The sequence below is a fragment of the Lucilia cuprina genome, chromosome 6, assembly GCF_022045245.1.
Source record: "Lucilia cuprina isolate Lc7/37 chromosome 6, ASM2204524v1, whole genome shotgun sequence".
In the NCBI taxonomy this organism is placed as follows: Eukaryota; Metazoa; Arthropoda; class Insecta; order Diptera; family Calliphoridae; genus Lucilia; species Lucilia cuprina.
This window is the reverse complement of record NC_060954.1, coordinates 45,186,569-45,258,657: the sequence shown is the minus strand read 5'-3', so window position 1 is coordinate 45,258,657 and position 72,089 is coordinate 45,186,569. Positions and strand designations below refer to the sequence as shown.

Here is a 72,089-nt window from a genome sequence, read left to right as displayed (position 1 = left end):
CAACAATATGATGAGTTGTGGCCTGATCACCATTTGTATTGGGTATCACAACAACGGTGGGTATACCAGAATTAGAATTGGATGAGTTACGTAGTGGTGGCGTAAAGGGTTGACACAACAAATCATCACCTACCGAGTGATGACGTTGAGCCAAACCTCTAACACCAACACCAGAACCACTGCCTGCTGTAGTAGCTGTTACATTAGAAGCTGATAGTAAATGAGCACCATCACCAATGCTATGACGTAAATTATTACCACTACCACCAATACCTATGCCACCACTAATACTACCAATATTACCAATACCAGCACCCATATTTACAGTGTTATTAGTAGTAATCGTGCTATTATTTAAACCATTACCCATAAAAATACTTCCACTTAAACTATGTAATGAATTGGAGCTGGCACTTCGATTGTAGCCAACGGTGGCGTTAGTGGCCTGTTTGTTTTGCATTTGCTGTGTAGTTGTATTAAAATTATTGCTATTGTTATTGTTATTATTAATATTGTTGTTGTTGTTCGAACTATATGGTAGTAAATTGTTATTGAATTTTTGCTCATCGGATGGTGAACCGAATTCCGATGATTCTCGTATGGGTGCTAAATGCAGTTGTGCGGCTGCAGCTATCATCTCACCTGTTGGCAAACCGGATGGACTTGGTCTCTCACTGCTGGCCACATCTTCAAATGCATCCTCGTTTAGCGTCTGTAAAGCACCACATATCATTTGTTCTTCTAAAGTTACCTGCAAGATTTTAAACATAATTGTATGATTTGGTTTTTTTATTATTGTTGTTAATTAGTTTAAAAAAAGTTGTCTAAATACCAAGTAGAATTAAAAATTTATAGAAATAATAGAATAGTACAAAAAACTACCTTAAATTTATTCTGTGGTAACAAAGAAAAAGTACTGTGCAAAAATTATTAAAGTACATTTAGTTTTTCCCAAAACTACTCCATTGTTATTGGAGTACATGATCAACTTAGGGCGAGTTTTTCTGATAAAGATAATCTCCATTCTCTGGTTAAATCAGGTTTAATATATGTTTCGTGTTTTTCAGTTATCAGTAAAGTTACTTATTATCTTAGTTTAACTGAGTATAATTAGCCAATTAAACTCAAGTTATAAGTGAGAAAACACAATTAACAAAAACAATTAAACAATGATTTCGGAAGAACAAAAACATAGTATTTTAAGTAAATTGCAATTTTCTGATTTATTTTATTTCATTAATTATTGTTTTAAATGTTTATTTAACATTTTTCCAAAATTTTCCATTTTACAAAAGTATTGTTTGCAAAAAACAGCTGTTCATTGTTTATGGTTTTTGAGTGAAAACTTGGCAATACTTAACTAAGCTTAAATCTAAAACTGAAAAACACAATTATAGGTTCAAGTCTGCCTAAATTTGTTCCGAGTTTAATCTAACAGCAAGTTAAGCCTAGTTTAACTGATGAGTAAGAAACCCGCCCTTAGTAGTCCTGTATAATGCAGACCTTGAGTATGTTTATTTTTTCGAAAACACTATGATCCACAGCCTACATTACAGGGGACCATGTGGCGGATTATGTACCATTTTCTTTGCTACCACAGTTTAGGTTAAAGGAAATTAATTGCATTAATAAAATTTAAAGGAGCATTTATAAAATATAATACACACAAACATTATTATTGTTATTATTATAATTTTTGAGAGTAAATAGAATTTTAATATTATTGGGTAAATTAATTACGTTCTACAAATCTACTTTTTATAGCCTACACCACTTTAGTAGCTGATGTTTGTAACGCACAGTATCGGCTCAGAATCATTTTCTAAGTCAAGATCTTCTATTGTTCCAGGGACGAAGCCCATTGAAAATTGTTAAGATCGTTCATTATTTCAGCTAGCCCCCATATAACTGAATCCCCGAATAGGGCAATCAAACTACAGGTCGCAATTTTGAGAATAATTCAATGAAATTTGGCACATGATCATCTATTATCCCACAGACGAAGCCTATTGAAAATGGTTAAGATAGGTCCGTTTTTTCACCTAGCCGTTATACATGTGAACCACAGAAAAGGGCTTGTAAACCTTGTAATCAAACTACAGCAATTTTGGAGATAATTTAGAGGGAGTGAAGTATGTCTTACACCTTTTGAGAAAACCGATACACTTGAAATATGTGTTTGGTCCAGTGAACATTACGCTATATTCTCATGCCCAGAACATCAGCCAGTAAATCTCCCGTAGAACGGCCGCTACACTGAAAATAATGCATGCTCAACTTTACGAAAAAAAAAAATTCGTAACTTCTATTTACAAAAATATCGTGTATAATACGAAATATTATTTTATAAAACCCTTTTCTATTTTTACGAAAATCTTTCGTAATATTTTTTTTCTTAAAGAATAATTTTGAACTAAAATTAGAAAATTTTTTTTTAAAATGAACAAAAATGTTTGAATAAATTTATATTTCGTAAATTTTACCATATTTATTTAAAATTCCCTTTTTTCAATTTATGTAAATTAATTTTTTCAAAATATTCTTTGCATTATACTAAAATATTTCGTACAATTTTGTATATATTACGAAAGAATTTCGTGGTGCGACGAACGATTCGTAGAATGTACGACATTTTTCGTATATATTAGGCATGGATTTTTTTCAGTGTACGAAAGCCATACTGGCGGTATGGTTAAGTATATTGTTGGACTCTAAATACCTAACAAGGTGGTAGTTTACCATACTTATCTCTTGTACTGAATGACAAGAAGGTTTTTCTACCCCAATGAGCAGTAAGAACCTTGACACGAATTTTTCATTTTAAAAAGTATTATTTGCAAAAAACAGCTGTTCATTGTTTATGATTTTGAGTAAAAAGTTGGCAATACTAACAAAGTTAACTGAACTTAAATTCAAAACTAAAAAACACAATCATCGGTTATAGTCCGTCTAAATTTGTTCCGAGTTTAATCTAACAGCAAGTTAAGCATATTTTAACTGAGTAGAAAGAAACCCGCTCTAAGTCTAACAACAGACAAAACAAAATACAAAATTAATTTCAACCCAATAATAAAAACAAATTCTATTTACTCAAATTAAAAAGGGTGTAGAATTAATAAGTGGAATATTTCTTTTAAAAAAAGGTGTTTACAACATCAAGATAATATAAACAGAATCCAGTATCAAATTCAAATGTTATTTCAACTTTACAAATGTTAAATTTTATAGCAAATTTCAAAACAAAAATGCACAACTAAAACTATAAAAGTAAACATTTGTATTGATGATATATAACAGAATCAGAAAAATTTCAACAGAACTTCTTTAATATAAACTACAAAAAATAAAATTCTAATTAAATAGTTTTTAAAAATAAAAAAATTAAACAATTTTTAATTTTACTGTAAAAAACAACAATATGAAAATTAATGAAAAGAATTTAATAAAAATTTTATGAAAAAATTTGTTGTTTTTTAAAGGTTGTTACCTGTAGTATATCATAATCATGTACTTTAGACTGATATTTTTATGGTTTTTTATTGAATTTTATATTTGTGATGCATAAATAAAATTTTGAAAAAGAGGTAAATAAAAATAATATGATTTCAATTAAAATTGATTTATGTATGACTGTGAAAAAGTTGTGAGTTTAATGATATATTCTACACTGTTTTCTAACATTTCTTTATGAAATAATGTTAACCAATTTGTATGACATTTTTTTTTAGCAACATTATATCATGTAGGGAAAAAATTAAATTATATTTAAAGCTCAGTTTAAACTATTGAAATTGATTAATAATGTAGAATATATCATTTTAAACTAAGCCTACACAGAGTGTATTTACGCGTTAAATGAATCACAAATGGATATGTGTGTTCGTAAAACAAAATATTTTAAACATAAAAAATTTTAATATTACTTATCACACATTTTTAAGGTGAAATATTTAAGACTTGTGGCATCATTTGCGATTATGGAATATTTGTTTTTATTGTTTTGTAATTCTGTGTAATTAAAACATGTAAATATTGCTGGCTAGTGTAGATATGCTTTGTATTTTATTTTTAAATACAGTCGAGTACAATTATAACAAAGAATGTAACCAAAACACTGCCAGGAATCAAAAATATTTAAAATTTGTAGAATATTAAAAATTCACTCACTATCTATCTATCTATCTATCTATCTATCTATCTATCTATCTACCTATCTATCTATCTATCTATCTATCTATCTATCTATCTATCTATCTATCTATCTATCTATCTAAATTACAACAAATTACCTTTAGGGTCTGACTTGGACCTTTTGGACGAATTTTATTCAAATTAGAGTCTATGTGCCTACGACCAGTTGTGTAAGCATGTGTTGAGCCACCAAAATTATTCCAAATAGAATTTTTATTTGCATTACGGCGAACATCTGTTTTATCATCTAACCATTCTAAAATAAATAAAAAAACGAATAAAAAATTAATAAAGTTTTTTTTTTAATTTTTTTATTAAAATAATTAATAATATCTACAAAATTCATGCTAAGATACAAATAAAAATCTCCCCTACATCCAGAACGGAAAAATTCAAATTAAATTAAAATTATAGTTAAAACAATATGATAAATTAGCCATTACATTTATCAATGAAATGATTCTAGAAATTAAGTTAAGGTTAACTTCCCAGATAAAAAATGTTTATCGAATTGATATTGATGATGTACCTTTAGGAAAATAAACAATTTCTTATACTCCATCCATTCCAATATATTATATATGTTTAAATATATTGTTGAAAATATAATAAAATCCACAAACAATATTTTGTCGTGTATGACCTCACACTTTAAAACCATTATTTTTACCAGCATTGCCAGTTGCCATTATGAACAATTCTGTTCAGTTACGAAAGAGTCTTTTAATAATGACAGAGTCAGCTAATCTAAGAGTAAAAGTTTTGCTAAATTTAAACAAAAGTTTCGCAGTTATTAATTAAACATTTTTATTTAATTAGTTATTACCCAACAAACAAGATTTCGAACTATAAGACTAGATTAGGTGCGAACTGTGATATATATGATAGGGAAATGTGGATCAAACCACCCAAAGCTTCGCCGACTTTACAAGTATGTATTCTCAATTCAGCCATACATACATGGCAAAATATCTAAGATTCTAACAGGGATCTCAACAAATCATTAGTAATTAAGGGCCTTAGTCACTAAGTGGTAAGGAATCTCAGGTGAAAATGTCTAGGGAATAGACTCCATGACGAAATAGGGGAAATTGAAGGACTTTAGAGATTTAGAATCTCTTCCATGGTTTTATTTAGGCAATTGATTTGGTAAAACATCTAGGTTGAGACGTCTTGGAAACTGACCAATTTATATTCCTCTCTCCTCTTTATTTATGTTTTTCTAGAGTTTTGTCTATCTTTAAATTTTCATATTCTATATAGTGATCCATGAAAGTATTATGGCTGGTTGGTGAACGTGGTAGTTCACTGCATACGAACTGTCATGTAGATTCTAAGAAACTCCGTTTTGAACGGACCACTCCAATCGTCAGATGTAGTATTTTTAGTATAAGATCCAGCCTGTAGCTTTGAGAAATCTGAGGATATCATTAAGATTGGACCCAGATTTCTAAACAAGTTTTTATATGAAGTAACTGCTAAGGAAGCGGTTTCTTTTCTTTTTCCTGTCTTTTCAACTGAGGGAGCCCAATGCGACTTGCATGTCTGCCTATCACCCAGTGTCCTGTTATTACTGATATCAACCTCGATATGTCCCGCCTACTTCGGTTTATAAGGTGTCTTGTGCGTTTCTAATTGAAAGGGGGCCACAATATCTTGGAAAGAATCTGAGGATACTACTCTTGATAAAATTTAACGGAGTTGTTACTTAATCGGCGTTGGAAATATCAAGAGCCGATCCCGTTCTGGCACGCCTGTTCATTACCAAACCAGGAACCCAAACCAGGGTAATATTAGACAAACGACCTAGCATTGACTTTTTGCACTGTCTTACTAAGAGGGAAGTAATAGTATTGGAGTCAAGTGAGAGAAGTGCCGCTTGATTATCGACAAAGATTCTTTTGTTGCCGCGAATATTAAGGTAAAGTAGTAACCTACAGGCTGACTAGAATATAGACTAGACTATAGACTAGAATATAGACTAGACTATAGACTAGACTATAGACTAGACTATAGACTAGACTATAGACTAGACTATAGACTAGACTATAGACCTCATTTCATTAATTACGTTTTCGATATTCAGAATAGCAGCTATTCTGAATGATTAAACTTTTATTTAAATTTAATCAGTTAAAAACTTGTTCCAATCATTCAATTTCAAATAAAGTTTTTGTCGAAAAAGAAAATTTTTTTCATTTAATAACTAAATTGTGATTCTGCGCGCCTGTTATAAACAAATTTTTATTCAATTTGCAAAGGAGTTTTTTACACTTTATTTAAATAATTCGCAATTATTTTCTAATATTTTTTTATTAATTATTTATTATATATTTTCTTGTTTTTTTTGGCTTCAGTCTTTGTATGCACACTAATTGGTTTGTATTAATTCATGAAAATCCCTGTTTAAAGAAAAAAACCTATCTCGCTAAATTCTTTTTGTTTCGGCTTAAACTTATTTTTTTAATTTGATCAACTCACAAGCGATGTTGTAGTGTATATTGTTTATTACTGTTTTGATTTTGTTTTGAAAATAAATACTATTAATAAAATATGACATACAACGCTACAACTGCTATTGTGAAATGGACAAATATTTTCTTTACATTTGATTTTTTGAATAATTTTAAAAGCTTTTTTTTTAAATATTTTTTATTTACTTGTATGTTACTAATTCATGTTTGTAGGTATAAATATATTATTATTATTTAAAACAACAAGAACAAAAACTTAAATTTATAAATAAAAGAAAACATTAAACGAATCGCGAGAAAAGAAAGAAAAGTCTAGATTAAAAAAACACAATTATATAAAAACTGATATAAAAAATGCATGTAACGCATAATTTTACTAATAATGTCTATTGTGGTAAAAGTTATAATGTTAAAATAAAACAAAAAATTAAAAAAAAAGAATAATAATAATAATTGTAAGGTATTTAAGTAATAAACAAATAAATGCTATTCTTTTAATGCAAGCGAATAAAAAAAAAACAACTTTTGGCGTTTTTTCTGGTTATATTTTATTATTTTAAATATTCTACTAAAAAAAACTGCTTTATTTCATTACTATTAACTCTGGTGTCAAATTTTTTTTGTACGAAAATCCACCTTTTGAAATTTTCTTATTTTTGCATGATTTCTATATTTATTTTAATTTAAATGGGATTTCATAGGTAAAAATATCACACCTAACAAAATTATCATTAATGTCATATATTAGTATTAAGTGGTATTTTATTCATATCTATTTACCAGCAAGTCGGTTTATATTAAATTCCTTTTAATATTTATATTAAAATATTCTTAGTTGTTAGCATTAAAATATGTCATTTGTCATTTGTCAATTGTCTTTTTGTATATGATTAATCCCACCATTTCAAATACATATTTATAAGTATATAAAAGTTCATGGAAAAAAAAAACATATTCACTTATCATAAATGTCATATAATTTTTATAATGAAAAATAAGATCTCATTGCTCAATATTTTTATGGTTTAGTAATACTTCAAGTAACTATGTATGTAGAATCTTAAAGATCTTTTGATTACATTGAAAAGTATAAGAATTTAAATACAGATAGGTAAGAAATTTGGATCTTAAAATAATGTAAACATACTCGCTACGCTACCCTAAAAGCAAAAAAAGGAAAAAAACCCACTTAATAATTTTAAAGATTCTAACTGTAATAGGTTTCCAGATGTATAATTTGTTATAATTCGCTAATTTTTACGGATGTTTATTAAGATTTTAATGAAATCGAAGAAAATCAAAAAAAAATCTTATAGTTTCTCAGATAAACGAAATTTTGTATTTAATTCATATATGAAGTGCTATGACACCTTTTTAATGTCCGACCGTTACTCTCTAAATGTTCATATGAATGTCAAAGTTCTCTAGAATTTAAAGATTATCCGCCTTATGCAAAAACGATTATTAAGTTAACAATGGTTGTTAAAACCTGTTTTTATATGGAAAAAATGTGTAGTAAATGTTAACTTTAATAATCGTTTTTGCATATGGCCCTATAGCTCTAATAGTTTCTCAGATATAGGAATTTTTCTGATTAATTCATATGGGGACTCACAGTCCGCACTTTCTACTCCAAAATGATCAGATATATAATAAAGGCCTTCTTGCAAAATTTGAAGAATCATGTTCTATTAGCTTCCCAGATAAATTTTGTATTTAGTTCATACGGGAGGCACAAAGCCCCCTTTGATAGTCCGCTCGTTATTCTCTGAATGTTTACATGAATGTCAAAGTTTTTCTATTAAAATTTGCAGATTTTAGCTCTAATAGTTTATCAGATATACGAATTTTTCTATTTAATGCATAAGGGGTCTCCTAGACCCCGATGATGAAATTCCGGGTTTTTTTTTCCAAAATTTCAAGATAAATATTGAAGTACTTGGGGCAAAATTCAAAGAATTTATTTTAAATATTTTCCCAGATAAAGAAATTTGATTTCCGCAATTTCTTCCAGTTTCTTAGCTATAACAACCAGATATTCTGTGTTCTAGGACAATACAAATTATATATTCAATTGTCTCTAGTTCCTTTGCATCTTTGCATAATCTGCAATAGTCCGACATATATAACTGTCTCACTTTATGTAAAAGGTTTTAATTGAACAATGCCTCGTTAAGACCCCTTAAAGAATCCTTAGACTGGCCTATAGGTATCTCAGGTAGATCGAAGATGGCGGGTTCGGTTCCTACCAGAGGCACTACTTATTTAGAGCACAACAGATCCCTAACATAATCCTTAAACTGGCCTATAGGTATCTCAGGTAGACCGGAAATGGCGAGTTCGATTCCCACCAGAGGCACTGCTTATGTAGAGCACAACAGGTCCGACTGATATCTAGGCGTATTCCTTCCGATATATGTATACATTCTCCTATCAAACTAACTAACAAACTATAGGTTAAGATACCTAGCACTTACATCAAGTGTTAGGGATAAGTACTTTAGTATTTCACAATCCATTTGTCACGGATTCTTACGAAACTCAACCTATAATAGTGACATATCATATAATGTTACACATGACAGAACTTAACTATATTCAAGTTGAAAAAACTTTCAATGAGCAATTTCTAATCGGTTGGCCCGTGAATTATTTGCATAAACGTAAGAAAGCAAACGATTGACGTCGAAGTCTGACACACAGATCAGCAGTTATCTGAACTGTTTTAATTAATCTGAAAGCAGTCATAAACTTCAAGATAGTTTACAAGTGAGCTCTACTAGACCTTGTCCGGTTTGTGGAGTTTAGACTAGTGATCTTTGTTTGAAAGTCTTAACACCGAAACTGGTCCTGTGAATGGGTTTTTTAATCGATATTTGTTTTATGGAACTGTTTTTGAACAAAATCATTGATTTTTGTTTAAATTTGTCATTCTAAGGGCGGGTTTCTTAGTCCTCAGTTAAACTAGGCTTAACTTGCTGTTAGATTAAACTCGGAACAAATTTTGGCGGACTTTAACCGAAGATTGTGTTTTTCAGTTTTAGATTTAAGCTGAGTTAACTTTGTTAGTATTGCTAACTTTTCACTCAAAAACATAAACAATGAACAGCTGTTTTTTGCAAACAATACTTTTGTAAAATGGAAAATTTTAGAAAAATGTTAAATAAACATTTAAAACAATAATAATAGAAATAAAATCAAATCAGAAAAATGCAATTTACTTAAAATATTAAATTTTTGTTCTTCCGAAATCATTGTTTTATTGTTTTTGTTAATTGTGTTTACTCACTTATAACTTGGCCAATTACACTCAGTTAAACTAAGATAATAAGTAACTTTACTGATAACTGAAAAACACAAAAAATGTATTAAACCAGGTTTAACCAAAGAATGAAGATTATCTTTATCAGAAAAACTCGCCCTAAATGCTAGTTCTAGGGTAGCTTTAGATACTATATGGATCTTCTTTAGAATGGTGCTGGAAATAGTTTTTTTTATTGTGATGCTAAAGTACTTTTCAAAGAATCAATTCTTCCAACATTTTTCAGTAGTCTGCATAAAAATGTGGTAGTTTATAATTAGATGATTAGATGACCTCCCGTAGGTTAGTGTTATAGTAGACGAAGGTGGTGAGTTCAATTCCTTCTCAGACTAAGGAGCCTACAACAGGCCCAGTAGAGGCCTGCTTTCAAACTAACTAACTATAATAAGATGAAGGATTTGCTTTCCATTTGCCATGAGTAATATCCTATTACAATAGAAGTTCGAATATTAGAAAATTGTTTAGTTTTTGTTTTATATATTAAGAAATTCCAACAATAGATTAAAACTATAACTTATACTAGTGAACGAAAATAGCATAAGAAGTTTTAAACAATTCCCAAAAGGTAAGATTAACCAATAGGAAATTCCAACATCTTTCCATTCATTATCTTTAATTTTATTTTATATTATATATCTAAAACTATTTGCTATTTACTGTATTTGTAACTATGTACTATTTTATGTAATTGTGTGTGTCCCTTTCTTTTCTCTATATATGTATTTTCCATCTTTACTTTATTCCAACTAAATCTATCCACTTTTTTCCCCTCTATATGCGCAATTTCATTACAGATCATGAATTACAAGGACCACCTACGGTACTTTCATCTACTCTAATAAATACTAATCTAATGCCACCATCATCACCCGTACAAACACGAAGAGATTCGATACTTAAACAACAGGGTAGTGTTAAAACCGAAAAGAGAGTATCGATCAAACATACGAACAGTAATTCAAAATTATCGTCATCATCCAATTTAGAATATGTATCGGAAAAATCAAATGATACGGCAGCAACTAGCTCATTGGGTAATGGTAAAAAAAGACAAGGAAAAACAACATCGGGTAAGAGATATATATATAGACATGAAATTTTATTGAAATTAAAACCTTAATTATATTTCTATTCTAAGGTCCCCGTCCTGCCTCTTTGGTTATAACTAAAAATGAGGGAAATTCACAATTTAAATTGGTACGTTCATCATCGATTGACTATGATGATATTGAATCACAACAACATACCGCCGCCAACATACAAAGACCAATAAATCGTACAACACTGTTGGAGCAATTGCAGGAAGATGAATCGGCTCCATTGGTATTCACCGTACACAAGTGACATTTCATATCATATCGTTACGCGGCATATTTATACGTATAATAATGTAAGACATATTTATATAGACATATAGTTTTAAAGATATCGGATAAAAAAAGGAAAGTACATGTTGATGATTTCTTGGAAATAAAATATAGGAAAATGTTTAAAGGAAAATATTAATCTTCTTTTAAAGAAAATTGCCTTTTGGAATTTAAAAAAAATTTCTAATTATAACCAGGGATGGAAAATTTAGTACTTTTATCAGTCTATGGTCCAGTCTATTATTCAATATATTAGGCTATGGACTAGCCTAAGGATTATTCTATGCAGTATTCCATTGACTTATATGTTTACAAGCTTATAGAATACAATTCGATGGACTAAGGGCGGGTTTCTTACTCCTCAGTTAAACTAGGCTTAACTTGCTGTTAGATTAAACTCGATACAAATTTAGGCGGACTATAACCAATGATTGTGTTTTTCAGTTTTAGATTTAAGCTCAGTTAACTTTGTTAGTATTGCCAACTTTTCACTTAAAAACATAAACAATGAACAGCTGTTTTTTGCAAACAATACTTTTGTAAAATGGAAAATTTTGGAAAAATGTTAAATAAACTTCAAAAACAATAATTAATAAAACAAAACAAATCATAAAATTTCAATTTACTTAAAATATTAAGTTTTTGTTCTTCCGAAATCATTGTTTTATTGTTTTTGTTAATTGTGTTTTCTCGCTTATAACTTGAGTTTAATTGACCAATTACTCTCAGTTAAACTAAGATTATAAGTAACTTTAGTGATAACTAAAAAACACGAAATATATATTAAACCAGGTTTAACCAAAGAATGAAGATTATCTTTATCAGAAAAACTCGCCCTAACTATTCAATTGACTAGTCTACTAATTAGTCATTGGACTTGTGTATTAACTATTCAATGAACTAGTCTAATTATCAGTTAACTGCCAAATCTTAGGACTATTACATGAACAGATCTGTAGACTAAACTATTGACCAGTTTATGTACTGTTATGTTGATTAGTCTAAGGACTTGTTTATCAAATAGTATATCGATTAGTTTAGTTTCTTATTTATCGATTGAACTTTTGTCTAGTATATTTACTAGACTATGGAATAGTCTCGTCTATGGATTAGGTTATGTATGGATAAGTATGTGGTCTAGTCTATTGACTTTTCTATCAGTTATTCTATAGTTTAGTCTCTGGACTATTCTATTGACTAAAGTCTAGTCTTTGGACAAGATTATTGACTATTCTATGTACTAGGCAATGTACTATTATATGGATAAGTGTGTATACTAGACCATGGAAGAGTCTATAGACTCATCTGTCGTCTATTTTATAAATTAGTCTGTGGACTATTCTATTAACTAGTCTATGGACTTTTATAATGAGTAGTCTATGGATTAGATTATGTTCTGGTCAATATATTAAATAAATTAAAGACTACCTTATGAACAAGTCCATAGACTGTAAGTTCTATTTTCCCTACCTAGTTTTATTCCTGAAATTATTGTGTTATTTAAACCGAAAAGACACACAACTAACTTTCAAAACTCAAGAAGAATTCATTTCAAATTCAACAAGTAACTTCCTGTGTTTTAGTGTTCTAATGTTATACATTTCCGTAGTCCATGTTTTCCTTTTTATCCGCCTAGTGTGTACAATTGTTTTTTGTTTAAGAAACCAATTACCTTAATAGTACTTATAAAAATAATACAATGTAATTAAATATGAATTTTAAGACTTAAATTTAAATAAGTTTGAGCAGTAAACAACAATAAATTATTAAACGGAATTGACAAAATGTTTAAATTTATTTTTATTTTTTTCACATAACAACCAACTTATGCTGCTCAAAATTTTGTTTTCAATTTTAATTAAACTTAATAGTTTTCAGGAGTTTTCCTTTTTATAGAAAAAAAAGAAATAACAAAAGTATACAACATGTTTATACACTTATATAGATATATATTAAATAGATTTATTAGAGAATTGATACAAAGTATATATATTTTCGAATATTTTATGTATTTATATATGTACTTAAAAAAACACTGTTAATTGAATATTTTGTTTCAACACACTGAAAAAAATAATAAAACTTAAATTTATTGAATGAATATTATTAGTATTTGCTTAAAGATTCAAGGCCTTTCTTTCACTTGATTTATTGCTTTGTAAGATAGTTATTATATGTATGTTGTGTATATACAAATAATAAGAAATTATTTTCGAAATTATTTTGAAAATATATATTTATTAAATAAAATATAAACTTTATTTTGTTTTAAACAAAGTGTTTCGTTTAACTTTTTATTTAGAAAAATCAGGTAATAAAAATGTTCTTTAAATATTATAATAGTCCTTTATTTAAGATACAAGACTGTAATATTTTCAAAAAATGTAAATTTTGTTTTAGAAAATTTATATTTTATATAAAATATTATCAAAATTTCTCTTCTTTCATGGAATTTGTTAGAAAATTTTGAATAATTTATTTTAAAATAAAAATCGAAAACTTTTCTTTTTTATAGAAAATTTTCCACTTTTACACTTTTCTATAGATCATTTTTGAAATTTTTTTAGAATATTCCGATAATTTTTTTAATAAATTTGATAATTTCTCTTTTTATAGAATATATTTTCGATAATTTCTATTTTAAATAGAAAAATTTGGCGAATTTCTATTTATATAGAAAATTATAGAAATTTTCTTTTCGATAGAAAATTTTTAAAACTTTATTTTCTTAATCTATCTATCTATCTATCTATCTATCTATCTATCTATCTATCTATCTATCTATCTATCTATCTATCTATCTATCTATCTATTTATCTATCTATCTATCTATCTATCTATCTATCTATCTATCTATCTATCTATCTATCTATCTATCTATCTATCTATCTATCTATCTATCTATCTATCTATCTATCTATCTATCTATTTATCTATCTATTTATCTATCTATTTATCTATCTATTTATCTATCTATTTATCTATCTATTTATCTATCTATCTATCTATCTATCTATCTATCTATCTATCTATCTACCTATCTATGTATCTATCTATGTATCTATCTATGTATCTATCTATCTATCTATCTATCTATCTATCTATCTATCTATCTATCTATCTATCTATCTATCTATCTATTTATCTATCTATTTTTGGAATTTTCAATATCAAAAGATTTTTTTTTTTATTTTTTAAAAATTTATTATATTTTTCAACAATTTTATAAAATTCTTTAAAATAGTTAGCTTTACATCTTGTTTTTATTAAAAAAGGTCATGGTAACCCTTAAAAAGCTCTTCTTTTAAAGCTTATGCTATTCTATCTTATTTCACGGTATCTTTAAGATTCATTTTTTTAGTTTCTTATCGTTATTCTCATTCTTTCATTCGCACACCCATTGACAGTTCACTAAAAATTTGTTTAGTTGCAAAATTTTCCGGTTTTGTTTATGTCTACTTTTCGCCGGTATTTTCGATAAACACAGTGTTTGTGTATACTTATATGTATAATAAAAAGTGATAAAATAAATAAAATAAAAATAAAGTCGACATCAATTGGGGGACTAAAAAAACATGCCGTCACAACTAAATAAATAAACGAAAAGCAAAACATGTAATAGAAGCAAACAGCACAAGCGGCCGCATTTAAATAAAAACAAACCATTAAAACAGCTGTTTAGTTTACTTTTGTGTAAGCAAACGAGTGGTTGATTGTTGTTTGGCCCCAAAACATACAAGTGATTCTCGTATTGAGTATATTATGAAAAAGAGGGAATAAATAAATAAAAAAAGTTTTCATTCAAAAGGTCACCTTGAAACATTTGAAAAATTATTATTTCACATTCAAAACGATTCCTGCGTACGTCTCAAACACATCGTGATTTAAAGAAAAATTTAGGTAATTTAAAAAAATGATTTTGTTTTAATAAAATATTCAAAAAATTAATTAAATTTGTATTATTTGTTCAAAGAAATTACATTTCAATATAAACTGGTGATAAATTAATAAAGTGTTTGTCAAAGAAATTGTTTAAATATCTTAAATATTGTGTATCTACTTATAGAAAAAGTATAAGTACTTGTGTGATAATTGTTGGAAAGTGTAGTTGTCAGCGTTGTTAATACAAATTTGAAAACAAAAAAAAAACTAATTCACAAACATTAAAAATTAGAGAAAATATTTAAAAATCATATTAAAAAAATAACGGGTTTGTGCAATAATCAACTGCATAACCTTACTTTTAACAACAATGCACTTCATATGTAATGTCAATGTTAATGACAGTGTTGTAAAGTAATTAATTCGTTACTGAAATTATTTTAAGATGAAAAAATGAAAAATAATGAAAAATTATTTTCAAATATTATTTAAAAGTTACTATTTTAAACAAAATTTGACGGAACGACTTTACCGTTGTTTAAAAATACATCTTTATTGATTGGTTAGTGCCAGTTTTTTAGTTAGATGTTTTCCTAAATTTGCAGGAAGAAAATATGTAAATCTTTTCGATAAGGTGAAAGTTTTATATCCATTAACTTCAATGACTTAACAAAACAAAGCTGTCCAATTCTAAATTTTAAAAATAAAACTGATCCGACTGAAATGTATTTTTCAAGCTTGACAACAGTCGAATGTAACGAACGGTATTGGCATTATATTATAAAATAACTGTAATAGTATTTATTGTTTATTTAATTAATGACATTTAATCGGTAATAGTAAAACAACTTTAAGTGTATTTTAGCACTAACGAAGTTTAACGGTAGTACCGTACAAAAGTAATAATAGCTTAACTAAAAAGAAAAATAATTTTAACATAATTAGAAAATAACGGTAATAGTATTTCAGAAATAACGGTATTATTGTTTATTTCAATAACGACTTTTTTGCTTAAGAGATGTATGCTCATTAAGAGTATTTCTCTACTGGGTTTTTCATTTCCTTTTGGAAAGCATGTCATTATTTATATTTTTTAAGAACAGTCAGACCGATAACACAGAACAACAGGTTTGACAAAATTGGTACAATTGTACTTTATTTGGTCCTATTCTATCCTCAAAATAGGGTTCTATAGTTGAAACGAAAAGTCGACTTTTCGACTTTTTGCATTTTATGAAAAGTCGACATTTCGACTTTTTGCATTTTATGAAAAGTCGACTTTTCGACTTTTTGCATTTAGTTAAAAGTCGACTTTTGACTTTTTGCATTTAGTTAAAAGTCGATTTTTCGACTTTTTTCATTTAATTAAAAGTCGATTTTTCGACTTTTAATATTTTATAAATATTTGACTTTTCGACTTTTTCCAACTTTTCGACTATTTTCGACTTTTGACTTTTTTCTTTTTGCCAGAAGCGTAAATTTATAATGTTGCCATTTAACATTATATTAATATTATTTATTATTAATAAAACATTTATTTATATTTTTTCTATTTGTTGCAATTTTTTGAGTTCTTTCGACTTCTTTCTATTTTCGACTTTTTCCGACTTTTCGACTTTTTTCGACTCTTTCCGACTATTCGACTTTTTTCGACTTTCCGACTTTTCGACTTTTTTCGACTCTTATTTACAAAGTCGACTTTTTTCATAGACGATAGTCGAGTTATCGACTTTTTTGGAACAAAATAGCCGACTTTGACTTTTCGACTTTTTTCGACAAAAAGTCGATTGTTCGATTATTCGAAAGTCATTTTCTTACTGAAAAAATTCAAAAGTAGGAAGTCCTTCGATAAATTTAGGACTTATTTTATACGATTTTAAATAAAGTATCTTTTAAGTGCTATTTTGAATAGACTTTTAAAGTACATTTTACTATACTTTGGCGTAGTCTAATGAATTTTCTATGGTCTGGTCTATAAATTAGTCTATGGTCTGGTCTATAAATTAGTCTATTAGTCTATATATATAAATTAGTCTATATTAGTCTATGGACCAATATGGCGACAAAATGGATTCGTTTATTTACTAGTCTAATGACTAATCTATACCAAAGATACAGATGAACTATTTATTATGAAAGTACTACATATTGATATATAATTTCCCAAAAAAAAATGATTTGGTACAAAGGCCTGGTTCACTCTGAGAAACTTTTTTGGGGAACTATTAATTTTTGTGTGTGAGAGAAAGAGAAAGAACTATCGACCATATCTTTCTCTCACATACAAAATCAAAAGTTTCTTAACAAAAGTTTTTTAGTGTGAACCAGGTCAAATGGAATAAAAAAAGCACAATTGTTAATGCTGTTTTGTACAAAACTAAAATATATATAGTTTTCTAAAGGATTTAACATCGTTGAATCTAGCCACACAATTTTTTAGGTTTTGTAGATATCGAGGCATGACTTTTGTAAAATACCGTTTTTGGCCATATTGAATGCCGAACAGTGTGAATATATCTTTAGTATGAAACCTGTTATATCAACTGAAAGTCAAATCTGTCGTGAAAGGATTAACCTCTTTAATATTTTAAGTTAATTTCTATAAATTCCAAAACTTGACTTATTTAACTAAATGAGTCTTCTCGTTCTCCTCTTGCTGACTAAAGGTGTGTGTATGACAGTTCTCTTAGAGTGGTTTTTTGAGTTGGTAATCGAATGCCAATTAATCAGATTAGTTAATCTAAAAATAAATTAATTCTGATATTAATCCCCTTTGATGTTTTTGAGTACAAGATTAAACTTCGCAGTGTTGCCATACGAAACAACAGAAAACAAAAAATATATTGTCAAGTCCTCATAATAAAAACTAATCTATAAATCAATCATTTTAATGATTGTTTTAGTAAAAATTGTATTAACTTCATCAGCTGTTTACATTTTTGCATTTATTGCTCAAGTTTAAACCATCTCCATTGGGCGCTTAAACTAGCAAACATAATTAACTGATTGAGTACTCAAAAAAAATTATCGATGATTATTTTTAATGCCATCCCTAATCCTTCACCTAAAGATTGGACATCCCTTCATAGTGCAATACGATCTTAGATTCAATCTAATCAGCTGATAAGCAATTAACATGAAAAGTAACGTGTAATTCACGTGAACATTCATGCTAATAGTAAGCACTGAACTAATTGCAAAACTGATTACATTCCTTTAAAACTCTGTTTATAACCTTTATTTTAATCACAACATCTCTCACAATCACTATGTGACCGCCTATGCGCTGATAAATTTGAACTTGAAACTATTTATCGCTAGTTGCATTTTTAGTATAAATAAAAACAAATTATAACAAATTAGAAAAAAAATTAAATAAATGTTGTTGTTAAAAATAAATTTAAAAATAAAATGATTATTTTGAGATTTCTTTTCATCCATGTTTAAAAGATTAAAATTGAGTTTATAATTAGAATATAATCAATCTTAAAATTTGCTTAATAAACAATAATTCCAATTAAAATAGTTAAAGCCTTTCTCAAGTGAAAATATTTACTAAAATTATATAAAATCTTTTCATTATAAAGATTAGATTTTCAAAAAAATATTTCGAATCAGTTGAGAAAACAAGACAGAAAACGTCACCATAAAATTTTACACCTTGACAAAATTAGAAAATATTTCAAAAGTATTCTAAAACAAATTTTCTTAAATACATTTTAATTGCATTTCTTTTAAATCTGTAAAAATTTCCGATGATTTCGTTTTTCCCGAAATAATTTTCATGTTATCGCCGCGTATATATTTGTACTTTATCCATCTGACATTTTCGATTTTTTTTTTCAATTTTCTCAATTTATTTTAAGAAATTCACAATGATCATGACGTTCTTGGTATGCGGTAGTCAAACCAATAAATTCGATCTAATAATAGCTTGAGAAATAATTTTAAAAATAAAAACATTCTCTTACGAATCACCTGATGAAAAGGTAATCGAAAAGTAAAAGTGTTTTTTCCGTTATGAGAAACATTTGTTTAATAACAAATGGCTTAAGGCGACAACGACATTTTAAAAGAAAATCAAGAAAAAAGGCGCGACAATTTTTTTTTGAAAAAGAAAAATAAACAAATTAAAGAAAGCAAAAAAATAGCAAATTGTCAAGAAAGAAAGATAAATAAATTTAAATGTTTGAAAATAATATAATTTCGAAATGAAATGTTTTGCCAAAATAATCACGAGAATAAAAAACATGCAAAAGTTAAAGATCAAAGTTTTCCTTTTGCAGTAAATCATCAATTGAATATTTGAAATTTATTTACAAATAGTACGTTGTATGTAAATCGGTTCTTGATAGGTTGATATAGATTAACCAGTTGTACAATTTAGCCGGCGCTTCAATCATATGGTTAATACCGATTCACGATTTATTGAAATTTTTTGTTTGATTTTTTAAATAAATTTCTGTGGACTCATATTCAAAATCGAATTTTATTTTATCAAATATTTATACCCTACACCACTTTAGTGGGGAGGGTATATTGGGTTTGTGCTGATGTTTGTAACATACAAAAATATTTGTCCTATACCCGCCTTAAAGTATACCAATCGGCTTAGAATCATTTTCTGAGTCGATTAAGCTATGTCCGTCCGTCTGGCTGGCTGTCCATGTAAACCTTGTGCGCAAGGTACAGGCCGCAATTTTCAAGGATTGGATGATTGGATGAAATTTGGCACACACGATTCTTTTGGCCCAAGGACGAAGCCTATTGAAAATGGTTAAAATCGGTTTATTATTTTGACTAGCCCCCATACAACCGTACCCCCCAAATGATCTATTATGTTAACAAAAGTCGACAAAACTTAGTTTTATAGAACTTTAAATGACACTACCGATTTTTGTAATGATCGGGCTTCATTTGACCCTATCCCCCATACAAACTTCCCTTCAGAAAATGACTTAAAGGTCAAAATTCACTTACAAACACTAATAACACTTTTAAATTCTACATAAATAATATTGAAGAAGACTTAACTCCCCCTACCAACATGTTTAAGGATAGAGCCATATATTGCCCTATTCCCCTTTGAGCCCTCTTAAAAAAATCTCTTTTTTGCAAAAAAAAAGTAAAAATATTCCGAAATAAAGTTAAAAAACAAACCAAATGCTTTTTTTTACATAATTCCCATTTTTAACATACATACTGACTGGTGTAGGGTATCATATAGTCGGCTACGCCGACTTTTATAATACTTTAGTTTAATTTCACTGTCCCAATCCAAATGCGAATCGTTTCATAAATTTCATGTTTTTATATAACTTTGTCAGTGTTTAAATTAATAAAATTATAAGGGCCTGATTTTGAATGTCGGGTTAATGTCTTTGGATTACGAGAGAATGACAATAAGAGAGAATGATATATTTTGAAGAAAGTCTAATGTAAAGGATTTATAGACAATAAAGTTATTCTCATTTAGGGGGTTCTATAGACCGATACTTATCCATTATGTTAAAGAGATTTTGTTTATGTTAAATTTTGTTACTCCACTTTTACATTTTGAGACAGTTATGAATATGAAGACCATTACTGATTACATATTTCAGAATTCTGGCTCCTCCTATTTGCGACATTTCCTAACAGATCGACGGACATGGTTAGATCGTATTAGAATCTAATAAGGACCCATAATATTAAACATATACTTTTGTGGACCTATGACCAGTAAATATTTTCGACAAATTTTGAAATATAGTTATTTTAATTTTGAATTCCGTTAAAAAAAATATATAAAACTTTTGGAACAGTTTTACATCGAGATACTTTCAATAGCAGTAGATTAAACAGACCAAAAAATATTTAACCAAGAGACCAAAGTAACATTTTTTAAAAAACTAAGCAGCGCTGAATCTAAATTTGACCTTTTCGAGATTTCTCCATCACATTAAGTTTTTGAGATATCGTGCCCTTAAAACCGAAACGTTATAACAGCACAAATTATTAAACATATACTTTTGTGGACCTATGACCAGTAAATATTTTCGACAAATTTTGAAATATAGTTATTTTAATTTTGAATTCCGTTAAAAAAAAATATATAAAACTTTTGGAACAGTTTTACATCGAGATACTTTCAATAGCAGTAGATTAAACAGACCAAAAATATTTAACCAAGAGACCAAAGTAACATTTTCTAAAAAACTTAGCAGCGCTGAATCTAAATTTGACCTTTTTGAGATTTCTCCATCACATTAAGTTTTTGAGATATCGTGCCCTTATTTATTTTTTTTTTTTTTGGTTTAAATTAGGATAGCGTTGTAGTATTATCACATATGTGTCCGAAGAAACCCCACCAAACGACTTATACCTACATATAGGAAGTTTGAGCACCGAACTTTGTTGTATCAAAAGTATATTATATGGTCTCCACCAGAAATAAGTTTTAGAGTTTAAGGGCGAATTTTTCTGATAAAGATAATCTTCATTCTTTGGTTAAACCTGGTTTAATATATGTTTCGTGTTTTTCAGTTATCAGTAAAGTTACTTATTATCTTAGTTTAACTGAGTGTAATTGGCCAATTAAACTCAAGTTATAAGTGAGAAAACACAATTAACAAAAACAATAAAACAATGATTTCGGAAGAACAAAAACGTAATATTTTAAGTAAATTGCAATTTTCTGATTTGTTTTGTTTTATTAATTATTGATTTAAGTGTTTATTTAACATTTTTCCAAAAATTTTCCATTTTACAAAAGTATTATTTGCAAAAAACAGCTGTTCATTGTTTATGTCTTTGTGTGAAAACTTAACATTACTAACAAAGTTAACTGAGCTTAATCTTAAAATTGAAAAACACAATCATCAGTAAAAGTCCACCTAAATTTGTTCCGAGTTTAATATAACAGCAAGTTAAGCCTAGTTTAACTGAGTAGTAAGAAACCCGCCCTAAATGATCTCCGCCAGTATATATTTGAGTTTCGATTGTCTTCACCATGTTATATCGTGAGTATTTTATTGTCTCCACCAATAAAACAAAACCTCACTTGAGGTTGAACACTTGGACTTTCAAACGATACAACCAATTTTGCTATTATAACATCTTAAAATTATGAGTCCATAATATTATTCAGTTCTGCTCAATTCAGTAACATACACTGATCTCGGTGTTTCAACTTTTGATAGCCTGTGTTATCATCACTTCAAGAGTATCACTTTTAACTTTTACCGTATGGTGCTGGACCGACTAAGAGAAAAGTATGTGTCGAGGTAGGATACAGAGACATAAGAACTATGTATCGAATCAGAAAGTGATTACATGTGATATAAATAAACATCAGCACAAACGCATAGTGGTGTAGGGTAAAAAATGTATATCATGGGTGTTTTAAGGTATTTATTGATGTGAAAAATATCAATAGTATGGAATTTTTCTTAACTGATCCATTCTATAATAATTCCATATTAATTTCATTAATTAAACAATTTTTTTTATGATCGCTTTTTTTAAACTCTTTGAAAGATTATGTTTGCTCTGTTGTGTTTTATTATTGTCTTGTTTAATGTGTATTGTCTACACCATTTTAGTGGGGAGGGTATATTGGGTTTGTGGTGATGTTTGTAACGTACAATAAAATTAGTCCTACACCCACCATAAAGTATCAATCGGCTCAGAATCATTTTCTGAATCGATTTAGTTTTGTCCGTCCATCTATCCGCCCTTCCATGTAAACCTAGAATTCAAACCATAGGTCGCAATTTTGAAGATAATCAATGAAATTTGGTACATGATCTTCTATTGTCCCAGACCTGTAGTTTGTAATCAAACTACAGTTCGCAATTTTGAAAATAATTTAATGAATTTGGTACATGATCTTCTATTGTACCATGGACGAGGCCTATTGTAAATGGTTCCTTTATTTCATCAATCAAACTACAGGCCGCAATTTTGAAGATAATTCATTGAAATTTGGTACATGATCTTCTATTGTCCCACGGACGAAGCCTATTGGAAATGATTAAGATGGGTCCGTTATTTCGCGCAGCCCCTATACAACAGAATCGCCGAATAAGGCTTGTAAACCTTGTAGTCAATCTACAGGTTGCAACTTTGGAGATTTGGAGATGATACCGGGGACGAAGTCTATTGAAATTGGTTAACATCGGTTTACTATTTCACCTAGCCCCCATACAACTGAACCTGCGAATAGGGCTTTTAAGTTCGTAATTATGTTTAATATACTCATACCTCGACAAAAAGCTGCAAAACCAAGTTCTATACTAGACTTGATGACCTTCACGAATTCTATAATTATAGAACCTCATATGACCCTAGCCCCTATGAAAAGGCCCCCCTTCAAAATTTGACATAAATGTCCACAATTCTATTCAACAATAAATGGCTAAAGTATATCTGAGGCAAGCTACAATTCAACTTAAATGTTTTATTATGTGAACTAAATCACATTTTATTTTTGTAGTAGGTGTAGGGTATTATATGGTGGGCCTCGCCTGACTATAATTTCTTGATTGTTTACTTATTACTGAATACTTTTATTTTCATTTCAAACACTGTATTCTTTAAAGTGTATTTACTATGTACTTGTGTTTTGTTGTTCACACACATAGTATGTATGTGTATTGTATATCGTCTATATATATTGTACAATTTTTCCTTAAGCTTTTTTCTTTTATTAAAATGCTTCACTTGTATTTCAAATTTATTTTGTTCCAAGCATCATTTAACTTAACGCTTTCAAGCCGTAAACTTGAAATGCCTTCTATCTTTTGATATATTTAAATTTTCGTTTTTTTTTTCTTTAACTTTTTATTTATAACGTATTTAAATTTAAATAAAAAATCTTAGTTTTGAATCTTAAACGAAAATGTGGTGGCTTGATGGTCTCCAATGGGTTTTTAAAATGATACAACGAAATTTTTCAACTGCTCTGACAGTTGTCTTAAGCCTGTATATAGTGCGTTGGGCATATGAACGTTATCGGCAGTTGGCAAATGAAGAAGAAAGTGACATTGCTGTTGATAGAAATACAAGTAGAAATGTAACAAATGACATTAGTCAAAGAAAGTCAAAGAATAATAATGATGACAACACACCTGTCACTAGTAATAATGATGAAACAGTTGTTAAAACAAAATATCAACCACAACAACAGCAACAACCACTGCAACAGAAAACACAACAACGATCCGAACAAAAACAAGAACAACAACAAGAATCATTATTATCGAATAAAATATTTAAAATTATGGGTAATAAAACATCAAGAACTCAAAGTATTGAGGTATGTTTGAGTTGAATTTGTTTTTTTTTTTTTAATTAAATTCCTGTTTAAATAATGATAATGTTTTCTTTAAGTGATGTTGTTTTCAAGAAAAAAAAAGTGCTCAATCAATCTAATCTAATTACAAATTATATATTAATAAGTTTAATGATGTGTTTTGAATAATAATTTTAAAATAAAAAGCATGTGATTGTGATGTGTAAAATGGTGTAAAGTGCATAATTTAAACTAATTTTGTGTGTCTGTATAGTTTGTTATAAAGTGTTTAAAATAGATTTAGTTATTGATTTGATATTGTGATTAAAATATATAAATCTAATAATAATAAATTGTGGTTTGCATTAATTACTATAAGTTATTATATTTCAAAAACAAAGAATTCTAATATCTGGGGCGCCACCACTACAAACAATACTAATAACAATAACAACAATAACATTAATAATGAAAATCGGTCATCTGTTAATTTAGTAAATATTATAGTGGTAAATTGAACATAATTGTGTTTTTTTTTTCTCAATACCGACTATTAATTGAAAGTTAAATAAGTGATGTGACTTTTAAATCAACGAATGACATAATATGTTTTTCACAAAAATTTAGATCAATTCAAAAAAAGAATGTTATGCCTTTAAGTACACGAGATATATGTTTTGCACATGTTCATTCTATACATATGTACATATTTATGCCCTACACCACTTTAGTGGGAAGGGTATATTGGGTTTGTGCTGATGTTTGTAACGCATAATAATATTGGTCCTATACCCACTTTAAACTATACCAATCGGCTCAGAATCATTCTGAGTCAATTTAGCTATGTCCGTCCGTCCTTGAAAACCTTGCAATCAAACTGCAGGTCGAAATTTTGAAGATAATTCAATGAAATAGTCCCAGGAGAGAAGCCTATTGAAAATGCTTAAGATCGGTTCATTATTTCACCTAGTCCCCATACAACTGAACCCCGAATAGGGCTTGTAAACCTTGTAATCAAACAGGTCGCAGTTTTGAATTTGACACATGATCTTTTATGGTAGCGTAGACGAAGCCCCCATACAACTGAACTCGCCGAATACGGCTTTTAAGTTTAATATACTCCTATGTCGACAAAAAGCTATTAAACCAAGTACTTTACTAGTCTTGATAACCCTCTGAATGAACTTTATAATTATAGGGCAACATTTGACCCTAGCCCCTATAAAAAGACACCTTCAAAATTTGACTTTAATGTTCACAGTTCTATTCAACAATAAATGGCTTAAGTATATCTGAGGCAAGCTACAATTCAACTTAAATGTTTTATTATGAAAACTTAATCACATTTTAATGTTTGTAACAGATGTAGGGTATTATATGGTCGGCCTTGCCTGACTATAATTTCTTACTTGTTTGTTTATTGAAATATGAAATTGCTAAATACAGAAATCATAAAACTTTTAATAATTCATTTAAAATATTTTCCTCTTGAAATAATCATATTCTTCTTAGACTTTCTCCTCTAAAATTTTGGCAATGACATATGAATCATTTAACTTTGATGTGAGTTAAATGTATTTGGAAATTTTTCATTCTTTTGTTAAAGAATTATGTATTCTGCAAGCATTATAGATAATTGTTTAAGAAAATTGCGGTTGTACATTTATCATGCTTAACGTACCCAGTATAGTGTTCCGTGTACGAAATAAATATCAATTCGAAATCCTGATCTATTTGTACAAACACATTTGTCCAATTCACAATCGATCGTTGTAGGTCATAACAACTTTTGAGTTTCCGAACATAATGATTGTCATCTATGATTATAATGTGTTCCTAGGGACACTCTAGTGATTATAGGGGTATACATTTGAAATATTTAAAAGTGATTTATTCGACTATATACTAATTTTAAGAAGTGATGAATTTGATTGAACAAATGATTTTTATTGAACTTTATCTTAATACAAATTTTTTGAAGAATTTTATAAAAGTAAATCGATATTTTTAAGTCACTTATAAATGTGAAACTTATTTTGTGTAGGCTACCTTATATATGGAGGCTGGGGTCAAGAGTTTTTTGCAGAATCAAAATATTATTTACTTCTTCAACTGTATATGACACTTTTTATTAGGGAATTTGTAACGAAAATTTCCCTCCGATTTAATGATGAATGTAATATCCTTCAGGCTGAAATATCAGCTATAAAAGAGGCGGCGTTAAATTGACAAAAGTACTATAGGATATTTAATGCTGCTATTAAATCCCTAATTGGTGTGTTTTCCACATTCAGAATTGTCAATGAGAAGGCAAGACATTTAAAAATCACCCTAATTTGGTTAAAGGGAAAAGGTGTTTCGTATGACAATAGCAGTGCTGACACCTTGACAAAAGCTGGCACGATGCTTAACGGACTTGAAATATATTAGTTTCGCGGTATTCCACTAATTGCAATAAAGAGGCAGATCTCTGAAAACTGCCTCTTCAAATGGACAAATGCTGGCTCAAATGGACACGTGCTCAACATTTAGAGCGCTGTGATGGATCCACACAAATGTCTTCTTGGTCCCCAAAGTAGGTTGATATCGATTAAGTAGGTTGATATCGATTAAAACTGGCCACTAGGAGACGCATTGGTCTTCCGTTGAACAATTTCTATAGGAGTTGTCAAAATGATGATGAAGGGATCAATATGGACCCAAGTAAAGCCAAAATAGCCTACCTGTGATAACCTAATCTAACTGTATATCGGCGGGTGAATTTTGTATGTATGGGCTAGGTAAAATCTTCGACCAAAATTTCCCATTGTGATTATAAATATAAAATATTGGTATAAAATATCAAACATCTCTTTCAACTGCTCTCTATCTATTAAAAATCCATACCTTCACTTTTTATACCCTACACCACTATAGTGGGGAGGGTATTATACGTTTGTGCTGATGTTTGTAACATACAAAAATATTGGTCCAATACCCACCTTTAAGTATACCGATCGATTCAGAATCCTTTTTGGAGTCGATTAAGATTAAGTCCGTCTGTCCATGTAAACCTTGTGCGCAAGGTACAGGCCGCAATTTTCAAGATAATTTGATGAAATTTGGGCCAAGCATGTTTTTTGGCACAGGGACGAAGCCTATTGAAAATGGTCCATTATTTCACCTAGCCCCCATACAACAGTACCTCCCGATTTGAACTTTTTATGCCATAATTACGTCAAATATTCTATTATCTCTCTGAAAATTGGCACAAATAAGTTTTATGTAAGTATAAATGACACTGCAGATTTTCGTAAGGATCGGCCTTTATTTGACCCTAGCCCCCATACAAACCCCCCTTCAAAAAATGTCTTAAACGTCTAAAATTGAGTTGTAATCATTTGTATCGCAATGAAACTCAACAAAACAAACAGTTATTTAAAAATATATCCTTTTCCCCAATTTACCGAGGATCGGCCCATATTTGACCTATATAAAGCCCCATTAAGAAATTTTAGTTTTTTTTATCAATAAATTGCTTTATAATTTTGGAATTATTGTTATATTCAACATAAAAGTTTCTTTATAAAAAATAAAAATTTTAAAAATATACTCATGGTGTAGGGTATTATATGGTCGGCCATGCCCGACTATACTTTACTACTTGTTCTGACATTTCATTTTTCTTTTTTAATGCTTTACAAGCACAATGCGTTTCCGTTCCACATATTTATCAAAAACAATCCTAAATTTATTGATGGCGCTTATTTTGAATTTATGGAACGAATTCATTTATAATAAAGATTAAGCTTTTTAAATATTTTCAATAGAAAAGTGAAATCGGAAAAAAGTCAGGAGTTAACAGAGTAAGATCTATCGAAAAAATTCGCACAGACCAAGGAAGTTCATGAATCTATTAAAAAGATCTTTAAGCTGTTGAAGAAAAGCAGGAGATCTGTTGATTAGATTTATAAGAAAACTCTTATTGTAAAATGTCAAAAAGACGGAAGTTATGGATTATTATGAATAGTTATGAACTCGATATTAGGAATAGTAAATGACCGGGTATAATCCCATTTAAAAGTCAACTCAATAATTCTGAACAATGTGTATGTGTGCATATTTCAATTACAAATAACTTTAAAAAAGTTACATCTACTTATCAATAGCTTGAGTATACTAATTGTAATAAATGTTCATTGTTCCAAATTTCGATTTCCCGTAAAGTAAATTTTTGTGAAAACTTTCTTTATTTTCAGGATATCAGTATGGTTAAAAATACCAAAGCCATCAGCATACCTATAACGGAGGGTAAAAATGCTGAGCACACATTATATCGTGTAAAATGCGGCTCTACCGTACACATACATCCCGATGCTAGCCTATTGGGACGTGAAATTGTATTGTATACAAATTATCCTCATGGAGGTAAGGATAATTGAAATATATTTAAATTGAAATATTTATTATAAAATTATATAATTATAGATCAAAAATTCAAACGTACCGAATATAGAATATTACATTGGTTTCTGAAAAGTGGTAAGAAAATAACGACCAACAAGTATAATTCATTACATGTAGTGGATACCGATATTTATACGGAATTAAATATGAATATGTCGGGTACATTTCGCTTTTGGTATCATTTTAAAGAGAAGTAAATTTTTTGAAATTTTAATTAGTAAATCACTTTTTTTAATATATTTTTTGTTTTCGAAATTTTTTAGCGTAAAGCAAGAAATTGCCGGTACTCTTTATATACAAGTTGAGCCCAATTTGAGTGTTGGTCCACCGGGTGCTCAGAAAATCATACCTTTAAATTCAGTGCGCTGTCAGACGGTTTTGGCCAAACTTTTGGGTCCTATTAACAGCTGGGAAGCAAAGTTGAGAGTAGCCAAAGAGTCGGGTTACAATATGGTTCATTTTACTCCAATTCAGGAATTGGGTGCCTCTAAATCCGCCTATTCTTTGCGGAACCAATTGCGTGTTAATCCTCATTTTGCCCCTAGCAAGGGGGCTAAAGTTACCTTTGATGATGTGGAAGCTATTATTAAGAAAATGCGCCAGGAATGGGGTGTAAGTTTGAAATATAGTTTTAGCTTATAATTTGTTAATTTTATTAAATTTTAAAAACTTAAGGTGGCTTCTATTTGTGACATCGTTTTAAATCATACTGCCAATGAATCGGAATGGCTGTTGGAACATCCAGATGCTACATATTCTTGTGCTACTGCTCCCTATTTAAGACCAGCTTTTCTTCTTGATGCTCTTTTGGCTAAATGTAGTGAAGATATTGCCTATGGTGTTCTAGAAAATGTTGGTGTGCCCAAAGTTATAAATCATGAACATCATTTACAAGCTCTCAGCTATCAACTGCATCACGTTTATTTGCCCAAAATAAATGTTCACGAACTGTATCAATGCAATGTCATGCATTATGCTAAAGAGTTTTTGAAGCAATGCAGATTGCGAGAACCACCCACAAATGTAGCGAAAAGTGAACGTTTTGCGGAAATACAATTAATTGCCGATCCGGAATATAAACGTTTGGGTGCCACCATTAATTTGGAATTAGCTTTGGAGATATTTAATGGTTTCCATGGCGATTGCTTCGATGAAGAGTCTCGTTTGAGGAAATGTTCTGATACTTTCCGTCGTCATTTGGAGTGGTTAAACGAACAAGTTCGTTGTGAAATCCAAGATTATCTTAACTATGCTATTGAGAATTGCTTGGCTGGTGTTAGATATGAACGTGTACAGGAGGATGGTCCTAGAATTACTGAAATTTCTATTAAACATCCAGTATTTATGCAATACTTCACTAAAACTAAAGCTCTCGGTAAGAGTTTGTTGGAAATTGAGGAGGGTATGTATGGTAAAATGGGTGAATTCTTTATGGCTCACAATGGTTGGGTTATGGGAGCCAGTGATCCCCTAAAGGACTTTGCTGAAGAACAGCCTGGTCGTGCTAATGTTTATTTGAAGAGAGAACTTATCGCCTGGGGTGATAGTGTCAAATTGCGTTATGGTCGTCGTCCCGAAGAAAGTCCTTATTTGTGGAACCATATGAAGGAGTATGTGGTAACAACAGCACGCATTTTTGATGGTGTTCGTTTGGATAATTGCCATTCAACTCCTTTGCATGTGGCCGAATACCTATTGGATGCTGCTCGTGAAGTTAATCCCAATTTATATGTTGTCGCTGAGTTATTTACCAACTCTGATGCTACCGACAATGTTTTCGTTAATCGTTTGGGTATAACTTCGTTGATAAGAGAAGCCTTATCCGCTTGGGATTCCCATGAGGAGGGACGTCTAGTATATCGTTATGGTGGTGAGCCGGTAGGTGCTTTCTTGGAAAATCCTAATCGTGATTTGGCTCCTAGTATAGCTCATGCTTTGTTCATGGATTTGACTCATGACAACCCTTCACCGGTGGAAAAAAGAACTGTCTATGATCTATTGCCTTCAGCAGCTCTAGTAGCTATGGCTTCTTGTGCCACTGGAAGCAATCGTGGCTACGATGAATTGGTACCTCATCATGTAAGTTTAATAGAACAATTTACAAATTAATTTCCAAATATAAAAATAATACTGTTCACACTAGATTCATGTGGTTGATGAAGAACGTCCCTACCAGGAATGGGGTAAAGGTGTTGATTTCAAGAGCGGTATTATAGCCGCCAAGAGAGCTTTAAATATTTTGCATGGCCAGCTGGCAGAAGAAGGTTTTACTCAGGTCTTTGTCGATCAAATGAATCCTGATATTGTGGCGGTGACACGTCATTCTCCCACCACCCATCAAAGTGTTATCTTGATAGCTCATACCGTGTTTGGCTATCCTCATCCCAATGCTGGACCTACATTTGTAAGACCTTTACGTTTTGAAGGTATTCTGGATGAGATCATTTTAGAGGCCGAATTAACACTGAAGGGAGATAAACCATTCGATCGTCCAGCTCCTCATCAAAAGAATCCAAATGTTCTCAATGGTTTCAACCAATTCCAATTGACTTTAAGGGAACACATACCCTTGTCTAAATCACAAGTCTTCCGTATAGTGCCTTATATGGATGGAAATATAACTCAGTTGGAAATTGTTAATTTGAAACCTGGTTCCGTGGTGGCTATAAGGTATTTAAAATATCCATACTAAAGTAAAATCAATATTAATTGTAATATTTTCTTAAAGAACTTCTTTGAAACCGGAGTTACATACCAGCTTTGAAACATTACATACACTCACCAAATCTCTACATCACGAAGAAGGTCCGGCCTTCAACGAATTACAAAAAATTGCGGAAAAGCTTGACTTAACAGACCTTAATAGGATTTTGTTTACTTGTGATCAAGAGGAACGTGATGCAGGTTATGGAGGTGCTGCCTATGATATACCTGATTGGGGTCAAATCGTTTATTGTGGTCTACAAGGTTTTGTCTCACTTTTAACCGAAATTTCTCCACACAATGACTTGGGTCATCCATTGTGCAACAACTTGCGTAATGGTGATTGGATGATGGGTAAGTCTTCTCATACCAAAAAGCTTATAATTAAACTAACAAGCTAAATATTCTTCTAGATTATATTTCGGATCGTTTGTCTCATTCCGAAAGTACAAAACCCTTGGCTGCTTGGATTAAATCGGCCTTTGAACCCATGAAAAATATTCCACGCTACTTGATACCTTGCTATTTTGATGCCCTGGTCAGTGGTATTTATAATATCATGGTACAACGTGTCTATCAACTAATGCCCGAGCATATACGTGAAGGTCATGACTTTCCTCAAACCTTGGCTTTGGCTACTCTACAGTTCTTGGCCGCTTGCAAATCAGCTAATTTGCCTGCTTTAAGTCCCGCCTTGGCGCCACCAAAACCACCAGCGCAATGTGTTACCTTATCAGCTGGTTTACCTCACTTCTCTACCGGCTATATGCGTTGTTGGGGTCGTGATACTTTCATTTCACTACGTGGCCTCATGTTGCTAACTGGTCGTTTCAATGAAGCCCGTTATATTATCTTGGGTTTCGGCGAATGTCTGCGCCATGGTTTGATACCTAATCTTTTGGATAATGGTTCTAAACCACGCTTCAACTGTCGCGATGCCGTTTGGTGGTGGTTGCATAGTATTAAGCAATATGTTGAGGAAGCTCCTCATGGCAAAGATATTTTAAAAGATAAAGTTTCTCGCATTTTCCCTTACGATGATTCCGCGCCTCATAGCGCCGGCCAATTTGACCAGATTTTGATTGATGTCATGCAAGAGGCTTTGCAAGTACATTTCCAAGGTTTGCAATATCGTGAACGTAATGCTGGCTATGAAATTGATGCTCATATGACAGATAATGGATTTAATAATCAAATCGGTATACATCCTGAGACCGGATTTGTATTTGGCGGCAATCAATGGAATTGCGGTACTTGGATGGATAAAATGGGTTCTTCGGAAAAGGCCGGCAATAGAGGTCGCCCTAATACTCCCAGAGATGGTTCAGCAGTTGAATTGGTTGGTTTGGAATTGGCTGTATTGCGTTTTATGCAATCCCTGTCTGAAAGTGGTGTTATCGAGTATAAGGGTGTAACACGCAAGGGGCCTAATGGTGAGTAGTGGAAATTAACGATAGATCGATAGATAGATAGATAGATAGATAGATAGATAGATAGATAGATAGATAGATAGATAGATAGATAGATAGATAGATAGATAGATAGATAGATAGATAGATAGATAGATAGATAGATAGATAGATATATAGATAGATAGATATATAGATAGATATATAGATAGATAGATAGATAGATAGATAGATAGATAGATAGATAGATAGATAGATAGATAGATAGATAGATAGATAGATAGATAGATAGATAGATAGATAGATAGATAGATAGATAGAGATAGATAGATAGATAGATAGATAGATAGATAGATAGATAGATAGATAGATAGATAGATAGATAGATAGATAGATAGATAGATAGATAGATAGATAGATAGATAGATAGATAGATAGATAGATAGATAGATAGATAGATAGATAGATAGATAGGTAGGTAGATAGATAGATATGTTATTAATTGAATGAAAACACTACTGAGATTTGATTTCCATCACATCAGACTCAATGTTACCTATTTTTTATTACAGGTCAAGAAACTACGTGGACCTACAAAGAATGGGCAAATCGCATAGCCGAAAACTTTGAAAAATACTTCTTTGTTACGGAAACCGAAAAGGCTCCATTGGCCAATAGAAAAAACATTTACAAGGATTGTTATGGCGCCTCGCAAAGATGGACCGACTATCAACTGAGATGTAATTTCCCAATAAGTATGGTTGTAGCACCAGAAATGTTCAATCCACAACATGCCTGGATTGCATTGGAAAAGGCAAGAGAACATTTATTGGGACCCTTGGGTATGAAGACCTTAGATCCTAGCGATTGGAATTATCGTGGTAACTATGACAATTCCAATGATTCCACCGATTGTACTGTGGCTCATGGTGCCAACTATCATCAAGGACCTGAATGGGTATGGCCCATTGGTTATTATCTAAGAGCACGTTTAATATTTGCCAAGAAATGTGGTTATCTAAATGAAACAATTGCAGAAACTTGGTAAGTTTTCTAAGAGAAAATAGAATATATAACATGATTTAATTGGAAAATGACTTTGATTTTTAAGGAATATCTTGAAGGCACATTTGAAAGAATTACAAACTTCTCACTGGCGTGGTTTACCCGAATTAACCAATGAAAATGGTTCCTATTGCAGAGATTCATGTCGCACACAAGCCTGGAGTATTGCTACCATTATGGAGGTATGTATTTTCACTTTAATGTTTGTTGAATTTAGTTTAACTTATTGTCGCTTTTGGTTCTAGGTTCTTCATGATCTTCATGCTTTGGGTGGCGATGTCTAAATTAAACTGTTTATTACTGCCTTTAATAACAAGGTTGTTACAATATGAAACAAATATACCTCTGAAATTTTTAATACACATTTTAAAATTAATATATTTAATTAGATGTTGAAATTTTATATTCTAATATAATAACAAAGACACTGTTAGTTTATTGCACGTATGTATGTTAGCTTAAAGCATAATTGGCTAAATGTTTTTTTCTTTTTAAATAGTTAATAATTTTAGCTAAAAATATGTAGTTCGTTACGAAATTTTGAAATTCGAACAATAAAAGAATATTATTCATTATATAGTTCACTATTTAAACTATTACTTGATTAAGTTTTCATTATTACTTTATTTAAAATTAATAAAACAATTTAGTTAACAGAATAAATACCAAAATACATTGTTTTCCTTCAATTTTTCACTTGTTGTTCACGAAAAATAACTATTACGAAACATACGCATATCCGAATTTCTAGGAGGCGCTATACGTTGCCAGTTATTTGTTTCCTCATTTTTATTTTGCAATTTATCCTGTGGATGTTCACTATGACGACTTTGATATTCTTCTGAGGGTTGTGGTTCATAATAGAATTCGGTGGCTCTACGTCGTGGATAAAGTTCTAAGTTATTGATATTTAATCCAAAAAATTGCTTGAAACAAGATAAAAGTAACATATTTTTAATTTCTGCCTTTTATTTCTATAATTTGTTTCTTACTTTTGAAGGAAACATAATTTTTGAAATTATTTAAAGAATTTTAATGGAATAATCTAAAATTCGTTGTATAATGAGATGAAAAATTTGAAATTTTAATAGAAAATTTCCAAACATTATTTGATTGTTATTTTGACAAGTCTCGAATGATTTTATTTTTATTGTTTGAAAACTAGATGACATTAAAAAAATTAGGGGTTTCAATAAAAGTGTTGTAAAGGTGAAAATTTCTAAAAAATAATTTAAAAAATTTTGAAAATAAAAAATATTGTATTTTAAAACTTTTTGTTCTTATAAAGAATATGTTTTCTTGAGAAATAGAAATTTTTATCAAGACCATGATTTTTAAAAGTTTTATTGAAATTTTAATTGATATATTTACCACGATAATGCAATTGCTAGGATCTAGAGGCTCCTCTTGCCTTTTTCTAGTGCAATTCTCCGGCATTTTGTGTTTTGAAAACTTCTGAATCCATAACCATGTATTTTGAGGAAATACATCACAACTGTATATTTTTGAGGCTCCCTAACAATCTTTGTAGATATTTTTCCTATATCCATCCCTTTTTGATTTATGAACTGTATTGTATTGAGGAATAGTTCAATTAAAACGGGTATGATGTAAAGCAAATTTTACTTATTTTTCATTCCACTTGTAATAGAAAGAATCTATCTATCTATCTATCTATCTATCTATCTATCTATATATATCTATCTATCTATCTATCTATCTATCTATCTATCTATCTATCTATCTATCTATCTATCTATCTATCTATCTATCTATCTATCTATCTATCTATCTATCTATCTATCTATCTATCTATCTATCTATCTATCCTAACTTTCAATAACTTTATTAAGCATATATGAATATGAAGATTATTCTTCAAAGTACAAGTGAGTTTTAACTCATATAAAGTGTTTTACATTACATTCCCTTTATCTGCATATGTACATATTTCTTTTATTGATGATTTTTCATCTAGTTTTTATGATTTATTTACAAATAAATATAAAATTCATTCACTTAATACATAGTATATTTCTTATAAAATATTATAAAGGTACGGATTCATTACATTTTAAATTCATTAAACAAACTTAAATTAGTATTAATAGATTATTTTTATTATCTGTTTAACAATAATAATATTTATTAAACTACTACTTTAGAACTACATCTTCTGGCTACTACTAAATGCGAGAAAAATATACAGTTTTTCGTTTATATGTAGTTTAAAATTATTTAATAATTTTTAGTCCTTGAAAATGGTGGTTTATAGTTAGAATGTTTAATTTTATTTAATTTCAGTTCTCCACTCTATTCTTCATCCTTAATGGATTTTAAATCACGGCCAATTTTCATTTCTAAACCTGAACTTAATCCAGGCTCCAGTAGTTTGTTAGCTTTTGGTTCTGTAAGACAATTGCCATTTTCAACTTCTAATGTCTGATAGGAACGTTTATTTCTATGACTGGGTAAATTTTGCTCATCTGTTGGCATGGTGGTAGTTATTTCATTGGGATTTGATTTTAATTGTAAAATTTCACGTCTTATAGCTTCAACATTTATTTTCTCGGGATCATTGTTCACGGTATTATTTGTTAGAGGTACAATATTAACTTGTGTTTTATTTGCATTGTCCATGACTTGTGTTAAGGATAATTGTGGTTTTGGGTACAGCGTTTCATTCATTTTAGCTTGTGATGCATTTATAAGCAGAACCAAAGGAAGAGGCAAGCGTTTCTCTGGTAAAGTTGCATTATGTACACGTTCCATTAATTCACCCGTTTTATAGGACAAAGGTTCATAGACATTTTCCGGAGCTACAACTGGTTTATTATTTAAAGTTCTGTTCTCAGTTAAAATGGATATTAAAGAACCTTTTAGAGGTTTAGCATTATTGCTGTTATTAACAGCTATTGATGGATCTTTTACTATTTCATTTTGTTCCTTTATAGCATTTACTTCTTTTTTAGATGCTGGTACATCTTCTACCTTTTTCAGTTGAACTTTACGTTCTATAGCCTCAAATTTTTCCACCACTTCACCTAATTTCTCCACAACCAAATTTTGTGTTTCTTGATTTTGTTTTACCAATTCTTCCTTAAGTTCTTCTACTTTTTTCTCAAGTAAATCTTTAGTTTTTTCCAATTCTTTTTGAGTTTTCTTTAATTCTTCATTTTCTTGTTTATATTCTTCTTTGGCCACTTCTTCATCCTTTTTGATGGCATCATTGTCTATAGTTTGTGGTTGTACCTCTAATACACTGTCAGTGGAAGGTTTTTTCTCCATAATTTGCTTTTCATATTGTGGTTGTGGAGGTTTATTTGGAACATCTTTGAATTCAGTTAAATTATTTGTTGATTGCTTTTCCTCAGTCATAACTTGAGGTAAAACAACTGGTAATTTATTCTCTGTTTCTTTATTTAGTGGCTTTTCTTCTACTTTATCTTTTGTTTCAATAATAGAATGTGATTCATCTACTGGCAGAGGTGGAGGTGAAGGTTTTACTTGTGTAATAATGTTTGATTGATTAACAATATCCTTTTGTTCTTTTTCTTTCAACTTATTTACGATTTTTTCACTTTCCTCTTTCTTTTCTCTTTCCTCTAAAGCTTTTTCGATATTTTTAATTTTCTCATCTATAGACTCTTTAGCCAATTCCGTGGGTTTGAGGAAATCATCCTCAATTTTCGCTATTTCCAAGTGAGATCCTGAACTTTTTTCATCAATCGCTGAAAGATTGGCATATGTACCCAATATCATGAGACAGAAACCACTTATGACTATAAATTGGGCTAAATTTCTTTCGGTGGTATCTTTTTTGATAATCTTTCTAAAACATGCGGCCGGAAACATAATGCATATAGCTACACCGATAGTAGAGCCCACTAGACCAATGACCAATTCAACGGAAGGTATCATTAAAGCAATGCATAATGAAAAGGTCACAATAAATATAGTAATAGCTTTAAATCTAGTTTCTGGTATATAACCAGAAGCATCAGTATGTCCCTGAAAATAAGGAATTTATTTTTATTATGATTTTTCTTAAAAATATATAAGAAAAAATGAAATACCTTTCTATATAGCAAAGAATACAAACTGGCACGACAGGGAAATATAACTAGAGGAAAACTAAAAGCTACGGATAAAACGAAACCGATTTTTATTACATCACTACTAAATGATGCAGATAAGTTCATTAAAATATTGCCTGCAAGATAGTAAATGATTAACATTAAATTTCTCTAAAACAAATAGGTTTTAAATTACCCGAAAAAGTTTGTGTACAAAATGCCACATAGCCAAAGAAACCAACAGCTATATAAACTAGAGTACATATCCATGTGGCATTGCGAACAATACCATTTAATTTTTCCAAACTTTGATTATTTATACTGGTAAATACCTCAAAGATTTGCCTAAAATAATAAAATAAAAACTTAAATCAAATTTTTCATAACGAAATAACAAAAACCATCTTACATTTGACACGATAAAGCCATACTGAATATAGGTAAACACTGCAACACACCACCCGGTTGCCAATATACCACTTTCTCTGTCCAATCATTATCGATTATATGCTTTTCAGATTCCAATATGATTTTTATTACCAAACAAACATAAAAACCTATAGATGCTGTACACACCGTCGATAAACTATCGACATTTTTAAGCATACCCAATGGTATTATACAGAAGAGTGTTACACCACACATCAAAAGTGTACGCAAATGACGATGTTCATTTTCCAGAGAGAACATTTTGGTGACGATTTGAGGTCCCAAGTCACCAACAACAACAAAATATGTAATACATGATCCTAAGAGATAACCAATAATACACAATTCCACTAATAGTTTACCAGATGTACCGAAGGCATGGAAACCTGTAATGAGTTATAATTTGATATGGGTAATTGTGGTTGAATTGTTTAAATGTGGTATTACTTACCCAGAAATTCAAAACTTTTTCTTCGTGTTAACAGTGATGTTTTGATGAGATAGTGACAACAAACTCTTGTTATCCAATTACTTAATATGAGTAGAAGTATTGCTAAAATAATGCCACACTGTAAGAGGAATAAGGTAGTGTATTATCATATTGTTTTTATAATCTAACAATCTATCTATCTATCTATCTATCTATCTATCTATCTATCTATCTATCTATCTATCTATCTATCTATCTATCTATCTATCTATCTATCTATCTATCTATCTATCTATCTATCATCTGTCTATGCAGCAATCAATTTATGAAAATTTTCGCCCTGTTTTTTTACACTTTCCTATTAATTTTCACATCATTTACCTTTTGAAAACAAAATGGCATTGCAAGTATACCAACGCCAATAATACTGTTGGCTAATGTCATCACATAACCCGAATTAGCCAACATCTTGAAAAATTCAAGGTTGAAAGACGACTACCAGCTGTTTTTTGTAGAGCAAAGCCACGAAATGCTGCCAATGACCCAATGAACTTTACATTGAAATATCAGTAACAGAGAGAAAACTTTCACTTTTTGACCACAACATTAACACCCACACGTTGAAACTTGTTCCGGCAATATCTTCCAGAAAAATGTTTGCACAAACTTACACGTACTTTAATAATCACTATATGTAAAAGAAAAATTAGCAGAGGCAAGTGATAAGGAATACTTTTTTCAATACACAATAAATTAGATTTTTTTCTAAATATTGTGTGATTTGTGATCTTATAATTTAGCACTAGTTTGTTAACGAATAGAGCAATTTTTTAGCATTTTAGGAAGGTGTTAAAAGTGTATTTACTTTAATTGATGGACGTTATGATAAATTTTGGTTTTGGTTCGATAAACATTAAACGAAAACGTCAGCAAAAACTTAATTATTTCTTGTCAACAACAAAAAGAGAAGAAGCGTACAAAGATACCGCTGCCGTAGTTTTTACAATTTGTTTTACTTTTAAAATCATAATTTTTGTGTTTTGTTGTCATTTTCTTGTACGCAATTGGTGATGATAAAAAATAACGATAATCACAAAAATTAATCGTAGAGATGTGCTATACTTATCGTAGCAGAAATAATGAAACTGGCAACTCTTTTAAGTAAGTATAGCCATTTTTATAGTCGTGTGTTGTATATTTACTGTTGGTAATACTATTAACAGTTGTGACAATATTGAAAAACAAAATTTTTTTACTCTGGTAATACTGAACCCTGTTGTTTTTCTTTCCGTTCTGTAAACCGAAACGTCAAGATGGCCGAGGTAAAATTTTTTCACAAAAATCTTAAAAAATATTAAACATCATAGTGAAAAATTATAAATTTTAATAATAAATGAATAGTAAATAGTGTTTTCAACAAGATGTAAATTAAATTTTAAAAGAATTTCTTTAAATTTGAATGAAATTTATATGTGAAAGAGAGCGAATTATTAATTCGTATTCTGTTGTTTTATTCCAGGTTGATGAAACCCTTAAAAAGAAGCGTACCTTCAAAAAGTACACCTACCGTGGTGTCGATTTGGACCAATTGTTGGATATGCCCAAGTAAGTTTAACTTTATATATTGTGTGTAATTGTGGAATATTAACCTTTAATTATTTCTTTTAGCAACCAATTGGTTGAATTGATGCACAGCCGTGCCCGCAGACGTTTCTCCCGTGGCTTGAAACGCAAACCAATGGCTTTGATCAAGAAATTGCGTAAAGCCAAGAAGGAGGCTCCCCCAAATGAGAAACCCGAAATCGTCAAGACTCATTTGAGAAACATGATTGTTGTACCCGAAATGACCGGCTCCATCATTGGTGTCTACAACGGCAAAGATTTCGGTCAAGTTGAAATCAAACCTGAAATGATTGGTCACTACTTGGGTGAATTTGTATTGACCTACAAACCCGTTAAGCACGGTCGTCCCGGTATTGGTGCTACCCACAGCTCCAGATTCATTCCTTTGAAGTAGATTTTCTATCTCTCTTCTATGGGAACTTCCAACAACACCTCCTTCGTCATCTTTATATTACAAGTTTATAGTCTGTTTTTTTGTATGCTCAGTCCTTCCAACTAAATGCATATTGTATTTGTGTGAGTGGTCTGTTTGCTGTTTCTTCGTTAGTGGAGAAAAACATGATTGATGAAATAAAAGAAAATTCTTTTTTTTAAGATTTAACTTAAAACAACATGAACAAATTGTGTAAATTCAATTTAATATGGATGACTTTTTTTTGGAAAAGTTTACTAGTGTCAGTGCAGTTTTATTTTTTTAAAATCTAAAAGAATCTTTAGTGAATGTGTGACAATGACAATCGTAAATAATTTGGAATTCATATTTGCAAGCTAACAACGACAATGAACAACTTAAAAAATTTTTTGGACATTTATTGAACTGAAGAAGATGTACCGATAATTTTCAATATCAAGACAATCTTTTTATTAATGGAAATTAACTGGTGAAGGTATTTATTATTTTATTTATGTATGTAGATAGTAGACAATTGTTAAAACAGTGTTATTTAAGTTATTTAAAAAAATACGTAATTTCAGTTTGAAATCTTCATTTAAATCGTATTTTAAAAGCCGACTTTAATATATCGATTTTCACTCGCGATTTAGTTACGTTTAATTATTAATAATTAGGACCAAAGCAACATAACTAATAGCTCTTTTACCGTTCAATACTATTACATATAGTGCGACTTAAATCTTATACCTAAAGTAACTGTTTATCTCTTATTTGAGAAGCACATTGGCAAATTGTCCTTAAATCATATTCTGGAGAAGTTAGCTCTGCGTAGCTTTGATCGATGTTGAGTTCCAAGCGGGTTGATATGGGAGTGTAATTTTGTAAAATATACCTACTTTACACATCTTATTAAATTCTTCCTTGACCAGTGGTACATCTAAGTCTCTGTGGATGTTCTCATTTCCTATATACCATGGAGCTCCCGTCGTGGTTCTAAGAATTTTTGTTTAGGCCCTCTGTAAAGGTCTACACTAGTATTGCTTGCCGTTCCCCGTAATTGGATGAAATATGTCCAAATTGGTTTTAGTACTATCTTATACGGGATGACTTTGCAATCAAGGCTGGTTTATAGCCATTTAGATGCCTTTAGTTTCATGTGGAGCCGTTTGGCTTCTATGTGTCGACGCCAAGTGAAACGTCTATCCAGATGAATATCAAGGTATGTAACGTGATCAGACTGTGGAATATTCACATTGTTTAATGTTAAAGAAGGGCAGTTACCTCTTCTAAGTGAAAACGTTATGTGTTTACTTTTGAGATCATTTGTGTTGAATTCTCAAATTTTTCAACCACGTCTGAGATAAGTAGCTAGGTTTATAGATGCTACATTAGAGTCCACATGACTGCTAAGAATGGCAGTGTCAAAGGTTGATATTGTTAATTCGTTGGACATAGGCAAATCAGAGGTGTACAATAGGTAAAGTGTTGATCCTAGAACACTTCCCTGAGGAACACCAGCATTAATCACATAATCACTTTATGTATTAAGTGATCCTAAAAAATCAGTCTGATAGGTAAGATTCCAATAATTTATGTTTATTAAAAGGCGGTAAGCATTTAATCTTATGTATTAGACCTCTGTGCCAAACCTTGTCAAAAGCGTGGGCTACGTCCAAAAATATTGCAGAAAAGTACTTTTTTGTTCAAAAGATTTTCGTATCTCTCCAGTTAAACGGTTTACTTGTTCTATTGTTCCGTGATGTTCGCGGAAGCCGCATTGATTGTCTGCGATAATGTTTTGACTATTTAAGAATTTTATAGTCGTTGAAAACCTTTCTCAACAACAATTGTCACATCTGGTAGGTTTCCAATCATGGAAGGTCTAACTAAATCATAACCAGAAGATTTCCTTAGGTTAAGATTATGTTTTATGGTTTCCTGAACAACTTCTAAACTTATGTTGATTAGTTCAGAGTCTGTTTCTGGTTGAACATCCCTAATACAAAGTTATTTGTGAGGGTATTCGGTTGGAATATATTGCTTAAATGTTCAGCGAATAGTAGTTCCATCTGTTCCATTAAATGCGAACGTACAAGTATTTTCTAGTTTTATATTGAAAGCAAAAAAGTAAATTCGAAAAATTGTTATTGTTTTCAATATAAATTGAGAATGGAATGTTCGTTCGTATTTAGAGGAACAGGCAGTTAGTTAACGAAATTTTTAGAATATGATTTATAAATTGGAGTTTATTTGTTGAAATTTTTCTTAACAAATTATGAAGCTAAATATGTTTTTTGTATGAAAATAGTTACCGATAATAACCGAGAATTCGTTATAATCGAGTTCGTTATAAGCGAGTTTGATTGTATATGGAAAAGTTAATTTGTTTTTCATTTTAAAGAAAACAAGTAAGAGTTATATCTATATATTTGGCTGTACCGAATCGTATAGACCCTTCACCGTGATGTATAAAAATAATTACCCCTATTCTGCATTTAAATTCGAAAAACTTACATAATCGTAGTTACGATCGTAATGCAGAATATACTTATATAATTCGTAAAGCATTGAAATAATATGTATTTGCTTCTTCTTTTTCCTACGATTCCGTTTTTTTTTTTTTTTTTTGGTTAGAACGCAATCGAAATGCAATTTCCATCAAAAAGACCCGTCAAAAAGCCATCAAAAAAAAAGAAAATGGGAGAATATTGATTTCGTCATTCCGTTTGTAACACATCGATATATTGTTCATAGAACCAATCCTTATTAAATTCTAAGACGTATCTAGCCATCTCCGTCCTTTCGTCTGTCTGTAAAAATCACGATATACATAGTTCGAACGCGGAACAATCTAGAGATTGTTTCTTATAGGTAAGATTTATTTGGTATTGAAAATCGGCAATATGGGCCCCCAAAAAACAGCTTTACAGGTCATAAATGTTTCAAACATGCGTTAAAAAAATTCGAGTCAAAATCTCTTTAACAAATTCCACTAGAATCGCTTCACAATTGACTCTACTCCCCATATAAGGTCCCCCGTGGTCTTTGTGTTATTTTTCTTTACCTCACCTTCAAAACAACATTATTTATCCGCCCACTTATTAGCCCCTAAAACTATACGATAAAATAAAATCATAAAGGTTTGCGTCTAATGGAATGGTTGGAAAATATCGTATTATTTTATTTTATCACTACTTTTTGATATTCGAAAAAAGTCGTTATTTTTAACTGATACATTTATATTTTGTATATTGTTCAGTGTTATTCTAGGTGTTTGGAATTAGTTTAAAAGGGTTGTATACCAAAAAAGTAAACTCCACTCGGAGGCTCATGATGATCCATTTAAGAATAAACTAGAGATATGGGTGATATTTGCTGAATTCCTATCCTACTTCTAAACAAACAATCCACTCCCCTGACAAAAACTATAACATGGCTTTTACTATGCTAGCTGCATCTCCTCCAAGATAATCTTGGAATGTTTTTTCCTATCCATTTCCATCTCAGATTCTGTGCACCAGGACATTTGCACAAAATATGTTTTATTGTATCTAGCTCCACTTCGTTCTAACACAACCTACAAAAAGGCGCAGTGACCAGTTATTATTCCTACAAGAATTCTAATACTATTCCTGTTCAACTCTATCAGTATTTTGGTTGTCTTGGCATTCAGCATGGCCCATTAGGTACCCTAACTAAACTAAATAAACTCCTGCACCTGTACCGAATTCCATTTTGGAACCATCAGTGAAGATTGCACACCCTTCAAACAAAGCTTTAGATCCCATCCATGTGTATCTGCTTGGAAACTCTATTTGGGTATTACACCAAAGTCTCGTGTTGCAACTAAATCACCAGATTTACATTCCGTAATCCTTTTACTCTCTGTTGGACTAACCTCGTACAAGATCTTATTGAGACCCACCCTCTGAGGTTTTAATAAGAATGACTCGTAGAGTCTCAGAAGGTTCCTTGCCGAAACACTTAACATATTTGTCAATGAGAAGTTGGTTCAGAATCATGTTCAATGTTGCTTGTGGCGTGCATCCAATGGCACCTGTAATACCTAATAAAGCACACATTTCAGCTTTATTGATATATAATATAACTACTCTTCCTCATAGCTAAACTAAACCGTAAGATAGATCTTACTACCGACGTGTAAATATAGTTTACCATACTAGGTCGTAAGTACCAATTCTTACCGATGGAGTTTTTACATATGTAATAGGCATTGTCCCCCCTTTCAGCCTTTTTCTTCCATGACAATTTGCTGTCAAGGAAGGTAGTTAGATATTTGGCTCCGTCTGACATTTAAAACTGAACGCAAAATAAAACTCTCTACAAAATAAAACTCTCTATCCTAATCGACTTTTTGGCGAAAAAAGTCGAAGTCGACTATTTTGTTCCAATAAAGTCAATAACTCGACTATCGTCTGTGAAAAAAGTCGGCTTTGTTAATAAAAGTCAAAAAAAGACGAAAAGTCTGAAAGTCCAAAAGTCCAAAAGTCGAAGAAAGTCCAAAAAAAAAGTCAGAAAAAGGCGAAAATTGTAGAAAGTCGGAAAAAGTCGAAAATTGTAGAAACAAGTCAAAAATAGTCGAAAATTTTAAAAAATGATTGCCGGATTAGTTTGTTTAAGGGCCCTTCAGACGATCACACTTTACGTACGACAAGTCTAATGAAAAAGTAAAATGAAATTCCATCCATATAACAAAAAAGAGAATAAAAGTCGTATGATTTATATTTTGTGTGTATAGGCATACCAATCATACACGATTGGTATGAAACAATTAAAAAGGCAGTTGGAAACAGCTGTTTCACTTTTTTTATACGTGTTTTCATAAAAATACATCCCTGATCTAATGAAACAAGCCGGTTTTTGAATCATTTAAAACAATGAAGAGAGCCATACCACTGTCAAATTTTCCATCTGTATTCTCTCTCAATGTGTGATGGTTTGATTCAGTGTTGCCACAACAAAATTTTTTTCTAACCAAAATTCGAATAAAAAATAACCAAATTAAGAAAAAAGTAAACAAAATTATTTTTATTTGTTTTATGTTTACATTTGGACATTAAAATAACAAATTTATTTTGTGAAGTGGAATTTTGTTGCTATATTGCAGTACATTCGCAGATTTGTTAACAAATGCAATTAATATTTATTTTAAAAAATAACTGAGTTTTTAACGCGTTTTAGCGCAATTTAAATATACTTTACAAATGACTTTTTGGAAAACAATTTTAAATTATAAAATTCTTCCCATTTTATGTACAGATTTGGAGATTTCGTTCGAAATTTGGGTTTAAATTATAATACCATGTAGCGGATGTTAGCATTACATTCATAACTTCAGCAATATTTGTAAACGTTATCTATCCAAATTATCCGACAAATTGACCAAAATATAGAATTTAAGACAGTAAAATAAAAATATCATCTAGAAAATGTAAATAAAGAACTAAAAGTCATGGTGAGATAGTAGAAATCAAAGGTCATGAGTATCAAATCTTTGCATATATCGCGATTATTGTTCGTCGTACGAGTTTAGATGTTATTACAACTTTTGTATACAATACAATTTCATTTTCCTGCCGTGTTACTTAAAAATATCAGTTGATTAATACTTTAAAGATATTGTGATACAATTCTTGCATCAATTAGCAGAAAATACTTTATTTATTCTTATTAAATCATTTATCTTAGAATTTCGGCAAATTAGCATAGAAGTTGCAATTATACTTTAAATTTTAAATTTAATTTGGAGGACATAATCTACGAAGTACGTAGACTATTCTTACAAAATTTTTTTTCATACAAGTATCGTGAGTTCTTTCTTTAACATTTCCATTAGAAATGTTAAAGAAAGGACGGACCATTTTAAGTTCATGGATGCACCAAAAGGAGAGAGATGATTCATTATTCATGGTGTTAAATTGACTAGTGTAATATTACGGTGTTGTTATGATTTTAGCCAACTCAATTAATATGTGGAAAACTCGTACCAATTAAGATATCGAAAAATATCTTTGTACACATAAGTATAACCAGTAGATGTACAAATTGCAGTAAAAAAATTTCGAATAGTAAAAAAAAATTCCTCATTACCAAAATTCAAAACAGGACGATATGTATATTTACATAATTAATTTAAAACTAGAGATAAAATTTTTTTTTTTTATTTTTGGAATAAAAGCAAACAGCATTTAGTTCAATTGTTTGCAAAAAATAATCAAAACGAAAAATTAATTCACATGTACACATGCAAAATAAAAATAACCAATTTTGGTTAATAATAACCAAAGTGGCATCACTGGTTTGATTACATATTGCGTTTAGACGATCCCATCCGTACTCTTCTACAAAAAATTTTGACAGATCATATTACTTGTGTGATCGTGTAAAGCCGGCTTTACCAATTATAAAGTGTAGTGCCGACTAAAACTTGAAATTCTTACTAATTTGAGAAAATACCGTTTTCTAGGTTTATTTTAAAAATCTTTATTTAAAAACTAACAATAAAAATACATAATTAAAAATATTAATATAATGATAATTATAATTTGACTTTAAATTATCGTAATCGATAATTAGTTTACTCATTTTCTTCTTAAATTATTCATTTGAGCTGGTCGATCGTACGCAGTATCTTTCATACTTGATGTTAAAGCACCCGTATAGGCTCTCTGTTGTTGAGAACTTTGAGTTCGCACCGTCGTCGTATTCTGTCGTATGGTTGAGGCGGTATTACCATTTAGTTTACCATTCGATGTTGGATGATAGGTGGTGTAAGCATCATTATTAATTTCGGATGAACCATAAGCACTGTCTTTAACTGGAGAATCATAGTAAGGAGATTTTGCATTATTATTATTATTGTTGTTATATTGATAATTTGGCGTTGGTGGTTGATTGGGATTCGAATTTTGCGAGTTTGATATTTCATTAGTATTGGAAGTATTATTGTTATTATTCATATTAAGATTAAGATTTGCGGGCATTATGATGGGTGCCAAAGTTTGAAAAGAATTAGCCAAGCCCATAAAAGTAACCGATTTATTGTTGTTATTATTGTTAGATTGTTGATCGCCCATATTTAACGTATTCAAACCAAAACTATTTTTATTATCTAAAGTAGGAGTACTGGCATATAGGGCGGCTCTAAGGTTATCCGATTTGGAACGTTGTAAAATACTTTTATTGGGTACAGGAGAACGTCCCGTATTAACGCCAATCGAATTTTTAGTTGTTGCCAATTGTTGTTGTGGAGTTGCCACATAATCACCACCCTGCGCCGATGTTAATACTAAATTACTATTGCTAAGCGTTTGATAGGAGAGTTGGTCGAGACTACCATTAAGCTCACCTAAACGATTTAGATCTGTACTTGTGGAATTATAGATTTCCATGTTACTTGCTAATAAATCGGGACGTGAGCCTAATGTTAGAATACTACCGGCCAAACTATCATTGTTATTCATCATGGACATGTTACTGGCTGTCGAAAAGGGGCTTTCTGATTTTGGTCTAGCAACGACACCCATTTCACTTGGACCTTGTTGCACTACTCCAGTCCGAGGATCAAAATGCTTTTGATTGGCATCTTTAAGAGTAGTTTTTATTTCTTTTGGTTTTTCTGTGGAAGGAGTGCGCAACGATGAAATATGTCCGCGTACAGGTTCTCGTGATACCGACGAAGAGGGAGATGAAGCTGAATTGTTTTCATCTAGTTCCTCCTGGAAAAAAGAACATACATATGTATGACTATATATATTCCCCACAAATATTTATTTCAATAATTACCTCATCTTCTTCTGTTATTACCGATGACTCAATCCATTCTTTGATACGCATTTTCTTAGTATGTCTATCAACATTTGTCTCTATGCCACAATCGGCCAAATTATACAGCAAACGATTCTTTTCATCTGGACTACTATGAAAGGAATACATAGATGGACATAGTTCATCTGTTTCATATTCGGCCATTTCTTTTTCTGCAGTCTTTGCCAACCAACGATCGTCCAGATACTTAGTCAAATCGGTGAGATTTTTCGGTCTTTTGTCTGCTCTCGGCTCTAAAAATCTCTTGAACATACGTTGCGCCTTTGATGAAAGTAATTTAAATAGTTTTGGTGTACGTCGTATAGCCAACATCATGCTGTTCTGCCAGATTAAATAGCGTACATAACGAGGATCATCGGATGCTGCCTTTTGCCAGGGCAAACAACCTGTCAGACATACGAATATAACAATGGCAAATTGCCAAACATCGTGACTGGGATCGGCTCTATAAAAAAATAGAATATTTGTGTTAATTAATTTTAATAATTTAGAGGGAATATATAGATGATCACGAAATAGATTCCGTATTCAATTTAAGAGTAAAAAATCGAGTTTTAGGGGCGATCATAAAATGTAATCGTTTTATTTTAACGAAGTTATTGATTTGTTAAGAAAATTTTTAGTGATCTTCCTTAAGGAATGTATGAATGTTTAAGTGCTTTACGTGAACACCTGCTGTGTTGGTCTTATTTCACGGTGATCTTTTTCAATCACTGGTCACTCAAGAACTTAAGCTATCTAATATCAGACCATTGTTTGATTTCTTTCCGTTTGCAACCACGCTAATGATATGGCTTCTGTTGAGTCGCCAACAGCACCTAGAGACGTAAGCCAAGGACTTTGTTCTTAATCACAGAGAATACACTGTGGTAAATCCGGTATGAACAGAGTTTTCTCAAAACATACTTGGAAAGGAAATCATCATTCAACCCTGCACGCTTCTCACATATCCGACGAACTCGTAGAGAACAATATCCGACACACTCACTCTAGATATACGTACAAAAGCATTTAGCACCACAGTCACTACTATGTGGGGTATAGATTTCACCGTGCATCAGTCTTTTAACTGCAATTCAATCTTCCCGCGAATTTGGGGTTAAACCACAGCCACTACGTGGATCCCGAAGGAACCTTAACAAACTAATAAGCCAGGATATAGTCCTGCGGGTAACGGACCATCCATAGTACCAGATTATGTGATTCTTTGGTTCGATCCCATGTTAAATCGTTTTAAAGAATGTCCCAGCAGTGAAGTGACATCATCAGTTTATAGTCCCGGTGATCTTTACTCCGGGATTGCAATACAACAAGATGAGGGTCATTCACAAGGAACATGCCCCGGGGATCACTTAAAAATATTGATCGAAAATCTATAAATCCAGAAAACTGACTTTCTGAACATTGATCAACAATTCTTTTAATAGATCGCTATATAAGGATTTCCCATCAACTTTTTTTAACAAAACAGGACTAATAGTAGACATTGAGCAGTTATTCTTTTAATATATTCCTATATAAGGATTTTCCATTAACTTTTTACGAAACAGGACTAATAGTAGACTAGATATACTTTCCGGATCTGATATAGTATAATTATTCTTTCAATTTAATATAAAATTTGAAAAAAGTCGAAATCCACACCGAGACCCACTAATACTTTTCTAAAAGCCGTGATACACGGTTGTCAGATCTTACAACGTTGTCAGAAAAAGCATTACCGTGACAAAATTTGTAAGTTGACAGTATTAATAGATATTTTCTGCGCATTTTACTGCCAACGATGTAAGAGCTAACAACCGTGTAAACATAGCATAATGATTGAACTATTCTGAATACTAATCTAGCCTTAGAATCAGGCTTTCGAAATAACTTGGTTTATAAATTGTTAGAGACATAACAGAGTGAAATTATTAAAATTTTAGAACAAGATATCTACAACAAGATAAACCCAATGCGATATCTAGAAAACCCAATGCGAGAAATTCTAAATATACTCACTTATATGTTCCCTCTGGTTTTATATCTAATACTTCTGGTGGACTATAGGGCAGCCATTCATTGCGTCTTTCGACCACCGTACCAGACTGATATGATTCACCGAAATCGCATAGTTTAACACGTGAAAAATCGGAACGATATATCAAAACATTATCCAGTTTAACATCACGATGGACTATGTCTCTATAAAGGGTAACATGAAAATACAAGAACTTTTAAAAATAAGATTAACTGTGAAATATTACACAACGATTAGTCCTACTTTGAATGCATATAATCTAAAGCCGAAGCAATTTGTTTGGCCACCCGCTTGCTATAAACTTCACCAACACCGGTATCGGTGACATTTGAAGTTAGATCACCTGAAGACAAAAAAAAATATATATATACATTATTATTTAAGTTAAAATATAAATTAACTTAAACACTTACCCAGTGGTGCATATTCTTGGGTGAAAACATAAAAGCCGGCTGTTTCAAAAGCCACATCATATGTCGTTACAATATTACGATGTATGCCCAAATGAAGGCCATAATGAAATTCTCTATAAAAGTCTCTTAACGAAACATATGGCTTGGGCACAGCTTTCAAAACCATTTCCGTATGAGAGGCCCGATGTTCGACCAATAATATTTTGCCAAACCATCCTTCGCCAACAATTTGTAAAATATCAAATTCATCGACCAAATGTATCTGGAATATATAATATTTATAACACATTAAACACCTTATTATTTACAATTATTTAAACATTTAAACAAAAATTTCATATAAACATTAAAATCAATATGGAAAATAAAAATTTTGTATTAATTATGATTTATAACACTAAATATAAACACTACATAATTGAGAGAAATAAAAAATAAAACAAAATTTATTTGTTTCTATTTACATTTCATTCTGGTGTTTTGTTTTTCGTTTTTTTTTTGTGTATGGAAAAAACTGCGAAAGAAAATGTGTGGTATTGGCATAAATTTGGCTTTAGGCCAAAACAAATTTTATGTCAAAACATATTGAATATATTTAAAAAGAATAAGAAAAAAAAAAACTGAATTCTTTTTTACTCATTTATATGCATTTTTAAAATGTATTAAATAAAATTACCTTTATTATTAGTTTGGTTTGTTTAATTTTCATATCAAATCGCACTATAAGTGCGATAGTATAAAAGAATAAGATTTATAACAAAATTATTAGTGAAAGGATGAGAAATTTTTTTAATTATTTACAATAATAATAAATTTGTTTAAATATTTACCACCTGTTTTTGTTATTTATTTTTTTTTTATTCCATTTGCATATAAATATATAAATTTATGGTTGATTATTTTGATTTAATTGTAGTGATTGAATTTTTGTTAACAATCGTTTAAGAACAATAAAGAGTTATTTTTAAAAATTATTTCAAAATTGTCCGATCCTTCGACTCTTTTATCCAGACCCATAAGGTCTTAGCTTTATCACATCATGTTGCCGACATATTCAATTCAATCCACTTTACACATTTTGCAATAAAACGGACTTTAAGCTGGTCCAGAGATCAGTTTTACCCCAGTTTAAAGACATCTCTGTAATATTCCGCCCAAGCACAAGGATTTCGTGGGACTAAGTCTTACAGTTTGTAATCAAATTCGGTGTTCTCATTGAGACCCCAACATAGGTACCTTTAACAGATAGACAGACATCCAAAATTGTAAGTTGGCACGATATAGTAAGAATCTTACAACGTTGCCGATCAATGAAAATCAATTCAATCCACTTTACACATTTTGTTATAACACGGACTTTAAGCTGGTTCAGAGATCAGTTTTCCCAACGTTTAAAGACATCTCTGTTACAATAAATTACCACAAGAATTTGCTCTAATATTACGCCTAAGCACGAGGTAATCGTGGGACTAAGTCTTACACTTTCCATCGAGTTCGATGTTCTCGTTGAGACCCCAACAGACATCCAAAATTGTACGTTAGCACGATATACTCTCTGGGACTAACGTCTAAAGGTTTCCCACGATTTCAATGTTCTCGTTGAGACTACAAAAAAAGCTTATTTAAATATATAGCTAGACATAGCAACAATCTTATGACTCTTTTTCCAGTCCAATAACGTCTTAGTTTTATCACATCATAACGTCCTTTTGGCTGTTCAAAAATATGTCAACCAATATTGCCGACATAATCAATTCAATCAATTTGTGATAACACGGACTTTAAGCTGGCCCAGAGATCAGTTTTCTCCCCGTTAAAAGACATCTCTGTAACAATAAATTACCACAAGTATTTGTTCTAATATTCCGCCTAAGCACACGGATATCGTGGGACTAAGTCTTACACTTTACAATCGAATTCGATGTTCTCGTTGAGATCCCAACATATTTACCTTTAACATATAGACAGACATCCAAAATTGTAAGTTAGCACGTTTGCAATATTCTCGTTGAGACCACAAAATAGCATATTTAAACATATAGCTAGACATAGCAACACTCTTATGACTCTTTTTCCAAACCAATAATGTCTTAACTTTATCACATCATAACGTCCTTTTGGCTGTTCAAAAATATGTCAACCAATATTGCCGACATAATCAATTCAATCCACTTTACACATACTGTGATATCATGGATTTTACACTAAACTTAAGATCAGATTTTGTTCCCAAAAAAATATGTTATAAAAATGTGGCAAATATGCAAAATATATATACAATTTAAAGCAAAATATGCAATTTATGCATTTATAAAAAATATGCCACAACAAATCGGTGCCATTTTGTAGAAAATTCTTTGATTCGAAAAGAAAACTAGTTAAAATTTATGGTGAGTTACTGACTACAAACATGCATTTGCATAGAAATTTTTGCCCTGGTTATTATAAATTTATCACTTTCTGAAATTTTCCTTTTTCCCCCCGTGTATCGCGCCGGTGGTGATAGACGGTAAATATAAGTTTGTCGTACCGTGTGTAACACCAAGAAATATTCATCTAAGATCCAACAAAATATATATATTCTGGGTCCTTGGAAAATTCTGAGTCAATTTAGCTGTGTCCGTCTGTCTGTCTGTCTGTCTGTGTAAAACACGCTCACGGTAAAAATAAGCTAAGGATATCAACCAAATTCACCGAAAATATGTGTTGTTATCCTAAGCAGTTTGGTATTGAAAATCAGCAAAATCGGTTCACGCGTAGAAAGTTATAAGTAAAAATTTCAGACTACCTTGAACAAATTTGCGTATTTTTCGTAATTCTTTAGCATTTTTCTCAGAAACTAACACAAATACGTTTTGTCAGTATTTGTCAGTAAATCACCCTACATTTTTTTCCGGATCAGTCATAGTTTCTATATAAGATTCACTTCCGAAAATGTAATTGGAAAATTGCAATTGGTTCCATATAAAATCCATTTACGATAATATGTGTCAATTATTCGTGTTAAAAATTATTCGAATAAAAACTAACAATATTTTTATTATTCTAGTAAATTTTAAAAATTATTAAATTATTCGAACGAATATTTTATTCGTTTTACAAGAAATATAAATAAAACTTGTCAAACAGCTCCAAAATCTTAAGAAACCGATAAAAAAAATGGGTTTGCTTACATTAATGCACTTACAAGTAAGTAACTTAGTTCAATTTCAATCTATTTTAAATTTCACAGTAGATTTAAAAGTAGAAGCTGAGGCTTTATAATTATATATTCAAATTTTTAAGGATCCAAAATGTTTTTGTAAATATTATGAGGATTTCTCAATAATCGATCCTATCTCCCAGATAAAAATCTCATCAAAAAATGACTTTAACGTACATAAATCATTTCAAAAAGTCCATAAGGAGTGAGATCGAAAAATTCTTAACACACGTTTTTCATTACATTTTTCAACCAAAGTATTATTTGATTTTTTTTTTGATCAAGTTACCTTTGAAAAACATGTCAGTTATATATTTTCAACTAAACCCAACTTGGTCTTACAAAAAGTTGGCCAAGCATACAAATGTCTGCCGTCAAACTGTTTCCAATGTTATTAAACAGTACCGGGAGAACTTGTCAGTTGATAGAAAACCTGGTTCAGGTAGAAGGAATGGTCCACATGATGTTTCTAAAGCCAAAAGAATAGAACGTATTTTCAAAAGAGCTCCCAACACATCCGGTAGGAAAGCAGCTCGGTTAGCTCAGTGCTCGGACTATTTGGTACGAAAAGTTAAAGCTAATGCAGGTTTAAAAACATACAAGGCTCAAAAAGTTCCTGACAGGAACGCTGCTAAAAATTTAGAGGCCAAAAACACAGCACGGAAATTGAAGTCAAGTTTTATAAAAAAATATTCTTGCTGCATAATGGATGACGAAACGTATGTTCTGGCAGATTTTTCGCAACTTCCAGGTCAAAAGTTTTATGTTGCTGATGCTCGAGGGAATGTTGAAGAAAAGTTTAGGACCCAAAAGCAGACAAAATTTCCCAGAAAGTTCTTGGTATGGCAAGCAATATGCAGTTGCGGCAAAAGAAGCCAATCATTTGTTACAACGGGCTCTATAAATACCGAAATTTACATCAAGGAATGTTTACAAAAAAGGCTGCTTCCATTCATAAGACTTCATAATGTGTCCACTTATTTTTGGCCTGACTTGGCATCCTGTCACTATGGTAAACAAGCCCTTGAGTGGTACAAGAACAATAATGTGGTATTTGTACGAAGAGAGGCAAATCCTCCAAACTGCCCGGAGCTAAGGCCAGTGGAGAGATATTGGGCTCTTGTTAAAAGAGAATTGAAGAGTACAAAAAAGGCGTTTAAAAGTGTGGTAGATTTTAAACGGAGATGGACTACATGTTCGAGCAAAGTGACAGAAAGCACTATAAAATCGTTAATGGAAGGGTTTCCGAAAAGGGTTCAAAATTTCATCACTAGTGATTAAAACTATAAAAATATTTTTTTTTTTAAATTGTAATAATAATTTGAATCAAATAAAAAAAAATAAAGCTGTAAGTTTAGTGGTTTCTTTTTTATAAACATATATGTATGTTAAGAATTTTTCGATCTCACTCCTTAGAATCACTTTAAAAACGGGAAGCGTTCTACTTTTAACATTGGAAAATATACATTTTTATAAATTGCAAAAAGTAGTAAGTAGTATTTGTTCAAATTATAACAGATATTTTAATTTTATTCGTTCGAAGAAAAACAAAGTTTTTCCCCAATTAATCGAATAATTTTTATTCGAATGGCAAAAGTATCAGGAACCTACCCGCTATTTTTTTTTTAATAATCAACTATAGGCCTTAAACGGTTTGTGCATCTTTTCTAATTTTACTCACCTTTTCCAATTCGAATTCTCGAATTTTATGAATGCTCCCTCGGGGTTTCTTCGACATTTTATATGAATCAGCTTAAATATATCATTGATGTTTTAATAATATTTTGTTATATTACAGCTTAATAATTAAATTTTCTGGTTTTTATGTTTCCTATGGAAATTGTTTTGTTGATGTAACAAAAATATGTTTTTGTTTATTTTGAGTTTATTCTATATTTTATCAACAAAATATTTTACAATGTAAATACAAATACAAAAATTATATTTTGTATATTTTTTTTAATCGTTCTCTTTAAAAATTATAAAATACAACCGTGTTTCAAAATATTTATTTATAAATCAAAACTCACACATGGAAAATTGCAACGAATTAAAAACACTTTATTTTTGGAATAACAAAAAATTTGTTTTTTATTTTAAGTTTTTAGTGTTATTATTTTTATTTACATTCAGTTTTTTGCTTTACATCTTTATGGTTGTTGTTTTATTTTAAAAAAATATTTTTTATTTAAAATTGTATTTTCGTATTTTTCTTTATTTTTGTAATGTTATTTCTTTTAATTTTTATGATGAATTTTCAACAATAATTTCCTGGAATATAAAATTAATTTATTTTAATTAATGAAAGAGATTTTTCCTTAGTAGACTTTTGCATGTAGAAAGTATATTAATGGCCCATTTAAAAGTTTGCTGGCATTTAAAATGTGTACATGTCCTTTGTTTTTTTTCTTAAATCGGTTGTTTCTTTTTTTCTCTTGATTATCGCAAGACATAAAGAAAAGAAGATACAAGCAATAAATGTTGATTTAATGAACAAGGAAGTATTAATAAACAATTAAATACTCATAATTATACGGATTTTTTTTGTGCAATTTTATTTATTATCGTGATGATTCCAGGTCTATGACAGGCATTAAGATTAATTTATTTTCTTAATCTTCTGACAAATGGCTGGTATTTATAGAAACGCTTCGAAAATTATTTTATTTATTGCTTCGACTATAAGGCAGTCAAAGATCTCGATTGTTAGTTAGGCTATAGTCTAATCTATAGTCTAGTCTATAGTCTAGTCTATAGTCTAGTCTATAGTCTAGTCTATAGTCTAGTCTATAGTCTAGTCTATAGTCTAGTCTATAGTCTAGTCTATAGTCTAGTCTATAGTCTAGTCTATAGTCTAGTCTATAGTCTAGTCTATAGTCTAGTCTATAGTCTAGTCTATAGTCTAGTCTATAGTCTAGTCTATAGTCTAGTCTATAGTCTAGTCTATAGTCTAGTCCTCAGTCTAGTCTATAGTCTAGTCTATAGTCTAGTCCTCAGTCTAGTCTATAGTCTAGTCTAAGGTCTAGTCTATCGTCTAATCTATAGTCTAGTCTGTATTCCAGTCTATAGTCTAGTGTATATTCCGGTCTACAGTCTAGTGTATAGTCTCCTCTATAGTCTAATCTATAGCGTATATTAGACTATAGTAGATTAGATTAGTATATAATCTATACTATAGTCTAGACTATAGAGTAAATATATCATATAAGAAAATTAATAAACTAATTGATATTTGACCGAAATTCTCTTACTATAACAAAATGCATTTCGATTACTTGATTATTAATGGCACACGATGAAAAAAAAATAATTTCAATAAATTCGATCTATATTTAGTTGTAATACAACAAAAAATAAACCCCAACCCAATTCATTCATAGTTGTTGAATGATTTTTACATGTTTTTATTTCGTTAACAACAGTAAATACTTTTTTTTTAAGATACGGCGAATATTTTAGTAAAAGAACATAAAATAATATACTAAATATTTCGATAATAGAAAATTTGGCACATTTTTTAATAAAAACAAACAGCTTTGCATGAGTGACACACGGTGTGTTAGAAATACATAGAAGTTTAAACAAATGTATTAACAAAATAAAAAGTAATTAAATATAAATACAAGAAAAATAAAGAATTAAACAATTTAAATAAATGTTAAAGAATTAAAATAGGATACAATTTCAAAAAAACATTTTTAAATGAAAGTGTATTTGTCAAACTTTACTTTACTTTCACTTTATATTTCAATATTATATTAGTTTTATAAAATTACTCATGAACTCTGATCGGAAATTGTGTTTTGTCTATCTTTACTAATAACTAAAATGTAATTTCTTATCTTCTCAGTATAGATGTCGTGGTCGAACAATGACACATGTGTAAATCGAAAATCTACAGTTTTGTGCTAAAAAGTTTTTAATTTTGTTTAGAGTAAATATTGAACATTTCAAGGCATTTTGAAGTTCAGAATCACAAGCTCTCATTCTTAATTGATAAAAGTTGTACCATCAAAATATTGTATGGATCAAGTATATATTGTAGTCCTAGCCTAGTGTATATTGTAGCATATAGTGTAATCTATAGGCAAGTTAGTTTACATTCTAGTCTATAGTCTAGTCTACAGTTAAGTCCACAGTCTAGTCTATAATCTAGTCTATAGCCAAGTCTATGGTCTAGTCTATAGTACGGTATAGTCTACCATATAGTCTAGTCTGTAGTCTAATATATAGTATAGTCTATAGTCTAGAGTATACTATAGATTACACACTATAGTCTATTCATAGTCTAGTCTATAGTCTAGTCTATAGTCTAGTCTATAGTCTAGTCTATAGTCTAGTCTATAGTCTAGTCTATAGTCTAGTCTATAGTCTAGTCTATAGTCTAGTCTATAGTCTAGTCTATAGTCTAGTCTATAGTCTAGTCTATAGTCTAGTCTATAGTCTAGTCTATATTTTAGTCTATGACCTAGTCTATAGTCTGGTCTATAGTCTAGTCTATACTCTAGTCTATAATCTAGTACATGGTCTAGTTTATAGTCTAGTTTATAGTGTCTTGGACAGACGGCCTTCCGTCCGTTTTTTTTTCTTCTTGGGAGTTATTTCATTGCAGCAATTCTAATCTGTGGTCTAGTCTATCGTTCATTCTAAAGTCTAGTTTGTAGTCTAGTCTATCTAGTGTAGTATTGATCTAGTTTATAGTTTATTATTCTTTGTTTCTCTTCGTAGACGCCTTTACTATGAAACCGTAATTTAAGAATAGATCCTGTAAGATCTAATTCCTTGTATCGTTTGAAATTGTATAAAAATTTATAACACATATGTACTTTCTTGTTATATGCTTGTTAGACATTTTGTTAAACTTTATAGACATTTTTGATGCACATTTTAATGCAACTTTTAAATAAATAATTAAAATATTTAATTTGTCCGGTTTATGTTGTAGCTACTGTTGTGGGCTTTCATTGTATTATACATACATTAGTATGTATAAATATGTATTATCGTGTCACTGTCGGCATTCTTAAAAACAATATAGCACATATGTATTGTATACCACCCTGTACACAATAATTTCGAAATGAAAAAAAGTAAAATCCGCAAATTTTGTAGTTTTTGTTTGCTTTATATATTCGCTTTCATAAGAAACAAAAAAATTCTTTCTGTATGAACAATTTTCTGTTTGAGACGAAAAAAAAACTTCTTATATAAAAGACACACTATGTATATAGAAATTATGAATGATTTCAATATTTCTACAAATATGTGGATTAATTAAATACACAACCGAACTAATAATTCACTTTGATATTTGTGTTAATTTAATTACGTTGTTTAAGAATTTTGTTTAAATCCTTTTGTGTTTTTTTTTTGGGAAATTTTTATAAAACTTTTTTATAAATATTTCTAATTAAAAATATATTATTTTTAATCGCATTTTCATTATATATTTTTTTCACTTATGATTTTGTTTTTGCTTTACTATAAGTAGTGGTGGTGGGCTATTTTTAAAATGCAATTTCAGGCACTCAGTATGCGTAGTTTTACCGAGCAGACAAATTTCATTTCAATTTTTTTCAGACCGAACCGTAGGAAAATCTAGAGGAAACTGATGAAGAAATGGAAAAAGATTTCGAAAATGGTTTGATGAAAATTTTCATGTTTTTCTCTCACGATGTATAACCCAACAAATAGTTTTGATATTTAAAGAGAAGTTGCTAAACTAAATTGTAAATATAGAACTAGTGCAGTGATGGGTTACTTGGGTGGTAGTAAAGGCATAAAGCTCAAATATTTTATGTTAGATTATATAGCTAAAGCCGGCTTTACACGATCACACAAATAATATGATCTGTCAAAATTTTTTGTAGAAAAACGGATGGGATCGTCTAAACGCAATATGTAATGAAACCATCACACATTGAGAGAGAATACGGATAGAACATTTGACAGTCTCTTCATATTTTGAAATGATTCAAAAAACAAGCAGTTCGCATTAGATCAGCGATGTATTTTTATGTAAACATATACAGAAAGAGTAAAACAGCTGTTTCCATCTTACTTTGTTAATGTTTCGTGTTAACACAAAAAATATAAATCATACGACTTTTTACTTTTCACTAGACTTTACCTACGTAAAGTGTGATCGTATGAAGTGCCCTTAAATAATGATGCATGTATTTTTTTGATCTTCTAGTTCTATATATAAATATTATTTTTATAACAAACCACTTTTGTTCTTACTCATAAAATATTTTGCTGGGTTAAACAATTAAAAAAAAAATAATAACGTTTCCATTTTTCTCTTGCATAGAGATGTATTTTCTTTATAAAAATTTCGAAATGATCGACATAAGCTCTCGCTCATGTTCTCAAAACAATTTTTTCAATTCTAAAGAATTTTGATTTCATTTTGTTACTCATAAAACGCCGCAAAGATACACACTTCTTTTATTAGCCTTTAGCAACCATTTTCGGTTTATTTTCTTTGTATTTAAAAGAAAATAATTTTCATTTAATTATTTTCTTTTGGCATTTTTTTAATAAAAAGAATTTTATATTTTTTTTTTTTTTTTGGTAGCAGACATACTGCTAGACACAATCGTCATCGACAACAATCGCTGCCACATGGAATGAAATGATTGTGTTGAAATTTATATGAAACAAATATATAAAATAAATAAATTTAACAATAAATTGTACTTTGAATGTTGTTAAAACGATTTTAATGAATTTTAATAATAATAATGGAAAGGAGCGTTGTAATTTTATTTTAATAAATTTTTAAAATATTGAAAATTTTATAAAAAGTGTTAATTGTTCGAGGTCAATATTTAACTTAAAAAGCAAATCGTTTAGGGTTATTTAAGGGCGTTTTAGGTAAAGATAAAGATAATCTTCATTCTTTGGTTAAACCTGGTTTAATATATGTTTTGAATTTTTTAGTAATCTGTAAAGTTACTTATCTTAGTTTAACTAAGAGTAAATTTTCTGATTTGTTTTATTTTTTATTGTTTTAAATGTTTATTTAAAATGTTTCTAAAATTTTTCATTTTACAATTGTATTATTTTAAAAAAAACAGGTGTTCATTGTTTATGTTTTTGACTGAAAAGTTGAAAATACTAACAAAGATAACTGATCTTAAATTCATAACTAAAAAACACAATAATCGGGTTAAAGTCCATCTAAATTTGTTTCGAGTTTAATCTAACAGCAAGTTAAGCCTAGTTTAACTGAGTAGTAAGAAACCCGCCCTTAGACTATAAGACTTTATGTACGACTTTAAATCAAACTTTAAATACATTCGTATAAATATACCCACCACCACTACACCACTTTAGTAGGGAAGATATATTCTAAATGTGAAAAATTGAAGTAATTTCTAAAAATTTTTCAAAAAATATTCGTAAGGAATGTTATATCCGAATCCGCACGTCTAATTTTATATAGCTGTGTCCGTAATCCAGTGTTTCCACACAGAATTCATACCATCATACCATACCAACCTCAGACTTGCTAATTTTGAGAAGATTTTTCGTCCTGCTCTTTATTAGGGTCATCTCATTGGATCTTTGGGGTTCTACCTATATCTTCTTTATTCCAATGGGCCCTGGGGGTTTCTCTCATATATATCTTTTATTCAGCTTTCGCATTGGTCAGATTAAATACCTCGATCATCGTTCCCTTTAAAGCTAACACTAATATGATGTAAGTCTTACCTTAACTTTCTAAAATCCAATAAAGTCTTAAATTTATCTTTGTCACCTGATATCGCCTTAATTGCCTTCAGGCTATGTTGGTGATTTTGTTAAGCTCTGTGGGTGCCGAGTAGGGTATTCAATTATTCGGGTTTTTGTCTTATTCGGTTTATTCGACAAATAATTATTTGAGGTTTTGCGTTAGCCGGTTAATAATCGGATAATTAAAAATTATTCGGTTATTCGAATAAAAGGAAACTAGATGTTATTATTGTTTTTAACAATAATTTTCTTCATATACACCCTGTAACAACTTTGAAAAAAGCATTCACACATGGAAAAGTTGATAAGCATGTGAAAATAGATTCCACTTATAGAATTGAATACTCCAATTTTTATGTCCTTATAAAAGGATTTCAAAGTTTAAAGGTCTACAAGCGAATATTTAAAATAATTATATGTATTTTATAATTCTAATATTGGTATTAAATTAAAGTTGAAAATCTGTACATTCTATCTATATTACCTGTCTCACTTAGAGAAAAAAACGAAAAAGAAATTAAATTTAAAAAGGTTTAATTTTCGACTCAAAAACTTTTAAATACTTTTTCGTGATCTTGACAATTTGAAATTAATTATATTACTTCGAAGCAGAGGAACTCAGCTTCATTTGAAATTAATATTATAACCAACTTTTTAATATAAATTTGGAATTCCATCTTTTGAAATTAGATGTCTTTTTAACATTAAAGTCCTTTTACAGGAGCATAAGAGCTGATTATGAAAAACTGAGTACACAGAGTTAATACTAATGGTCCACAGTTTCCTGTACGCATAGATTTTTTCATGTTTGAAAATAACTTTTGCACGGTTTATAAACAAAACAAGTAAGAGTTCTATATTCGGCTGTGCCGAATCTTATATACCCTTCACCATGATGTGTTTAAAGCCTTTTGTACCTTTTGAAGAACGAAAAAGTACCAAAAAGTCCCCATCTATGGGTCCTCAGTTAATCCGGGCCATACAAACTTAATTACATGTTCCTAGGTTCAATATTGTAGAAATTGTAAAAAGTACCTTTTGAAGAACGAAAAAGTACCAAGAAGTCCCCTTTTACTGGTTCTCACTTAATCCGGGATATACGAACTTAATAACATGTTTCTAGGTTCAATATTATAGAAATTTCAAAAAGTACCTTTTGAAGAATGAAAAAGTACCAAAAAGTACCCTTTCATGGGTCCTCACTTAATCCTGGCCATACATACTTAATTACATGTTTCTAGGTTTAATATCGTAGAAATTGCAAAAGTACCTTTTGAAAAACGAAAAAGTACCAATAAGTCCCCTTTTATGGGTCCTTAATTAATCCGGGCCATACATACATAATTACATGTTTCTAGGTTTAATATCGTAGAAATTGCAAAAAGTACCTTTTGAAAAACGAAAAAGTACCAAAAAGTCCCCTTGTATGGGTCCTCACTTTATCCGGGCCATACATACTTAATTACATGTTTCTAGGTTCAATATTGTAGAAATTGCAAAAAGTACCTTTTGAAGAACGAAAAAGTACCAAAAAGTCCCCTTTTATGGGTCCTCACTTAATCCGGGCCATACATACTTAATTACATGTTTCTAGGTTCAATATTGTAGAAATTGCAAAAAGTACCTTTTGAACAACGAAAAAGTCCCCTTTTATGGGTCCTCACTTAATCCGGGCCATACATACTTAATTACATGTTTATAGGTTCAATATTGTAGAAATTGCAAAAAGTACCTTTTGAAAAACGAAAAAGTACCAAAAACTCCCCTTGTTTGGGTCCTCACTTAATCCGGGCCATGCATACTTAATTTCATGTTTCTAGGTTCAATATTATAGAAATTTCAAAAAATACCTTTTGAAGAACGAAAAAGTACCAGAAAGTTCCCTTTTATAAGTTCTCACTTAATCCAGGCTCTACATACTTAATTTCATATTTCTAGCCAATAACAAAACATTAGTGCTGCTCTCGCTCTACTACTCTTGCTCTGCTGCTCTTGCTCTGCTTTGCTTTTATAAACAAATTACAATAACAATATTTACCGTATTGTTATGTATTTTGTTTTTGTTTTTTGCAGTTTCTGTCTGAGCATGAATAAAAAATCTAAATTTTATATGAAATTTTCAGAGGTTGTCTCGGTTTTTTGCTCATATCTCCGTTATTTATGGACCGATTTTGCTGATTTTAAATAGCGTTCTTGCCGGTCGTATGTCTGATAGAATTATGGAAGATTCGGATCTCGCAGATATCTGGGGTCTTCTAAAAACTGATTTCAACAAACATACAGACAGACAGACGGACAGACGGACATGGCTTAATCATCTCCGCTACCTATAAGGATCCAGAATATATATACTTTATAGGGTCGGAAAATTATATTATAGAAATTACAAACGGAATGACAAACTTATATATACCCTTCTCACGAAGGTGAAGGGTATAAATATTATTTTCACTTCTTTCACTTTAATTCTTTGTTTAGTTTTTTATTAAATACTAGAAATTATTCCTGTTTATGTGAAATGCTTTTCTATATAAAGACATTACAGTTTTTAATTTCTAGAATTCATACGTTCCATTGAACACTAGTTCAACAATAACTGTTGCTGAAAACTTATTAGAAATACTTAAGAACACAACAATGTTCCACAAAAAAATGGTTGTAAAAATAAAAGCGATATAATTATTTCCATGATTTATTTTCAAAAATCATCAAATAAATTTTCCCGATTAAGAAATTAAGAAAAGAAGAAAAATTATTATAAAAATATTAAATTTTGTAGAAAATACATAGTATTTTTACTGCTAAATAGTGTGTTTTTCTTAATCGGTTAATTGATAGAAATTATTCGGTTTATTCGTTATTTGAAATTTGACAATTTTCATTTATTCGAACGATTAATCGTCAAAAATTAACCGATTAACCGAACGACGATTAATCGTTTGAATACTCTAGTGCCGAGCAATTAAGGAATGCGTAAATTAGATTAGAAATTTACGCATTCTGTTATTCCTCGGACTTCTGTCTAGAAGCTAGTGTTGGGACTAGATAAACGGTGGAATATTTCTGGATCTTTAATATAGAACCGTAGATTTACTTTGTGCCCCAATTTAAAACCATCCATTTAGCAACGGTTTCCTGCGGGTGGGTATTTGCTGTAATGTTCCGCTTGACCAACACATTCTATATGGGATCAGCGTTTCGAAGTGTCTGACATGGTATGCGATCGGTCACGTCTTATAATAAAGTATAGTTTTCCAATGTGTATAACGTATCCTAAAGTTATGAGCCGTTCGTCTATAAGTGCAGCCTCATATCTTAAATATGTTTCAATGAATGGAATATTTAACAATTTTGACGTAGTACTCATGTGATCGGGTACGTCTGACGATTTGTATAGCCTTCAAATAAGTCCAGTATATATTGATGACGTGCTCTACTTATAACTGATTTTGGCCTATAGTTATAAGCTGTACGTCTATAAGTGGTTGGAATATTTAACAATGTTTCAAGAGCTTTGGTTGACGTAGTAAACTCCAGCATTATGTACGCTGAACTCCCTGTAAGAGTTTGATTTTTGTCCACCGACGTTATTCAACGGGGCAGCAATGTTTAGAGATTAGATAGCTCAAGTACTTAAGGAACAGTTGGAACCATTAATAAAATTTGCCACCTGCCTGTGGCTCACAAAAGGGCAACTAGTGGTTGTAAGGTACCACCGTAAAATAAAGCCGCCATGGCAAGTGTTCACGTAAAGCATTATAAAAATCTTATTTGTATTTATATCACAAAAATCTCTAGAGTTTTTACTTGGTGTTTAGTTTATGGGCTAATGCCTAGACATAATAGTGGATTTAAAGGTTGATAGAGTTAATTTATCACTCATATATACTCATTACTGACTTAAAAATTCGAGTTTATCATTCAAATTCGATAATTTTATAAAGATCGGTCCATAATTAAACTTTGACTAAAATAATATTAACACAAATAAATGAATTAGACGCATTTATCAACAAACTCCAAAATAACATGGGTTATATTAAAAAATAACTTAAACTTAAAAAAAATTGTATTATTTTTGCTTCTTTGGAAGTTACTAAACATCACTTCCACAGAAGGTACACAAATCCACTTAGTGCTATTTTTGAAGTGGTGATAAATGTTATTCTTTCCGAAGTACTTCGTTTTATTTTTCTGGGTCTTACTTGTTTTTATTGTCATCTAGTCCACATAAAATTTCGCAAATATTTTTTAAGATTACGCATAACTTATTCAAGCTGTCCTTAGGATAAATAAAAAATATCTACCAAATTTTATTTAATTTCATGAGGCCCGATCATTACCAAAATCGGAAATGTCATTTATAGTTCCATAAAACTAAGTTCTACCGACTTTTGTTGACTTAAGGCCCTCTTGTTGACTTAAGGCCCTATTCGGGGTGTACGGTAGTATGGGGGCAGACGGTCGGAAATAGCTAAATCGACTCAGAAAGCCGATCTTTAAGGTGGCTGTATGACCAATATTTTTAGGTGTTACAAACATAATACCTTCCCCACTATAGTGGTGTAGGGTCTAAATATCCATTGAATTCAAAAATTTGTATTCCTCTTTAACAATCTTATTACTTTTGCCACAACCCAACAGTATTCGATTAACATTAAAAGCTGAAATTTATCATTTCTGTTAAATTCAAAACATACCAATGTTAAATAACATAATTTAAAAGCTTTTTTCTGTTGTGACAAAAACAAATAAACATGATTTTCAAATAATCTGTTGTACTTTACATACAATTGTTCTTGTGCTACATACAATAACACCTGTTAGACAACTTTGTATAAACTTCAGACCTCCTCTTTGTGCCATGGCGCATGCGTTACAAGCCACTTGATTTCCTATTAAACATTATTCTTTTTTTATTATTTTTTTGTTGAATGTTGCACATTCTTCTTATGACACTTTGTGGCGGAAAAATGGTATAAAAAGCCTTGTCCTTCTGTGAAAATTCACATTCGTTTAACAGTTATCGTTGTTTTAAAAACATTTTCTTTTAAATAGAAAACATTTTAAAATTAAAAAAAGTTTTTATAAAAAAAAGAAAATTCATATTAGTTTTAACTTGGTGTAAAAAGTTTGTTTGATTAAAAAAAATTAAAAAAGAATTTTAATTTTTGTTTAGTTAATTGTTTCTACTGCATTTACAATTTGTTATACTCAATGTGTAATATTTTGAGATTTATTCGCATTTTATATAGTTTTTAAAATTTTGCAATTTTAAAGTAAATTAAAAAAAAAAAAGAAAATTATAAAAGTGTTACTACGAACTGAGTATGATTTGGGAATAGTATTTAATTATTTTTGAAATTTCAAGGTAAAAAATTTGTAATTTTTTTTAAAAAATTAAAATTTTTATTTAAAAATAATTTGTTTTAGTAACTTATAGGTTTGTATGAAATTTTGCAATAAGCAAAATTTTTTCTTAAGAAATTAAATTTACATAAAAAAATTTTCAAAATGTTCTTTAATTATAAAAAGGGGGACAGTTTTTATAAAAAAATTAACTATTTCTCTCATAACTTCCCAACTAGTTCTAGAACCCACATGATTTTAGCCTGAAGTCGTTCTAATTTGGCGTTGAGACCAATGATTTTTCTTCGAAATTGTCACCTTCGGAAGTGGTTCTGAGGAAGGTTCTGGAACGCTTCTGGAACTAGTTCTTTAATCAATGATTTTTGTATGTATTTATCAACCTCGAAACTAGTTCTAGGGAAGCTTTTGAGAACGTATAAATAAATATTTCTTGTAGTTCAGTGGAATGCAAAAATATACATTCGAGCGCGTTTTCTATTTGGGTAAAACAAATTTTATAAATTTTTTGACATTTTTTTCAATTAATTCCAAGAAGTTGTTTCGGAACTCTAGTATGCGTTCCATTGAACTAATGCAGTAGCAATGTATAACTTGTTTCAAAGAACTAGTTCCTTGAAAACTATTTAGAAGTATTTAAGAACCACAACAATATTCTAAGGAACGGGTTCCAGAAGTAATGGCGACAGTAATAGTTCCAAGGCTGTTGTTTAAGAATCTGAAGTGGTTCTGTTTTACTAGTTCTAAAACTAGTAGTTTATAGAACAAGTTTTAAAAATTTTCCTGGGTTTTAAATTAACAGAACTTAAATTATAAAATTTTTTGTTGAAATTATTAACTAATTTTTAAGGATATTTTTGACATTTCTACTTTTTAACATACAAATTCATAAGAATGGATTCCATTTCCAAAAATGCTGATAATTCGCAGAAATGTTCTGAATGAAAAAAATCTGAACGCTAAACAATGAAAGAAATAAGTTAAAAATGTTAATAAAAAACCCCTAAAACCGACATATACTCTTCTTAAGGATTAAGTTTTGCTGAGTCCTAGTTTGCTGTCTGATTTTCTGGTATTTAAGATATCGTTTCCGCCATTTTGTCCTTTTTGAAAAGTAATAGCAGCGCCAGGACAACGTTATTTATAAAATGTTTGTGACATCGCATTTATGAAATATCTCATTTCTTCTTTGAGATATCTTCACATTTATAGATTCAGCTCTTTTAGCAAAGTCAACTTTCTTTAACCTCTAAATTTGTGAAAACAATATAGTGATATAAAGAACTCTCGAAAACTTAAATTAATTTGTAATTTTATTGCAAAGCAACTATAGAATTTTTACCAAGTGAATTAGTTCTAGAACAAATGCAAACATAATCTCTTTTTTGAAAAGCTTTTCTGAAACTACTCAGCATAAGTAAAACGTAGTACTTCCCAAAGAACAACATTTATCACCACTTCAAAAGTAGCACTAGATAATTTTTTTTACCTTTTGTGGAAGTGATGTTCAAAAAAGTAATAATATTATTTTTGCAATTTTTATACCCGACACAACTTTAGATGGAAAAGTATATTGGGTTTGTGCTGATGTTTGTAACGCACAAACATCATTTGACCTTAGCCCGTATAAAAAGCTTGTGGTAAAATCATAACTTCTTTAGCTCTTTGTCAGCACTTCCATGAAGTAAATTCTACTTCTTTTTCGCTTCTTTGGAAGTTATTTTTTGTTTGCTGGGTAGTGATGTTGCCGCACCCTCTGTCAATCATTGTTGTGATTCTAAATAACATAGATTATATACAATTTCTCTTCCTTAAAATGATTAATGTCAAAATAGGTTTATTATATAAAAAAAACAATTTCACTTCCAAATAACTTCCAAGAAAGGAACATAAAAATGACATTTTGAGAATGATTTCAGAAGTAGTTAACATAGAATTAAATAAAAAGAACATCCCTCTTATGTGAAACCAATGTTTAAATCATCACTTCTACAGTTGTTGTTCAGCACTTCCATGGAGTAAATTCTACTACTTTTCCGTTAAAGCTTTCTTACAATCCAATACGGTGTTAGATGTCAGGAAATTTGTGTTATTATTTGGTAAACGGTGGTATATTTCTTCTTCTGGATCTTCACTATAGACCCCAGCCCCACCTTATCCTCGAATTTCTATTCATCCGTGTTACAACGGATTCCTTCTGATATTTGCTCTAATGTTTCGCTTGACCAAGACATTCTATCTGGGATCAGCCTTTTTAAAGTTTCCGACATATTCTGTGTTTGGTATACGATCAGGCACGTCCGATGATTGTGAATAACCCTCCAATGTGTCCAGTATATATTAATGACGTGTAAGCGACGCCTAATATCTTAAATATGTTTCCAGATCCTTGGTTGAAGTAGTACACATGGCACCACTTATACCCAAGCAGCATGTGCGCTGAAGTATGCTTCAATAATCAGTCCACCAAATTATTGAAGCATAAGCTAGAGCTGGTCTAATTACACTTTTATAAAGCCAATTTGTCATTTTCATGGCTATAGTTCTCCTACATATTGCCCAGCACCGATGTGCCTTGTTGATCCTCTCCTCTATGTGGTGTCTCTATTTTAATTTTCGGTCGAGGATTACACCTAAGTACGTAACTTTGTTACTGGTATCTTCATGCCCAGGAACCAAAGTTCTTTATACGTAGAAATTTTTGTCTTTCTTGTGAAAATCTTTGCTGGGTTAACATTAAGGCCTCTCGCTTGAGCCTAACTTAAAGCCGTATTCAGAGCTTCCCCAGCTCTTCTGCACAAGTATTCTGAAAATAGATTAAAAAACTTATCTTGTGGTTACTGTTATAGTCTCTTACAACGGAGGGGGTGGGTTCGATACCCACCTCAGGCACTGGTTAAAAACCGCTCGATAGAGCTCTAGGTGTATTTCTTTGGATTTGATGTATATATAAAACTTTTAAAACTTCTTATGAAGGTAAAGGATATAAAAATGGACTTTATATAAATCAGTATACAATGAATTTATAAAATCCTTCTAGATACCTTAATATTTGAAAATTTATAAAAAAAAAATATTTACAAAATCTTTTCATCTATTGTTCTAAAAACTACTGGTTCTAGAACGAGTGAAAACAGAACCACTTCAGATTCTTAAACAACAGCCTTTGAACTAGAAGTGTCAACATTACTTCTAGAGCCCGTTCCTTAGAATATTGTTGTGGATCTTAAATATTTCTAAATAGTTTTCAAAGAAATGTTCTTTAAAACTAGTTATAAATTGCTACTACACTAGTTCAATGGAACGTATACTAATTCCGAAACAAATTTTTGGAATCAATTAAAAAAATTTTAAAAAAATTAAAAATTTATAAAATTTGTTTTACCGAAATAGAAAACGCGTCCAAATGTATATTTTAGCATTAGCTAAAATACGTTACAAGTTAGTTGCTTGTAACGTATATCCTTACAACAAATATTCTAAAAGATAAGAGGTCAGAAGAATTATAATCAATTTTAGGTAAGATTGTAGGTTTTGTAATGCTATGTGTACACAGTTGTTAGATCTTACAACGTTGGCAGTAAAATGTGCAGAAAATTTCTAAAAACAGTGTAAATTGTAAGTTCAGACGATTTTTAGATATTTTCTGAACATTTTACTGACAACTTTGTAAGATCTGACAACCATGTATCAAGGCTTTAAATAACATTGGTACAATAGTAAAAATTCCTCAACAGTTTCTCAAAATTAGTCCTAATCTTAATAATTTCAAACAAAAAACGCTAAAAAAGAAATATTTGTTTATACGTTCTCTAAAGCTTCCCTGGAACTAGTTCCGTGGTTAACAAATTCAAACAAAAATCATTGATTAAAGATCTAGTTCCAGAAGCGTTCCAAGTAATGAGTTTTGACTTTATAACTCTTCCTCAGAACCAGTTTCGAAGCTGACAATTTCGAAGAAAAATCATTGGTCTCAACGTCAAACTTAAATCTAGTTTAGGTTAAAATCATGTGTTCTACAACTAGTTGTAGGATTAATACAATTTTTCTTAATATTTGAAAATTTATTAAAAAAGTAAGAGTTCTATATTCGGCTATGCCAAATTTTATATACCCTTCACCATGGTGTGTTAAAAAAAAAACAATCAGTACCAAAAAGTCCTCTTTAAGTCCTCACTTTCTTCGGGCTCAACATGCTTAAATTCATGTTTCTAGAATCTAGATTCAATATTATAGAAAATTTAAAAGAGTTCCCTTTTATGGGTTCCCACCTAATTCAGACTCTACATACCCAATTTCATATTTCTAGGTTCAATATTATAGAAAATTCAAAATGGAACTTTTTAAAAACAAAAAACTATCAAAAGTTCACTTTTTCCGGTTCTTAATTAATTTCATGTTTCTAGGTTCAATA

General features: G+C 30.4%; 7 protein-coding genes across 9 annotated transcripts in view; 4 read left to right on the top strand and 3 right to left on the bottom strand.

Annotated features, from left to right (window-relative positions):
* LOC111685085 (kinase D-interacting substrate of 220 kDa) overlaps positions 1-11,820 on the top strand; it is a 44,908-nt gene extending 33,088 nt beyond the window's left edge. Inside the window, exons 10-11 of the mRNA XM_046954120.1 lie at positions 10,693-11,057; positions 11,126-11,820. Coding sequence (XP_046810076.1) covers positions 10,693-11,057; positions 11,126-11,331 — 571 coding nt within the window. The 3' untranslated portion in view covers positions 11,332-11,820. The remainder of the gene's footprint in view (positions 1-10,692; positions 11,058-11,125) is intronic.
* Positions 11,821-23,989: 12,169 nt separating this feature from the next.
* Positions 23,990-34,780, top strand: LOC111685094 (glycogen debranching enzyme). The gene is made up of 11 exons (XM_046953890.1): positions 23,990-24,534; positions 28,749-28,917; positions 28,978-29,149; positions 29,220-29,568; positions 29,632-31,035; positions 31,100-31,626; positions 31,685-32,013; positions 32,073-33,092; positions 33,641-34,112; positions 34,180-34,315; positions 34,379-34,780. The coding sequence occupies exons 1-11, from the start codon at positions 24,118-24,120 to the stop codon at positions 34,415-34,417; spliced, it is 5,034 nt and encodes a 1,677-aa protein (XP_046809846.1). The 5' UTR covers positions 23,990-24,117; the 3' UTR covers positions 34,418-34,780.
* Positions 34,738-35,268, bottom strand: LOC111685095. Its single transcript, XM_023447334.2, has 2 exons — positions 35,126-35,268; positions 34,738-35,059 (listed from the first exon to the last, which is right to left on the bottom strand). The coding sequence occupies exons 1-2, from the start codon at positions 35,138-35,140 to the stop codon at positions 34,838-34,840; spliced, it is 237 nt and encodes a 78-aa protein (XP_023303102.2). The 5' UTR covers positions 35,141-35,268; the 3' UTR covers positions 34,738-34,837.
* A 902-nt stretch (positions 35,269-36,170) lies between these two features.
* On the bottom strand, positions 36,171-40,127 carry LOC111685073 (putative sodium-coupled neutral amino acid transporter 10). Of its 2 annotated transcripts, XM_046954381.1 has the most exons (7): positions 39,934-40,127; positions 39,450-39,756; positions 39,090-39,207; positions 38,619-39,024; positions 38,406-38,554; positions 38,210-38,346; positions 36,171-38,144 (listed from the first exon to the last, which is right to left on the bottom strand). In XM_046954381.1, exons 2-7 carry the CDS (start codon positions 39,534-39,536, stop codon positions 36,447-36,449), a joined length of 2,595 nt encoding a protein of 864 aa, XP_046810337.1. In that variant the 5' UTR covers positions 39,537-39,756; positions 39,934-40,127; the 3' UTR covers positions 36,171-36,446. The 2 variants fall into 2 exon arrangements, with proteins under 2 accessions (XP_046810337.1, XP_046810338.1); XM_046954382.1 differs by lacking the exon at positions 39,450-39,756.
* Positions 40,128-40,281: 154 nt separating this feature from the next.
* LOC111685092 (40S ribosomal protein S15) lies at positions 40,282-41,302 on the top strand. Its single transcript, XM_023447331.2, has 3 exons — positions 40,282-40,390; positions 40,588-40,673; positions 40,737-41,302. The coding sequence occupies exons 1-3, from the start codon at positions 40,382-40,384 to the stop codon at positions 41,083-41,085; spliced, it is 444 nt and encodes a 147-aa protein (XP_023303099.1). The 5' UTR covers positions 40,282-40,381; the 3' UTR covers positions 41,086-41,302.
* Positions 41,303-47,557: 6,255 nt separating this feature from the next.
* Positions 47,558-60,171, bottom strand: LOC111685077 (probable serine/threonine-protein kinase fhkE). 2 transcript variants are annotated; one of them, XM_046954811.1, is made up of 7 exons: positions 60,051-60,171; positions 56,250-56,399; positions 51,367-51,628; positions 51,197-51,296; positions 50,935-51,117; positions 48,892-49,378; positions 47,558-48,824 (listed from the first exon to the last, which is right to left on the bottom strand). In XM_046954811.1, exons 2-7 carry the CDS (start codon positions 56,304-56,306, stop codon positions 47,688-47,690), a joined length of 2,226 nt encoding a protein of 741 aa, XP_046810767.1. In that variant the 5' UTR covers positions 56,307-56,399; positions 60,051-60,171; the 3' UTR covers positions 47,558-47,687. The 2 variants fall into 2 exon arrangements, with proteins under 2 accessions (XP_046810767.1, XP_023303080.2); XM_023447312.2 differs by lacking the exon at positions 60,051-60,171 and having other exon boundaries at positions 56,250-56,474.
* A 7,169-nt stretch (positions 60,172-67,340) lies between these two features.
* Positions 67,341-72,089, top strand: part of LOC124421019 (sodium-dependent dopamine transporter-like) — a 17,639-nt gene continuing 12,890 nt past the window's right edge. Inside the window, exon 1 of the transcript XR_006941481.1 lies at positions 67,341-67,679. The gene's annotated coding sequence lies outside the window, so the exon portion shown is untranslated. The remainder of the gene's footprint in view (positions 67,680-72,089) is intronic.

Coding starts and splice junctions, on each gene's coding strand:
- LOC111685073 (XM_046954381.1), bottom strand. CDS start 39,536: ATGTTGGCTAATTCGGGTTATGTGATGACATTAGCCAACAGTATTATT. Junction 39,208..39,449: donor TGCCATTTTGTTTTCAAAAG/GTAAATGATGTG, acceptor TTCCTCTTACAG/TGTGGCATTATTTTAGCAAT. Junction 38,555..38,618: donor ATGGCTTTATCGTGTCAAAT/GTAAGATGGTTT, acceptor TTATTATTTTAG/GCAAATCTTTGAGGTATTTA.
- LOC111685077 (XM_046954811.1), bottom strand. CDS start 56,306: ATGTCGAAGAAACCCCGAGGGAGCATTCATAAAATTCGAGAATTCGAA. Junction 51,118..51,196: donor TTAGATTATATGCATTCAAA/GTAGGACTAATC, acceptor TACCCTTTATAG/AGACATAGTCCATCGTGATG. Junction 48,825..48,891: donor TAATAACAGAAGAAGATGAG/GTAATTATTGAA, acceptor TCTTTTTTCCAG/GAGGAACTAGATGAAAACAA.
- LOC111685092 (XM_023447331.2), top strand. Junction 40,674..40,736: donor CAATTGTTGGATATGCCCAA/GTAAGTTTAACT, acceptor TATTTCTTTTAG/CAACCAATTGGTTGAATTGA.
- LOC111685094 (XM_046953890.1), top strand. CDS start 24,118: ATGTGGTGGCTTGATGGTCTCCAATGGGTTTTTAAAATGATACAACGA. Junction 31,036..31,099: donor ATGAATTGGTACCTCATCAT/GTAAGTTTAATA, acceptor TGTTCACACTAG/ATTCATGTGGTTGATGAAGA. Junction 34,113..34,179: donor GAAACAATTGCAGAAACTTG/GTAAGTTTTCTA, acceptor TTGATTTTTAAG/GAATATCTTGAAGGCACATT.